This window comes from Papaver somniferum, chromosome 8, assembly GCF_003573695.1.
Source record: "Papaver somniferum cultivar HN1 chromosome 8, ASM357369v1, whole genome shotgun sequence".
In the NCBI taxonomy this organism is placed as follows: domain Eukaryota; kingdom Viridiplantae; phylum Streptophyta; class Magnoliopsida; order Ranunculales; family Papaveraceae; genus Papaver; species Papaver somniferum.
Genome location: NC_039365.1, coordinates 118,198,197 through 118,270,285, shown reverse-complemented (window position 1 = coordinate 118,270,285; position 72,089 = coordinate 118,198,197). Strand labels below are relative to the sequence as shown.

At 36.4% G+C, this 72,089-nt stretch overlaps 4 protein-coding genes and 1 long non-coding RNA gene across 10 annotated transcripts in view; 3 read left to right on the top strand and 2 right to left on the bottom strand.

Annotated features, from left to right (window-relative positions):
- The window catches only part of LOC113302759, a 3,996-nt gene extending 3,380 nt beyond the window's left edge, over positions 1-616 (top strand). Inside the window, exon 6 of the long non-coding RNA XR_003337086.1 lies at positions 10-616. This is a non-coding gene — a long non-coding RNA (uncharacterized LOC113302759). The remainder of the gene's footprint in view (positions 1-9) is intronic.
- A 360-nt stretch (positions 617-976) lies between these two features.
- Positions 977-3,574, bottom strand: LOC113302758 (F-box protein At4g09920-like). Its single transcript, XM_026551698.1, has 3 exons — positions 1,985-3,574; positions 1,719-1,872; positions 977-1,620 (listed from the first exon to the last, which is right to left on the bottom strand). Exons 1-2 carry the CDS (start codon positions 2,879-2,881, stop codon positions 1,777-1,779), a joined length of 993 nt encoding a protein of 330 aa, XP_026407483.1. The 5' UTR covers positions 2,882-3,574; the 3' UTR covers positions 977-1,620; positions 1,719-1,776.
- A 19,208-nt stretch (positions 3,575-22,782) lies between these two features.
- LOC113302757 lies at positions 22,783-27,354 on the bottom strand. 2 transcript variants are annotated; one of them, XR_003337085.1, is made up of 2 exons: positions 23,081-27,354; positions 22,783-22,977 (listed from the first exon to the last, which is right to left on the bottom strand). XR_003337085.1 is itself a non-coding variant. In XM_026551697.1 (2 exons), the coding sequence occupies exons 1-2, from the start codon at positions 26,685-26,687 to the stop codon at positions 22,914-22,916; spliced, it is 462 nt and encodes a 153-aa protein (XP_026407482.1). In that variant the 5' UTR covers positions 26,688-27,342; the 3' UTR covers positions 22,783-22,913. The 2 variants fall into 2 exon arrangements, 1 of the variants encoding a protein (XP_026407482.1); XM_026551697.1 differs by having other exon boundaries at positions 26,290-27,342.
- A 19,736-nt stretch (positions 27,355-47,090) lies between these two features.
- On the top strand, positions 47,091-56,555 carry LOC113302756. Of its 5 annotated transcripts, XR_003337084.1 has the most exons (8): positions 47,091-47,288; positions 47,378-47,421; positions 47,752-47,852; positions 47,954-48,009; positions 49,162-49,246; positions 50,683-50,780; positions 50,890-52,162; positions 56,174-56,555. XR_003337084.1 is itself a non-coding variant. In XM_026551695.1 (5 exons), exons 3-5 carry the CDS (start codon positions 49,163-49,165, stop codon positions 51,854-51,856), a joined length of 1,149 nt encoding a protein of 382 aa, XP_026407480.1. In that variant the 5' UTR covers positions 47,091-47,852; positions 47,954-48,009; position 49,162; the 3' UTR covers positions 51,857-54,099. The 5 variants fall into 5 exon arrangements, 1 of the variants encoding a protein (XP_026407480.1); XR_003337082.1 differs by having other exon boundaries at positions 47,378-47,852; XR_003337083.1 differs by having other exon boundaries at positions 47,091-47,421.
- A 2,369-nt stretch (positions 56,556-58,924) lies between these two features.
- On the top strand, positions 58,925-62,632 carry LOC113302755 (3-oxoacyl-[acyl-carrier-protein] reductase 4-like). The gene is made up of 11 exons (XM_026551694.1): positions 58,925-59,318; positions 59,476-59,621; positions 60,296-60,349; positions 60,808-60,888; positions 60,990-61,035; positions 61,117-61,211; positions 61,300-61,332; positions 61,433-61,567; positions 61,668-61,761; positions 62,012-62,094; positions 62,234-62,632. The coding sequence occupies exons 1-11, from the start codon at positions 59,153-59,155 to the stop codon at positions 62,264-62,266; spliced, it is 966 nt and encodes a 321-aa protein (XP_026407479.1). The 5' UTR covers positions 58,925-59,152; the 3' UTR covers positions 62,267-62,632.
- The last annotated feature ends 9,457 nt before the right edge of the window (positions 62,633-72,089 follow it).

The window sequence follows — 72,089 nt, the reverse complement described above, 5'->3', positions numbered from 1 at the left end:
CGTCTACAGTTATGGGAACTTGGTGCTAGAGTTGTTTCCCCAACGAGACCTACAGGTTGCATGATCACGGATGGTTTAAGACTCGCTCATTTGTTAAGACAGCTTCACTTAGAGATCGTGAATGCAGATCGTTGACCTACAGTACTACTTGTTCCTGTCCATCCCGAAGACAATGATGATACCAACAATGAAATTCTAGTCGACAGCGTGCTGGATGCCAAGTTATACAAAACTTTATCAGGGTTTGCCAACCTTGGCGTTGCGTCTTCTATTGAATCACCCAGAGAAAGGATGGAAATGGTACAGGTAGTGAAAGCGATAAGATCACATATCCCTCCAGATTGGGATCCAATTAAGGTACAGTGCTGGCAACCAATACTCATTCCTATGCAGGAAAAGCTATTCCCTGAGGTATCATGAGAGAAACTTACATTCAAGTCCTTTAATGAGCAACATGGTAAAATTGTTGTAATAAATGTCTGTAGCTGGGAGTTGTTTCAAGGGATTCTAGTCAATTAAAAGGCAAAAATGATACATTTACGTTTTATATGTATATTTGCATCATACATGGCCTTTTTCTTAAAAAGCTGGGAAAAGCGAAAATTTCTGCTAATGCAGCCAGATTTCAAATCTGGAGAAAAATTGCTTAATAAAGAGAAATATGCATTCTACAGATTTCATATAAGCATCCAGATTACTAAGCCGCAGAGTAATAACTCTACATTCACACAATGGACAATGATAATTTCTGTATGAGAGCTTGTAAAACTGCAAAAGTACTTGTAATCTTCGTGAGACGACTGTAAACAAAGAACACAAGAGAGGGGTTCCATTTTATAAGACTGCTAGAGATGAAGGTTCAGGATAACAAAGACAAACATATGCATGAATGACAATTGTAAGATGAACCCTGGGGAGATCAATAAGTTTCTGAGAGCAGATGAAGAAGAAAACATCCCCCAAAATTGGGATCCGATTAAAGTACAAAATGACATATTTCCATTGTACTAGTAAGCTGGGAAAGGGAAAAGGTCTACTAATAGCCTAATACGGCAGTGCACAAAAGTCTTGACATAATTTTTTGAATGAACATAAAAATTAGGTAAAATCTAGAGAAAAGTTCTTTTTTTGTTTTGATCAGAAATCTAGAGAAAAGTTGTTGAAAACAGAGAAATAAGTATTCTACAGATTCCAGATGAGCAAGTAAGCATCTGGATATCTAAAATTTGACCAAGTCAGATCACACTAAACCGCAGTGAAATAACTTTGAAAACCATTTAAAGCCTAATCTCTCTCCCTGATTACATCCACACACAATGGACAGTCGCGCATACACTTATACTGGTGAGCTTGATAACTTAATCACACAATCTTATTGAAATCTTCTACATCCTTTGCGGAATGTTTCTTCTTATCCGAGCTTACGAAATGATCTGATGAAATTTCAATAATCACCATCTGAAGAACCCTTGCATTCTGCAAAAATAGTTGAACTAAATCCAACTCCTTCAGTTGCCCTTCAAAGTATTGAAATTTGATAGACTTGAGGTTCATCAACAAACAATGAGGCACTACGTCCAATGTAAAAGCGTCCTCATTAGCTTCATCACCATAACAAACCTACATAATAATACATATCAAAGAAATTTCATCTACATGTCACATATCAACGGCATGATAAAAACAAAAAAGATGTTAAGAAGTTAGTGTATTCTTACCCGACCAAAGACAAGTGACTCCAATATTGGTGAGAACTGTAGAAAACTGAATAATGATTTAACTTGCTGAGTCTTGATAAAAAGACACTTCCAAAGTGATCAAATTAATGAAGGTAGGAAAACTTGTAGATAAAACATCAGCCAGCTCCAGACTCTGATATATAGCACACAAAGTAAGTATCATGAAACAAAGAAACAACTCAACCTAACTTGCTGGGATAAAATAGTCAGGCAATAAAGGTAACTTTCATAGTTAGCAATCATACCTCAGAGATGTTGCCCGATAACTTCAAGTGCTTTACATTAGAGAGCTTCTTTACAAAATTCGGTATAACATCAACCGGGACACTCGGATCAGTATACATGCGGTGTATATCTGCATCCACTAGTGATGGAAAGCTCTCCACCACTAGATGTTGTGGTATACCATCATCGACTGTGATGGAAATTAGATTTGGTGTATCAATCTTGATTTTGACATCTGACATACAAATTCTCAAGGAACTAACAAAGGTTAATGATTTCAGTGTAGACGATATGATATTCAAATGATTCAGCAAACAATATTTCAAACACAATTCTTCAAGAATGGGACAGTTAGAAAAGAGTTGTTGAATGTTTCGCTGCCTGAAAACCGAAATCTCCGATAGCTGAAGTATTTTAAGTCTTGGAAAAGATATCAATTGAGGAAGATTAAGATGCTGTCCACCAAAAAGATCAATGTCTAACGAAGTCAGTGATTCACAAGTGTAAAGGTCGACAGGGATAATATCCACTCTTTCACTGGCATCCCTACTGACAATAAGCTCTTCAACTCTACACTGAATTGCCGTAAGAATCCAAGCCTTTATCCGCTGGTCATCAAAGTACTCACTGTTACAAGTGAGACAAAATTTCTTAATATCTGACATGTTACGAAGAAGTAATACCCTATCCACGAAATCCATGAAACTATTGGTAGAAGATAGTGTTTCTTGGGTATTAGGAGATTTCCATTCGCGAAAATCAAGAACAGGAAGAGATATCCAGAGATTATTCCATCCTCTAGACAAAATTGTTGTTGCAACAACACATTTGGTGGGAAGCAAAGAGAGAATGTGACGAATTAAGGATTCAGGTAAACTGCGGATCCTATCCTCTCCACCCACACCCTCCTCCTCCATGTTGTTTATACAAAGTAACCAAGATCGGTTCGTTTAAAGTCAGAATACAGGTAATTAATCATGTTCAGACACATATACACATGCTCCGTAAACAATAGAGAATCAATAGAATTATAATGACATAAGGGTTTGTATATATTTCCTGTCATCAATTCTGCTTCACTATTTCCACAACAATCACGAGGGTGGTGTTGTCGTCCTATGAAGCAATGAAGACAACTTTACAGTAAAAAGGATATGCCCAACAAGTGCTTCTGGTGAACTGGTGAAACACTAAGTAAATAGACTAAAATGGCATGTCCAGTTCAAAGCAGATAGACTGGGTATTTCCAGTTAGCTCCAACTGCTAAATCTAGACAGACTCAACAAATGAAAATCTAAACAGTAAATGAACCCTGAATCCAATATAATTTTACCCATAGGAACCAAGTTATGAGGTCTTTAGTATAGTTTGACTGAAGTGCAAAGTAATTTAACTAAGATTCAGACACACACATTTATTAACATAAAATCAAGAAAACCCTAAGAGAAACCAAATAGTGAAATCAAATTAGGGGAAGAAATTAAAGATTGAATGCGTAGTTCACATCTATAAACATAAAATCAAGGCAAACCCTAATATACCAAAAATTAAAATCTAAAATTAACCCTAAAAGAAACCAAATAGTGAAATCAAATTAGGGGAAGAAATTAAAGATTCAAATGAAATCTACCTCTTCAAAAAGTGGAATCAAATTAGGGGAGGGGAGAAAACTGAAGCTTCGATTCACAAACCCTTCTCCTGTAGATATCTTGTAATCGGCTCTTCTGAGGGTTTTAACTTAAAGTCTGGATGAACCTGAGTGTGTACTTGGGTTTTGAAAAGAGCCTATTTGTATAATGACACATTTACCCCCAAATGCGATGAATTTGTTCTCGGGTATTATGTTCCAGCGGAGTGTGTACTTGGGTTTTGAATAATGTACGTGTTCATATTTTTTAAATTAATTATTCCCAAATCCCTATTAGCTAAAGTTAATGGTGTACCGTACAATTTTTACTTCACTACATATGTAAACAAACAAATCAATCAATCAAATAAATCTTTTAATTATTGATAGCTTTTAGTAATGAAGATTTATCTCACAACCCAACCCAGTTCTAAACTAATCTAGTTCACTAACTGGCACTGGCTAATTCTACCTATTCCCATATAAGATCTAATAGTGAGCTCTGATATCAACACTGTAGCGCCCCCTAAGCTAGCAGCTGACTAATCCAAGAGATTAAATAAATAAAGAGGCACTACGAATCTAATTCAAATACTTAAACATTCAATTAAGAAATTTGCTACAAAATTTATCCCAAAACTAACCCCGCTCAGAATATATATACATGAACTTCTCTCAAATGATACATATACAATAGTCAATTGGTTTACAGATACAATAAACAACATAATAAACATAGCAGAAGTTAACTAATTAACGGAGTCAACACTTGTGGCTTTCGTTGCGCAACTCTGATATGTCTCTGAAAACTGAAAGTGGGAATAATTAACATTTAACTTCTAAGTAATCATAAACAAGATTAAGAAAAACAATAATGTTTTTCCCGGACATTAAATAGTGACCAAGTCATTGAGATACACAAACAAACACGAATATGGACAAGCTCTTTCTCCAAACAATTTATATTATGGTTGTGCAATTCTGAACTCGCAAATCCATACCTAATCGTAAATATGGATGCCGACAGTTCCGAACTCGCAAACTGTCGACCGATATAAGCATAAAAGCTGAATTCATGTAGATATAAATGTGAACGAGAATATTCTCACATAAGTAAACAAACATGTATATGGACAAACTCCTTCTCCAAACAATGTATACTATGGTTGTGCAATTCCGAACTCGCAAATCCACACCTAATCGTAAATATGGATGTCGACAATTCCGAATAGGCCTGTCAATGGATATCCGTTATCCGTTAGACGAATCCGATTACCCGGTTTCCGTTAGGTTTAGTTCCTTTATGTCCGTTATCTATTAGCCGTAACCGATAATGTAGCGATTAATTTTATCCTACCGTAACGGTACTGGTTGGGCTATTTCCGTTAGCTTATTTCCGTTATCCGCTAACGTGTGACTAGCACGTGTAAATTCCTATACCTAGGTTAATATCCTTCGAGTTCGAGAGAGAATCACTTCTTCTGTTCTTCAGTTTCAGTCGACACAAACGAGAGAAAACTCAACCCTCGTCTCCTTCAGAGTCCTTCCTTCCAATTTGATCAAAATCATCATCTTCTCTATACAAATCATCATCTTCTCTATATAAAAACTAGGGTTATCTTCTTCAATCCTAAAAACTAAATTTTCAATTTAGGGTTTCTGAAATTAGGGTTTTCACTTTTCAGAACAGATTGAGAAATTAATCATGTCCCAAAGCGAAAGAGGGGCATCCAATTATGTTGGTTCATCAAGCAAAAGCAATCCCTCACTTTTAGTTGCATCTCAATTACCTTCTGCATCAAACCAAGTTCAAGGTTCAGGAATTCATTCAACACCTGTTGTTGTTGCACCTTAAACAGAAGAAGCAGTAGCAGAAATAGAAGTACATGAAGATTTGTATGTTTTTTTTTGTGTGGCATGGATTTAGAACTTGTTTTCTTGGATTTAGAAGTTGTTCTGTGTTTTAACCTGTTTTGTGTTTGTCCTGTGATATACCGGATGGTAACGGAAAATTATCCGTTATCCCATAAGTCCAACGTAACGGTAATGGTTTTGAATTTCATAATTCCGTCGGCACTTAACGAATAATGGTTAACCGCTAATTTTAATGACAACGGTAGCGGCAGAGCCATTATTTGTTACATTAAGTGCCGTTGACGGCCCTAATTCCGAACTCGCAAACTGTCGACCCATATAAGCATAAAAGCTGAATTCATGTAGATATAAATGTGAAGGAGTGTATCCAATATATCACAAGTGGAAATTCGTATTTCCCATAACAATTCATATGACAAACAAACATTACAAGTCCTTTCCAAACCATGGAAAGATTAACAAAATCAACAGAAGTATAATAATACAATTTAAACAAAACATGGAATGCACACTAGACAATGCATGAGTTTGTTAAGCATAAACTTTTGTAAAAGAAACAACAATGGTTACAAAAGAGTCAAATGTATTCCCACTTCTTTTGATGACAAACCTCGCCTACCTCGAGATCCACGATCCACTGGTTCGTCCTTTGAATCGATCGTTGTTAATAGACTAATTGTTAATCATACAAAACTCTAAGAGTTTAGCCAGAAAGGCTCACACAAGAATCATACAAATCTATCTAATGATTTTAGGCCCATTAAGGTTCTACACCTTTTATTTATAAATTTTTAGCAAATCTAAGATTTACTAATTCAATTAGATTAGTTTTATCCATTACCTATGTCTTAAGAATATCTACCACTTTGTAGAAGAAACGAAATGCTAATTCGGACCATAAGAGATCCAATTCATCAAGATAGGAAAACTAACTCTAAACCCAAGTCCACCAAACAAGCCCACTAATCCAAAGCCTGCTCCGCCTGAGTTTATGGACTGTCACTAACAGTCAACATCTGGTCAACAAAGGCATCTAACGGTCAACGTCAGTCCAAGGTCAAAACCCAGGGTTAATGGTCAACGAGTCAAAATCCACCGAGTCAAGTCAGGTCAACTGAGTTAAACTGATTCAACTCAGTCAGAAAACCGAGTCAGCTAAACTAACTCAAGGCCAAAGCCTTTGCAGAGGCCAAAAGCTGAACAGCACCTCATGGTGCAAGCAACACCAAAAAAAACTCTGAACTCTATAACTCTAAGTTCAACTTCAATCTAATAATGAACCAAATCAAGCATTCAAATACACTTCAAATTACAATTACAATTACAATTAAAGACTAGGCCTACCTGCATTGCAGCTTTAAGCAGCATCTAAAACAACTCAAGAAACACGGCCATAACCCATCATTCAGACCATCATCTTATGAGAACTGAAATAACACTAACTTAAGTCTCATCAGTTCCATTATACTCACTTAAAATTCAATACCACACAGTTCATACGTTCTCCATCTGTTAGTCACAGTTATTCAATCATCTTAGAACCCCGACTTCATCAAACCAACATCACCTGCAACTTCACATTCTTGCATATGATCTAAATACTTCTCATTTCAACCCTTCCGGCTTCCACTGACACAACAATTTCAGCTCAGATTATTCACCATTAGAACACCACCAGCACGAATTCCTGGCAGTTCAACAGATCCATCTGCAACTCAATGCAATCACCAATCATGTACATACATCTAACTGTCATCACCACCAGACTATACTTGCGCCGTCCTAACACAATGAATTCCCAATATCAGTTCAAATCAATATCACCACCACCATTACAGTTTCAACACTAACAAGCCACTGTGATTCTCACCACTACCACATCTTTTCTACTTCCCCAACTCAACATCAGTTCATTCCAATTCTAAACCATATATGCCACTCATACTAGCCAAACATCACTATAACTCATAAAAACACCACCAGATTATCTCCAACTCCAACTGCAGCTTACCAAACTGCAATGGCAACACCAAACCACCAATTCCATCACAACACCTACACCATCTGGTTCAACTTCAGATCCTTCATCATTTCTAATTCAGTAATCTCCTCACAGCAACAACATCCACCAATGCACAATCACCCTGAATCTCTACCAATTCAATTCTCTTATCATTTAAACATAAACCCATGCCCTGTAACTCAAACAAAAACTAAACTTCAACCACAGTTCTCATAGGAAATCATAATTACTCAGTAATAGAAACAAAACTATGCAATTTCAACTTAAAAGGTCGATTACATCTGAATGGATTCTTCAATTCTCCTTGAAACTACAGCAACCCACCAACTAGGTTTATTCAACATCATTTCAAGATTAACAACAAGCACCCCTCAATCCTCATCAACAGCTCTCAATCTCAAATCATCTTTTCTCTAATTCGAACCCAAATCAACAATCAAAACCTTTGATTAAACAAACCCATCTTGTAAATCATCTAACTCATCTTATTCCTTACTCGAATCGAACTCCAAATTAATTTATAGAAACCCTATTCTCAATTTGGGGAAGAACAGAAACCCCAGCTTCCTTTGAAATAGAATAAAACTCCATAATCTTTACGATCAATAACCCTTCGTGGATCTTTACCAACTGACTAACAACTCAAAATCATGAATTGATTCTTAAATTTCATCGACTGATGAAGAACATGAGAAGAAGAACGAAAAGAAGAAAGAATAAGAGAGAAGACGAAAAAAGAGAAGATGATTTCCTTCTCGATTAGGTTTTGGTAGATAAGACCAAGGGGAAACACTAAACACATGCTGTCCGCGATAAGAGAAGGCCGGGTCGGTCTAATGGTAAAAAGACTAATTTTCCCTTTATGCTAATCTGATGATTTCTTTTTCGTCCGGTATCCGAACGACACGTTCGCGTAGTCCATTCCGCGCAACTTTTCGAGACCTATCCAACGGTACTAGTTTCGTATCTAGATCGTTGTTATATTAGTTTTTATTAGTTAACGTTCGAGTTACACTAATCGAGTAATTAGCGACTAAGACGTCCCTTGACTAGTCTAATAGCGTTGACGTCTTTGAGGGTCGTTACATTCTCCCCACCTTGTATCATTTTCATCCTCGAAAATCGAACCATCTTCTGGTCTTCAAAACTCCCCACTTTAAAGAATAATCCACTCTTTTCTAAGCGCAGACAACATAAAACAAAACACAAACCTATACGGATTTATACTACTACGATTTGCGGCTCTAGGTTCAACTATACTAATTTCTATTTCATAAGATAATTGTCTCTAATTACAAGGGAGATTCCCTACGAATCTTTCTAATTGAGTTTGTAATTATCGGTTTTTCTAAAAGAACTAAATTATACTTCTAAGATCAGTCATCTCTGAATGCAGTTGCCCTGTCAAGGTTGGCCAAGCCCAACAATGCCTTCCTACGAACAGAGAAAACACAACCTTTCTCTAGTCCCCAGTGCTGGATTAACTAATTATTAATTTATTAAAATTAATTAGTTTCTAAACTTTTACCGTAATTCTTATTAATTTACTTCGTAAATATATAAATGGTTCACGGCATTTTAAACAACTTAGTTATCAAAATTTATTTTATTTTATTTTAATATTTGTCATTATTTTTATTTATTTATTTTATCAAGATAAATAATCCAATTTCGATTCACGTCAATTTATAATATCTGATATTTTAACTTTAGTCTAATACATATACAAATTTTCTAAATATTATTTACTACAGATTTGTTGTTGGTCTAATTCTTGAATATTATTCTCAATTGCATTATCATTCTCATTATTCTTAAGTTGATAGTCCAATTGGTATACTAAGTATTAATCTTCTAAATACAATTTCACATTCACGTAAGAGTTAATATGATAGATTTTACTTATTCATACTGAGTCCATATACTATATCTCGTTAAATGTTGGCATTGGTAATTTAATATAATTTAAATTTGAGTCTACACACAATTTATAATATATCCTCATTGAAATTTTAGTTAAACTAAGGTTAATATAACACTAATTGATAAATGCTAACATTATCTTATCAAAATTATTATTACTTAGCACTGATAGTTGGTGGGGCCCGGGAAAGCGTGAAAATTAAGCGTAATAAAAACGCGGGCCTACAATAATACCGCAAGTGCACGGTTGTCAGTTATAGCTCGTGCAAGTACGGGTCGATCCATAGAGACTGGGTGTGTTTGGAGTTTCTAGCTATTTTGGGCTCTAAAATTGCTATTGTTAGGCTTTGGGTACCAATGGATTTTGGTAACCAATGGGTTATGATTGTGCTTTGGGCCTTTGAATACTCTTGGAATGAATTGGGGTGTTGTCTTAATGAAATGAACTGAGCTTGGGCTCAGTTGGTTTTGTAGTGCACTAGGCTTTGGTTTTGAATTTGGGCTTGGGCTTAGTGTAGTGAACTGAGCCTTTGGTGGACTGAATTAGACCGGGCTTGTGATGTGATTTGAGCCTTGGGTTGAGCTGAGCTTTCACAGTGAACTGTGGCTGGGCCTTAACCTGAACTGTGGTCTTAGCTGAGCCAAGCTCAGTTGCAGCAGCAGCAGTGGCTTCAGCAGGGAAAGGGAGAGCAGCAGCAACAGCAACAGCAAGTAGTAGCAGCAGGGGGAGAACAAGGCAGCAGAAGCAAAGGCAGACAGGAAACAAAATCACACAGGGCCAAGGATGGCATTTACAATGACAATGAAGATGGTAGTGAAACAAACTAACAATGATCATGGGAAAGAAGCAAAAATCAGTGGCAATGAGGCACAAAGGCAGTTAGCCTAAGGCAAGGGAGCAGCAATGAAACAAATGGTAACAGTGGCAGTTAACAGGAAACAAAACCAAATAAACCAAGGCTGTTAGCCAAGGGCAGTGGGAGAACAAGGCACAAAACAGTTAAAAAAAAACAAAACAAATTGAGAGCCTAGGCATACAACTAGAGTGGTAAGAGAACCAGTTTGCTCACAGTCACTAGTGAGCACTAGTTTCTCCCCACTGCTCAATCAATCCAATGCTTCAAAGGCTTTAGCCTAACATTCACACAAAACAGTAAACATCACAACTAGGTTATGAATCCACCTTGTGACCTAGCCAGATGGTGTAATTCTATGTTAAATCCCTGTCCCTAATGGAGCTAGGTGAAGGTTCAAGCCTGCCTATGTTCCAGGGCATACATAAATGGAATGGAAGGAGAAGAAGCTTGCTAATGAGCACTAAATTCCTCCATTTCTCAATTAGCTCAATTTACAAGAATTATAACCTAACATTCCACCTCTAACAGTGACTTAAGGCATCATCTCAGCCTAGCTATACAAATACACATGAGAGCTCACATAACAGCAACAACAACAAAACAATTACTAAACAGAGCATTGAACTGAACATAAACAAACACAGAAGACATAAAACAAAAACATGAACTGAATTGAAACACAAAAACAGCAACTGAATTGAAACTGAATAAGAGTAATGGAATAAACATAAAGATAGTTGCAAATTAAACACTAACCCTTGAGACACTGGCTATTCCAGTTCTCTTGGGTGACACACTGGCTAATCCAGGCATACCTTCACATCACACCCACAGTCCCCTTTTTATACCCAGACACCCAAATTAGGGTTTACAGAAAAATTCCCCCAAATCCCCAAATTGAACAGTGACAAAATTAGGGTTTCTCACCTAATTCGACTAATTTAATCATACCCATGTTGCCAATGTTCTTCCTCATGCTCTCCCTAGCAGTAATTAGGGTTTTATCAAACAAACCCTAAATGGACAGAAAAATTAGGGTTAGGGATTTTTCTTACCAAACCTGCGATTTGACGCTTCCCTCTTCAACCCATTCCTCTCCTCGTTCACCAGCTCCATTCCCATGCCTTCAATTGCTTTTCTAGCTTCACTAATTCGTCAACCATTCACCTAGGGTTTCGGCAGGGGAGAAATTGACGAATTAGGGGGCTATAAAGATGGGTAATAGCTGTAGGAAGGTAGGGGTGATGATGGTGGAGGTGTGGTGGTGGTAGAGGAGTTGGTGGCGGCGGTGGCAGTGGAGTGGGTAGTGGTGATGATGGAGAAGGTGGTGGTACGGGTTCTGCTGCAGAGAGGGGGGGGGGGAGAGGGGGGGGCGGGGGGGGGGAAGAGAAGAAGTCGATGGAGGAAGGAGGGGGCGTTTGGTTAGGGTATAGGTATAGGATACTAGTGTGTTGAGCAGGTGTAGAGGATTTTGATGTTTCGCGAAGCTGGACCGTAGGATTATAGGATGATGGAATGATCCAACGGCGCGATGGAAATGGATGAGGGGAGACCGTTGGATGACGAGATACATCAAAACTGACGGCGAAGATCGAGGTTAGGTGTTGTAGTGTTAAGCGGAAGTATCGAGATTTGATGCGCAGGCAAAAGCGACCGTAGGATCTAAATGTGATCTAATCTGAAGGCTTGGAATTTAGGTACTATGGTGTTTTGCAGGGACTTCAGATTTTGATGAACGATGAAGAAGCGACCATTGGATGATGAGATGGATCCGATCTAACGGCTGAGAATGGAGGCGGGTATGGATATAGAAAATGGGTTTGGGTAAGGGTTTTGGGCCTTGGGTATGCCAAGCCCATATCTTCTTTAAGAACAATTCTTCCTTCTTGAGCCCATTCCTAGCTTTTTGGACGTGCGCTCCATTCTTTGCGGCTTCCTTGCGTAATTTCTTCCGGCTTTTCACCACTCTTGCTCTTTTCGCTCCGCAAGTCATCCAGACTTTATTTATTACCTAAAAATGCAAAATTAAGTAAGAAAAATATTTATTCTTGAAAACAATGAAAATACAGAATATGGGATAAAATGTAGAATTAATGCACAAAAGATGAGTTAAATGCCAACAAAAAGGGATAAATATATACATTTTGGCACTCATCAAATACCCCCAAACCTGAATTTTACTTGTCCTCAAGTAAAACAAAACTAAGGAAATCCTACCTATACCACTGTCGCTGGTCTCTCGAATGCATTTAGCGTATGCACTAAGCCTTTTAAACCACTAAGTGTCCCTAGTGGACGAGTTGAAGTCTCGTGAAGGTTTGCTTAGAACGTACCTACAAAGTTCTAGGTCAAAATATAAGCTCAGATTCCATCAAATGTGACATGTGCAAGTCAGTTTAAGCTCACAGCAAAATGGAGATGTCAATCTAGCTATCAAAGGCACAATCCTAGCACTGATAAAAAAAAGACATGTGATAAGAGTGTAAAGTGTATCTACACATGTGTAAAGAAAGATGAAGTTATGACTACTAATCACCAAGAGATAGTTTCTCAGGCTAAGAACCAAGGTCGAAATCTAGCTAGCTGTCCGGACTTTACGAGAATTGTGAATGAGTTGGAGGTATTTCACAATTACTCGCGTTGTACATCAATGGCATACACCCTCCTTGCTTATTACAATGAAAACAAAATGACTATTTACATGACTCTTATTTACATTGACTACTCTCTTTTATTTTTGGAACAAGAGATGAGGGAATGATAATACTTGATTTTTGATTTTCTGATATTTTTTTTTTTTTTTGAATATATACATCGTTTTTTTTTTTTTTTTTGGATAAAGAAACACTTTTGATACAAATACAAAAGGAAACAAAAGATTACATGACACTTTGAAAGAGGTAGCCCTTTTTGATGCACCCAGTTAAATTCGATGGTTGTCTTTCTTAATGTAACCTCCACCTTCTATCCCAACCAACCAAAGAACAAGCTAGTCAAGTTTCGTTCAGTATTCTAAAGTGATTGGAAATCGTGACTTCCTATCAAACACCTTGAAGATCGAGGCTATACATGTATTGGTAGATCGTGCGCGTGCAAATTTCTTATCACTATGTGAATTGTGCTAGAATCAGGGTGCCTAAATATCTAGACTAAGACTCCTAATAATTACATATTTGCACAAGAGTCAACATTTCAAGGTAAATGAGCTCCATTTTTATGTTTTTATCATTTTTCTAATTTTTTAATTTTTTTGGAATTTTTAATTTTTTCAAAAAGGAAGAGTTCTATTTTTCGATTATAGCATGTTATCAAAGTATCTACTTTTCACCCCCAAACCTAAACTAAACATTGTCCTCAATGTTTCAAAATATGAACAAAATTATAATACAACATGAAGAGGATCATGTTGAGTAGAGAAAAAGGAAAGAGAATACCCGATTTCGGCGAAAGCAATATTAGAACTCCGTTATTCAAGGCAAGAATCCAACATATGTCAGCCGAGATCATATTGGATTAGCAAAATATATACAAAAGGAACAAAAGGATTTTTAAAATTTTTATCTACTGGATTATATACAAAAAATTCACCATACACTAACAATCTAAAGAGTTGAGGATCAACCCAAAAGACAAAGTGTAGAGGTTTCAACAGCTTCACACAATAATAATATGGTAGGCATGCAAGTGAAGCTGTGAAACAAAGTGAGCTACCCCCAAACCTGGATTTTACAGAAGATATAATTTTGAAAACAAAATCGCGCAGTTTCGGGGGTTCATCATGCACAAGGTCTAGCTCGAAATGAACTGTGCTAGGGACGGGCAAACATGCTAATTCCAACTGTGGTTCCTCAAATGTATTATACTTAGAAGCAAAATAATCCAAGAGGACGTGGGAAGCACACAGTTCCAAACCTAGGTTGGGCATTCTCAGAAAAATTGGTTTGACAATATCGGTACAAACCAAATCTAGGTTGGGTGGAAGGCCATCAGATTGTGACTTATGTAGGACGATAGGCACATCATTACTAATCACATCAACATCTCCTAAGTCTTCTACACGTGTCACAACATGCTCACAATCATCAAACAAATTGGCAAGATCACAATCAGAGTCATCAACATCATCAACAAATTTATTCTCATGCATCGGAAAATCAGGAGAAATATCACAATGTGACCTAGGTAGAGAATCAGACACATCAAATATATTTTCATGCATATTAGTGTCTACAGAAGATTCAACTATTCCTATGTCATGCTCATCTTCACAGAATAATTGTACGAATCCCATGTCAATATCAAAATCATATGAATTACAATGAGTATTAGAAAGAACAACATGCATGAAGGTCGAGGGCGAGAAGCCATATGTTTTTGAACCAACAGGTTCCACAATATTTTCATGTTCTTCTAACATATCATCATAATCATCATAATCATCATGGTAGCATGCATATTGGTCCTCATTAACAGTGGTGGTGTCATTAGTCGATTCATGTTCCTCTAAATTAGGTTCATATTCAACATTATTTACATGAATGGGACTAGACACTTCATTAGGGACAACATACATTTCCTCATGAATTTCCTCCTTTTGTAGGTGAAGCAAAATCTGATCTAAATATGCATGAATTCGTGATGTAGATCTATCATAGTCTTGCTTACTGAGTCTTAAAGCTTCTGTGGTGGAGTCTAAATTCATGGGAGTACCAAATTCTTCATGTTCAAATTGTGGTGAATGGTACATGTGTGCATGGTCATTAGGGTTTACAAAATATTGATCGCAACCCTCAAAGGATTGATTATGGTCCCAATGACTACCATTCTCACAATTTATGGGCATTTCATACCTTGGACTTTCTCTAGATTGCCTGAAATTATGCAAAATATGACAATTCTCAACAGGGTGGTCTAAACTACCACATGCGGGACATGCATAGATTTCAGGTTGCCTAAGAAAATTAGATGTGACAGATTCCTCATGTGATTGCATTTCTAAAGCTGCGATTCGAGCTTCTAATTGATCCATAAGTGATGATTGTGTGAGTGAGGCTCTAGCAGAATGTTCATTTTCACGTTGCGATGAATGATGCATGTATGAATAGTCATTAGGGTTCATGTATTGCGGCTCGGGACTTTGAAAATGTCCATAATAATTCCTATGACTATTGACATCATGGTCCGTGGAAGGTTCATAACGTGAAGTTTGTCCATATGCAAGTTCTCTAAGGGATTTGTTGTACTCCCCAACTGTAGAAAAAGATCTATTCATGATGGGGCTCAAAGGCTAAGTAAAGAGTTTACAAAGCTCAAAATTTGGTTTTTTAAAGGGTTTGGATTTTTGGGAAAAATTTGGTTTTGGTGAGAGATTTTTTTGGTTTTTTTTTTTTTTTTTGGTTTTTTTTTTTTTAAAGAAAATAAAATTTGGTTTTTGAATGGGAGCAAGCCCACTGTTGGTTTTGTGTTTGCTTTGGCTCAGCTGGTTTGAAAACGTTTGGTGAAACTGAGTCCAAAATCTCGGCCTAGAATTTGGGTACTCGGCCCACTAACGAGTTAACCTAGCGTGATCGGTTACAAGCTCAGCTGGGTTTAAAAACCCAGAATACAAAATACCAGTCCAAATTAAACAATCTCACAAAAATTAAATACAAGCCCACAAATTAAACAAACAAGCCCACAAAAATTAATTACAAACCCAACAGAAAATAAAAAGCCCAAAAATTGGCTTTAATATTACAAGCCCACAATTAAAAATTGGAAGCCCACAATTCGGGTTCTCTTAAATGGGTTACCTTTTAAGCACAGCCCAGCTGCTCTGATATTGTTGCAAAAACCCAGTTGGGCTTTGGTTCTTTTCCTTGGTGGCGTCCCAGCAGAGGAAAAACTGGTTCAGAACAGCAGGTCCAACAGCAAATGAAGTGAAGCAGATGCAGATGCAAATGCTATGCAGTGAAATGCAAAAATAGCTAGTAAAACTACAAGAAAAACACAGCACCAATCCCCGGCAACGGCGCCAAAAACTTGGTGGGGCCCGGGAAAGCGTGAAAATTAAGCGTAATAAAAACGCGGGCCTACAATAATACCGCAAGTGCACGGTTGTCAGTTATAGCTCGTGCAAGTACGGGTCGATCCACAGAGACTGGGTGTGTTTGGAGTTTCTAGCTATTTTGGGCTCTAAAATTGCTATTGTTGGGCTTTGGGTACCAATGGATTTTGGTAACCAATGGGTTATGATTGTGCTTTGGGCCTTTGAATACTCTTGGAATGAATTGGGGTGTTGTCTTAATGAAATGAACTGAGCTTGGGCTCAGTTGGTTTTGTAGTGCACTAGGCTTTGGTTTTGAATTTGGGCTTGGGCTTAGTGTAGTGAACTGAGCCTTTGGTGGACTGAATTAGACCGGGCTTGTGATGTGATTTGAGCCTTGGGTTGAGCTGAGCTTTCACAGTGAACTGTGGCTGGGCCTTAACCTGAACTGTGGTCTTAGCTGAGCCAAGCTCAGTTGCAGCAGCAGCAGTGGCTTCAGCAGGGAAAGGGAGAGCAGCAGCAACAGCAACAGCAAGTAGTAGCAGCAGGGGGAGAACAAGGCAGCAGAAGCAAAGGCAGACAGGAAACAAAATCACACAGGGCCAAGGATGGCATTTACAATGACAATGAAGATGGTAGTGAAACAAACTAACAATGATCATGGGAAAGAAGCAAAAATCAGTGGCAATGAGGCACAAAGGCAGTTAGCCTAAGGCAAGGGAGCAGCAATGAAACAAATGGTAACAGTGGCAGTTAACAGGAAACAAAACCAAATAAACCAAGGCTGTTAGCCAAGGGCAGGGGGAGAACAAGGCACAAAACAGTTAAAAAAAAACAAAACAAATTGAGAGCCTAGGCATACAACTAGAGTGGGAAGAGAACCAGTTTGCTCACAGTCACTAGTGAGCACTAGTTTTCCCCACTGCTCAATCAATCCAATGCTTCAAAGGCTTTAGCCTAACATTCACACAAAACAGTAAACATCACAACTAGGTTTATGAATCCACCTTGTGACCTAGCCAGATGGTGTAATTCTATGTTAAATCCCTGTCCCTAATGGAGCTAGGTGAAGGTTCAAGCTGCCTATGTCCAGGGCATACATAAATGGAATGGAAGGAGAAGAAGCTTGCTAATGAGCACTAAATCCTCCATTTCCCAATTAGCTCAATTTACAAGAATTATAACCTAACATTCCACCTCTAACAGTGACTTAAGGCATCATCTCAGCTAGCTATACAAATACACAGGAGAGCTCACATAACAGCAACAACAAACAAAACAATTACTAAACAGAGCATTGAACTGAACATAAACAAACACATAAGACATAAAACAAAACATGAAACTGAATTGAAACACAAAAACAGCAACTGAATTGAAACTGAATAAGAGTAATGGAATAAACATAAAGATAGTTGCAAATTAAACACTAACCCTTGAGACACTGGCTATTCAAGTTCTCTTGGGTGACACACTGGCTAATCCAGGCATACCTTCACATCACACCCACAGTCCCCTTTTTATACCCAGACACCCAAAATTAGGGTTTACAGAAAAATTCCCCCAAATCCCCAAAGTGAACAGTGACAAAATTAGGGTTTCTCACTAATTCGACTAATTTAATCATACCCATGTTGCCAATGTTCTTCCTCATGCTCTCCCTAGCAGTAATTAGGGTTTTATCAAACAAACCCTAAATGGACAGAAAAATTAGGGTTAGGGATTTTTCTTACCAAACCTGCGATTTGACGCTTCCCTCTTCAACCCATTCCTCTCCTCGTTACCAGCTCCATTCCCATGCCTTCAATTGCTTTTCTAGCTTCACTAATTCGTCAACCATTCACCTAGGGTTTCGGCAGGGGAGAAATTGACGAATTAGGGGGCTATAAAGATGGGTAATAGCTGTAGGAAGGTAGGGGTGATGATGGTGGAGGTGTGGTGGTGGTAGAGGAGTTGGTGGCGGTGGCAGTGGAGTGGGTAGTGGTGATGATGGAGAAGGTGGTGGTACGGGTTCTGCTGCAGAGAGGGGGGGGGGAAGAGAAGAAGTCGATGGAGGAAGGAGGGGGCGTTTGGTTAGGGTATAGGTATAGGATACTAGTGTGTTGAGCAGGTGTAGAGGATTTTGATGTTTCGCGAAGCTGGACCGTAGGATTATAGGATGATGGAATGATCCAACGGCGAGATGGAAATGGATGAGGGGAGACCGTAGGATGACGAGATACATCAAAACTGACGGCGAAGATCGAGGTTAGGTGTTGTAGTGTTAAGCGGAAGTATCGAGATTTGATGCGCAGGCAAATAAGCGACCGTAGGATCTAAATGTGATCTAATCTGAAGGCTTAGAATTTAGGTACTATGGTGTTTTTCAGGGACTTCAAATTTTGATGAACGATGAAGAAGCGACCATTGGATGATGAGATGGATCCGATCTAACGGCTGAGAATGGAGGCGGGTATGGGTATAGAAAATGGGTTTGGGTAAGGGTTTTGGGCCTTGGGTATGCCAAGCCCATATCTTCTTTAAGAACAATTCTTCCTTCTTGAGCCCATTCCTAGCTTTTTGGACGTGCGCTCCATTCTTTGCGGCTTCCTTGCGTAATTTCTTCCGGCTTTTCACCACTCTTTAGCTCTTTTCCGCTTCGCAAGTCATCCAGACTTTATTTATTACCTAAAAATGCAAAATTAAGTAAGAAAAATATTTATTCTTGAAAACAATGAAAATACAGAATATGGGATAAAATGTAGAATTACTGCACAAAAGATGAGTTAAATGCCAACAAAAAGGGATATATATATACATTATTTGGCACTCATCAATAGTCGAACTAGGATTCTAACTACTCTTAGAAATATTATTGAGTCTCAAAAATAATATTAACATTTATGTGATTATAAATTATTGACCCTATGTATAAGTCAAGGTGTTCAATAAATTTCTATGTGACATTCTATCAATAATACCAAACTCACTAATTTTAGTATTGAATAATGTACGTGTTCATACTTTTTAAATTAATTATTCCCAAATCCCTATTAGCTAAAGTTAATGGTGCACCATACAATTTTTACTTCACTACATATGAAAACAAATAAATCAATCAATCAATCAAATAAATCTTTTAATTATTGATAGCTTTTAGTAATTAAGATTTATCTCACAACCCAACCCAGTTCTAAACTAATCTAGTTCACTAACTGGCACTGGCTAATTCTACCTATTCCCATATAAGATCTAATAGTGAGCTCTGATACCAACACTGTAGCGCCCCCTAAGCTAGTAGCTGACTAATCCAAGAGATTAAATAAATAAAGAGGCACTACGAATCTAATTCAAATACTTAAACATTAAATTAAGAAATTTGCTACAAAATTTATCCCAAAACTAACCCCGCTCAGAATATATATACATGAACTTCTCTCAAATGATACATATACAATAGTCAATTGGTTTACAGATACAATAAACAACATAATAAACATAGCAGAACTTAACTAATTAACGGAGTCAACACTTGTGGCTTTCGCTGCGCAACTCTGATCTGTCTCTGAAAACTGAAAGTGGGAATAATTAACATTTAACTTCTAAGTAATCATAAACAAGATTAAGAAAAACAACAATGTTTTTCCCAGACATTAAATAGTGACCAAGTCACTGAGATAAACAAACAAACACGAATATGGACAAGCACTTTCTTCAAACAATGTGTACGATGGTTGTGCAATTCTGAACTCGCAAATCCACACCTAATCGTAAATATGGATGTCGACAATTCCGAACTCGCAAACTGTCGACCGATATAAGCATAAAAGCTGAATTCATGTAGATATAAATGTGAACGAGCATATCCTCACAGAAGTAAACAAACATGTATATGGACAAACACCTTCTTCAAACAATGTATACTATGGTTGTGCAATTCCGAACTCGCAAATCCACACCTAATCGTAAATATGGATGTCGACAATTCCGAACTCGTAAACTACCGACCGATATAAGCATAAAAGCTGAATTCATGTAGATATAAATGTGAAGGAGCGTATCATATATACCACAAGTGGAAATTCGCATTTCCCATAACAATTCATATGACAAAAAAACTTTACAAGTCCTTTCCAAACCATGGAATGATTAACAAAATCAAGAGGAGTATTGTAATGCAATTTAAGCAAAACATGGAATGCCCACTAGACAATGCATGAGTTTGTTAAGCATAAAATTTGTAAAAGAAATAACAATGGTTACAAAAGAGTCAAATGTATTCCCACCTCTTTTGATGACAAGCCTCGCCTACCTCAAGATCCACGATCCACTGGTTCGTCCTTTGAATCGATCGTTGTTAGTAGACTGACTGTTAATCATACAAAACTCTAAGAGTTTAGCCAGAAAAGCTCACACAAGAATCATACAAATCTATCTAACGATTTTAGGCCCATTAAGGTTCTACACCTTTTATTTATAAATCTTTAGCAAATCTAAGGTTTTCTAATTCAATTAGATTAGTTTTATAGTCCATTACCTACGTCTTAAGAATATCTACCACTTTGTAAAAGAAACTAAATGCTAATTCAGACCATAAGAGATCCAATTCATCAAGATAGGAAAACTAACTCTAAACCCAAGTCCATCAAACAAGCCCACTAATCCAAAGCCTGCTCCACCTGAGTTTATAGACTGTCACTAACAATCAATATCTGGTCAACAAAGTCATATAACGGTCAACGTCAGTCCAAGGTCAAAGTCCAGGGTTAATGGTCAACGGGTCAAAATCCACCGAGTCAAGTCAGGTCAACTGAGTTAAACTGATTCAACTCAGTCAGAAAACCGAGTCAGCTAAACTAACTCAAGGCCAAAGCCTTTGCAGAGGCCAAAAGCTGAACAACACCTCATGGTGCAACACCAAAAAAAAACTCTAAACTCTATAACTCTAAGTTCAACATCAATATTATAATGAACCAAATCAAGCATTCAAACAAACTTCAAATTACAATTAAAATTAAAGACTAGGCCTACCTGCATTGCAGCTTTAAGCAGCATCTAAAACAACTCAAGAAACACGGCCACAACCCATCATTCAGACCATCATCTTATAAGAACTGAAATATCACTAACTTAAGTCTCATCAGTTCCATTATCCTCACTTGCAAATTCAATACCACACAGTTCATACATTCTCCATCTGGTAGTCACAGTTATTCAATCATCTTAGAACCCCGACTTCATCAAACCAATGATAATATTTTTGAATGATGTTGTAGTAATGAGGTTCAAACTCTCGGACTTGTGAAGATTAAATTTAAAGATTTAATAAAATTATATACAAAAATATTAACAAAGTGGGCGAGAGGTAACCAAGACACAAGATTCCACTATGACGCAAAATTGAATGATACATATTTCAAAACTCTAATTATCTCTTAAGACTCTTATTTCTTAATTCACAAATAATCTGGAAAATTCTCAAAAATTAATTGTATCCCCTAAGCATAGATTATCTAAACAAATGATAACCTATCTAATTGAATCACAACTAATGAAGAATTTTTTTGCAAACAATTAAAAACTCTGCAAAAGCAGTGATTGAGTGAATTATAAATTATAAATTAGAGAGAATAAATAATTACCAATTATTCATGCGTAAATAGCTTCCTCATTGCCTTGGTTGTGACAGAATTAGCCGCTCATCATGTTGGAAAACCTCTCAAAGAATTTCATTGATGCTCAAAAATGGTTTACAAATGATGAGAATATGAGAAATACAATAAAACCGGGTTTGTAACAGTTATAAGTGTTACAAACCAGCTGTTACAGAAAACGACAGACAGAAAGTGTTGTAAACACTGTGCTGCGACCCTCGCCTCTGTGTCGCTGACACTGTTAAAAAACGACTGTCTTTGCAGGTCCGTTCTTCGTGTTTTTCATGTTCAGCAGCAGCAGCAGAAACCGAGTTTGGGAAAACTCGAATTTCTTCTTCTCTGGCTCTCCTCAGCCCCCCAGACTCTCGACACCCCTTCTATGATACCTCAAGACCCTTTATATACACCTACAGCACAAGAAATCTCCTCCATAACTCGAGATAATCCTCTCTTTACTCGGGTGATAAAAAATATTTTCGGCAAGATTTTCTTCCCTGTTTTATGATTTTCACGCGTTCTCAGCTGTGTTTCTTTCCTTTTATACCTTCTCCACGCTCCACAATATTGATTAAGTCTTCCAATCACGAGCAGTACACGTTTAAACTCGTGTAAGTTTGTGTTTATCCTCCAACTCACTGTTTGGATTAAACCAAGTTATCCAGCCAAATTTGATCGAAAAAAACACCCATACCAGCTTTTCTATGACATATCACATCTACCCATGAAGTTTCAGCGATTGAATCGCACAAAAACTCCTCCAAAATCCGATCGAAAAATCTGCCTGTGAAAAGAAATATTTTCACGCCAAAATACTTTTTTTGAATTTGTGAAGAAGGTCACCCCTTATACAGTGGTCGCCCCTTATCCGTTGTTGGAGTCCGAATAACACATGTCCTTTGGGGTGCCTTAAGTAATTTTTTTGGGGTGTTTCCAGCATTTTTTCTGAGTTCCTCCGGGGCATTTCTGGGATGTTTTTAGTCACTATCCTAGGGTGTAAAACACCACTTTTCGAGCCAATTTCGCCGCAAGAGCTTATTTTTCCAAAAACATCTACAAAAACATTAAATAACACAATAAGTATTTAATCGAGTCTAACAATACAGAACATTGAGGACAAATTAGACACAAAAACGTGTCTATCAAACAACATCACCTGCAACTTCACATTCTTGCATATGATCTAAATACTTCTCATTTCAACCCTTCCACTAACACAACAATTTCAGCTCGGATTATTCACCATTAGAACACCACCAGCACGAGTTCCTGGCAGTTCAATAGATCCATCTGCAACTCAATGCAATCACCAATCATGTACATACATCTAACTGTCATCACCACCAGACTATACTTGCGCCGGCCTAACACAATGAATTCCCAATTTCTGTTCAAATCAATATCACCACCACCATTACAGTTTCAACACTAACAACCCACTGTGATTCTCACCACTACCACGTCTTTTCTACTTCCCCAACTCAACACCAGTTCATTCCAATTCTAAACCATATCTGCAACTCATACTAGCCAAACATCACTATAACCCATAACAACACCACCAGATTATCTCCAACTGCAGCTTACCAAACTGCAATGGCAACACCAAACCACCAATTCCATCACAGCACCTACACCATCTGGTTCAACTTCAGATCCTTCATCATTTCTAATACAGTAATCTCCTCACGGCAACAACATCCACCAATGCACAATCACCCTGAATCTCTACCAATTCAATTCTCTTATCATTTAAACATAAACCCATGCCCTGTAACTCAAACAAAAACTAAACTTCAACCACATTTCTCATAGGAAATCATAATCACTCAGTAATAGAAACAAAACTATGCAATTTCAACTTAAAAGGTCGATTATCTCTGAATCGATTCTTCAATTCTCCTTGAAACTACAGCAACCCACCAACTAGGTTTATTCAACATCATTTCAAGATTAACAACAAGCACCCCTCAATCCTCATCAACAGCTCTCAATCTCAAATCATCTTTTCTCTAATTCGAACCCAAATCAACAATCAAAACCTTTGATTAAACAAACCCATCCTGTAAATCATCTAACTCATCTTATTCCTTACTCGAATCGAACTCCAAACTAATTTATAGAAACCCTATTCTCAATTTGGGGAAGAACAGAAACCCTAGCTTCCTTTGAAATAGAATTAAACTCCATAATCTTCACTATCAATAACCCTTCGTGGATCTTTACCAACTGACTAACAACTCAAAATCATGAATTGATTCTTCAATTTCATCGACTGATGAAGAACAGGAGAAGAAGAACGAAAAGAAGAAAGAATAAGAGAGAAGACGAAAAAAGAGAAAATGATTTCCTTCTCGATTAGGTTTTGGTAGATAAGACCAAGGGGAAACCCTAAACACATATTGTCCGCGATAAGGAAAGGCCGGGTCGGTCTAATGGTAAAAAGACTAATTTTCCCTTTATGCTAACCTGATGATTTCTTCTTCGCCCAGTATCCGAACGACACGTTCGTGTAGTCCATTCCGCGCAACTTTTCGAGACTTATCCAACGGTACTAGTTTCGTATCTAGATCGTTGTTAGATTAGTTTCTATTAGTTAAAGTTCGAGTTACACTAATCGAGTAATTAGCGACTAAGACGTCCCTTGACTAGTCTAATAGCGTTGACATCCTTGAGGGTCCTTACATGTTGCGTCCAGGAAGTAAAGTAGACATCCTCAATCGGTCCAGTTCTAATGAAGAAATCTTCAAATTCGCTAATACTTTATCAGCGCCACTTCGACCATTATTACAATCAACCACTACTGGAGCCTCTTTCAGAACATGAGTATGTTGACGTTTAATTCTCATAAATGAGCCACGCGTGACATACAAAGGTGCATCATTCCTCCAAAGAGAAAGATGACTAACAAAGATAAACCAAGACATGTTTCCTCCAAACATAAGAATTGTATGATACTGATTGGAAAAAAAAAACATGAAGAAAAACTCCTCAGAAAACTGCCTGGAAGAAGATCCAAACCACTGAAACAACCAAATATACCACTCATCATTATTAACCAGATTCTCCTTAAACTTGTACCAATCATATGAACTGACATCCCAAGCCCCCGAAGGTGATAACTGGCTTAAATGTATGACAACGAAATATGTCCAGCATAAGAGTAAATTGAAGACCAGCAGATCATCCCAAGCACTCATGGAACTAGACTGATTCAAAAAAGAATCCTTAAGAACAACCAGCCAAATAAAAATCGCATGACCAGATTCATCTTAAACTTGTACCAACCATATGAATAGACATCCCAAGCCCCCGAAGGTGATAACTGTCTTAAAGGTATGACAACGAAATATGTCCAACATAAGAGTAAATTGAAGACTAGCAAACCATCCCAAGAATTCAAGGAATTAGACTGATTCTGCATAAACCACTGAAGTTCCATCGGAGACCACATACAAGGTTCATATCTAATTTCCTCATCAGCATGCCAATAGAAAACATCAGCTTTTCCTTCAATTTTTATATCACGAAGTAAAGAACCACAAAGACATACAACTAAACAGAAAGAATTTCCATCAATATCAGAACAAACTCCTAAACATCCATTGTTATAATAAGACATCCAAACAATTTCATCCTCCAAATTAAACAATCGCCTTCTATCATTTTCCATCAGGGTCAGAGAGATTAAGCCATTCCACTCACGAGAGAACCAATAGAGATCTAATTATATCTGTCGATAGGTTAGAGCTCTGACGACTAAGAGCTTATAGAAGACTCTACTGGTACAATAAGGGACAAGATCATCTTTCTGATTCTGACCCATGCCTCCATAGTCCCCAACATACAGCTCCTCTATCTTATCAACCCCACAAGAATGCAGTAAAAGGCCAACACTCAAAAGAATTACTAGCCAGCGAGGAATACCATCCATATTAATCACCGTGAATACTCATGACCCCAAATGATTGACAATCCCTCTTCATATAATCAAGCAATTGCAACTGAACTTGTTTTAGAATTGTAATAATAGAAAGCACGGGATCATTAATGTGATGAGAACTATCATTTTCATATAACGAGAACATCCAGGATATCACGAATAAAGTAACAAGAGCAATTAAGTAATCTTTATCATCAGCAAACCAGAAAAAAACAAGCGCAATTAAAGAACATTGCCAGAGGTAAAAGAGATAATAATCCAAAAGTATTTGTCTTTGGGCAGAGGATAAGGCCAAATAAAGTTCACGTGAATAAACCAACAACCAAAATTGTCTTCTTCGTCAGATAAAACTTGATAAATCCTGAGAGAATTAAGATGGGACCATAAAGGATAGTACTTCAAAGGGCTAATAAGATATATACCTTGTTTGGAGAGTTCCGTCAATTTCATCGGACAACTTGAAATTCAGATCATCGGAGACTCCATCGCCGTCCACATAAACACCCCAAATCAGAATAGCACTGTGAAACTTTCCAAAAACAGTAAATCTTGCTTGACAATTGATCTCCTGAGATCTGTTGAAACCCCTACTCATGAGAGAGGGAACTTTACTGGTAATGGAAGCTTGATAGTGAGCAAAGTCATCTAAAAATTCATTTTCACTAGCTTGCATTCTGTTATAGTCACCATCACCCAAGTTGAGACCATTGAAAGTATTACAAAGAAAATCAATCTCAATCAAAGAGATTAGGGACTGTTCTTGAGAAATAGTTTCAAAATCCAGATTATCAAATAGACAACATAATAAATCAATTTCCATGATAGAAATCAAACAGAAAGAGATTAGAAGAAGACTTGTCCAGAAGAGTAGAATAAAGGCTAGAGAGGAAAGCAAACTACACAACTCAATTGATTAAACCTTGCAACAGACTCAAAACAATTCCAACAAACAAAGAAGAAACTTTCAAAAAACAAAAGGAGATTACGAAGATCTACCAAATACGAAGAGGAGACATAAGAAAAACAAGCACCAGAACTAAGAAATTGAAGAAAAACAGAACTACCAGGAGATTATAAAACAATCAGAGAAAAAGAAAAGAGAGATTTAGATATCGAAGAAGAGAAGTATAGAAAATATATAAGAATTGAGAGAACTTATGAGAAAAAAAAGGGGAAGAAACAAGCGGTTTTCGTTAAGATCTATAAGATTGTAGGTGGTTTTATCAAACGAAAGGGAGAATTTTTTCTAAGGATTTGGGAAACTATACGACTGCTTCTCTCTCATTTTTCTAAGAATTTAATAGACCTTCTTCAAAACAAGATACAAGAGAGCTGGAAGGGAGCCGAGCAAAAAGTTGCGCTCCAATCCCTCCTTCTGAATAATTATGACCGGTTATACCTTGGTCCATAGGTTAGGTTGTAACTGATTCTAGCATGAATTCATACACAAAGCTGTTCTAGGCATAATTTTTACATACGATGTCCGAATTTAGTGATTTTTGGATCGTTTTAACCGTATAAACAAGAAATACACATATATGACCTGTAGATATCAACACCATAAACTCAAAATTACCTTTTCTATCAAATTATCAATTATGGATTGATAAGGTATGAGTAAAGAAGAGAAAAATCTCTCTGAAGATGTTAATTAGTCATATAATAACCGGGAGGTCATGTGCTCAGTTTTCATGTGCTTTCTCACTTTTCAAAAGATTAATCATAAAGGTGAGCATGCACATCCCAAAATAAATAGGTTGTGTTGAGTTGAGCCTTGTCTTGTTTGTCACAGGTGATTAAGACAGAATGATCATTCTTGACATCTTGCTTGGTTTGCTTTCTCTTGTTCCATCTCTTATATCTTTTCTTTAATTTGTGATGGAGAGTAGTCATTATCACAACATTCATCGTACAAGAGACTTTAGACAACAAGATGTCTTTCCTTAGTTGATAGAAACATTTTTGTGTCTAAATTGTCCTCAATGTCTATATTGTTGGAACTCGATTTTTGTACTAATATTGTTTTTTTATGTATTTTTAGGTATTTTCGGAAAATAAATATTGTTGGAAAATTCGGCTCGAAAAGTTGCTCGGAGCACCCCGGAGGACATTTGCTATACGGACCCCCATTTTTGCTAACTGTCACCCACGGCTATATGTAGCCCATTTTTGTCCACATCACCAATTTTTGTCCACAACACCCATCTTCTTCAAATTCAAATATAAATTTTGGCGGAAAAATATTCACATATTTTCAGTTCGTGATTTGGAGGGGTTATAATGTGATTCAATGGCTGAAACTTCATGGGAAGACTTTATTTAGCTTAACAGGCGTGGTAGGGTCGTTGGAATTGATCCAGTTTGGCTGGATAATCGTTGGGAAGAAAACAGAGGTGTGTGTGCAAAGAGAGGAGATATTCACGGGATTTGCATGAGTTGGAGAGAGTTTGCGCATGTTGGGAAGACTCTAACAACTGTTGGAAGCGTGTACGAGGTAAAAAAGGAGAAGTTGACATCCACAGACGCGTGAAGGAATCAAGAATCGGAAGAAAATATTCCAGAAAATATTTTCTTCACTGCCGGATATATGAAGATAATTTTGAGTTATTACGGAGGATTTTCTTCACCTGTTGGATATAAATATGTTGTTGAGGTTTCGAGGAAGGGAAAGGGGGAGTTTGGGAGAGTTAGAGAGCATCACAGAGCCGAAAAATCGAGTTGCAGAGAACACCATTTCTGCTGCTGCAGAACTGAAGAACACGAAGAACAGACTGATGAAGATATTCGTTTATCAACAGTGACAACGACAGACACGTGAGGGTCGCAGAGAGACAACAACAACAGTTCTCTTTTATTGTTCTTTGTAACAGTGTTTTGCAACAATTATAAACGTTGCAAATACCCGATTTTTCATTATTTTCTCTCCATTTCATCTTTGTAAACAAATTTTGAGCATAAATCAATACTTTGAGCAAGTTTATACAATGATGAGCTAAACCCATCCTCTGGGCGAAGGAGGAAGCTATTTCACCAATAAAATGTGGTAATCTCTATTTTATTTAATTTATGCAATTATTATATGATTATTTGCCTTGATAAATAAATAGAAAAAAAATGGTTTTTGTTAAACAATTGTTATCTCAATTGATAGAGCATGCTAGCCTAGGGTTTTGATGTCCCATACTTTCGATTTACAATTGTTATTTCTAAAAAAAATCAACTTTTGCAATATTTAGAATCAATTTGAATGAAGGATTTGCATAATTATAATTAGAGAATATAAAATCACTTTGATATTGGTAATTAGTGGAATCCATAGCCCCAGTTTTCTCCATATTTTTCATATCACTTTTATTTAAGTTTCCTATATTTTTATTTAAAATTAAGTCTAAAATAATCTTCCTTCACAAGTCTCAACGAACCTTTTTACTAAAACAACTTTGAAAATACATCAAATTTTTGGCGCCGCCGACGCGGACTTGTCTTTAGGCTAGAGTTTTTAGATTTTTTTTTTAGGTTTTTTTTATTTGTTCTTCTTTACGTTTTTGGGTTTTTGTCTTTTTCTTTCAGATTTTGGAATTTGGAGCGAAAGAAAATTTTGCCAAAGCTTTTGGTGAATACTTAAAGACTGGAGTAAAAGGCAAAGCGAAAGGAGCGAAAGAAGAAGATTTTTTTTTTATATAAAAAAAGAGAGAGACATTTTTATTTTTGTAGATTTTTTTTTTAGACTTTCTTTTTCTTTTGCACTTTATATTTTTGGACTTTGGACTTTGAATTTTGGGACATTATTTTTTAAACCCTACGGAAGGGTGGTTTATATATAAACTGTTTGCAGAGAAGGACGGTGATTACGATATCACCTCGGCCCCTCGGGTTCGTACATGACATAGGAGTCGTGGCCCGAGTCGACTACAAAGGTTCATCCCCCGTCTGGTACGGGAGGTAAGTTTGTCGAAACACTCGTGAATCCCCTGTCAGCGAGTTACTGTCTTCCTTCGTATGCATATATGTTGAGGACTTGAAAACGGCTGCTTTAATTTCCTAGTAAAGGGCAAGGACTGGCCATACAAGATAAGGGTTCGGATTTCATCACCGTTCTCTTCTTGCCCGCCTTCGGAAAACGATACCAAACACGAACCTAAGCCTAAAATTTTGACTAGAACGAGACCGATAGGGTAACGAGCTTAACAGGAAAGTCATTCGAAAGATATTGGTTACTCTTTTAAGCATACTTCGAAGTTCTTGACGGTTTCTGTAAGTTGAATGCGTGACTGCGCCGCCTTGTAATACCGGTGAGGCCTTGGGTATCAAAGCTCCACCGAGCTTCCCTCGCCTCTATTCAACTTACTTTAACTCGGATTGATTCCAGGGGTTTGCTTAAATTGTAACGAATTCCCGTTCGAAGGATTAGAAGCTGGTCTAGAAACAATCTAAGTGGAGCCATCATGCTTTTTGTTTGCTAGAAATCAGTAGGTTTGCTGTGGTGGAGTCAGCCTTGTTTGTGTTTGCATAGAACATCCCTTCCTTTTTAGGACTTTTCTTTTTGATTTTGTTTTTCTAGTGTATGCCCGAAGTTTTTAAACGGGCTTGGAAAAGAAACACTCTAGGTCGTTTGATTAGTGACAAACCTAGTAGTTCTTCTTGTGAAGGGGGGGAGCTCGAAGACTCTTCTTTTGAGAGCCCCGTTTTTGGAAACTTCAGTTTTGAGAATCTGTCTCTTCGTGAGGAAAGTACCCCTAGTACTCCTAGTCCTTTGGTAGTGCCAGAAATGGCAACTTTGAAAGCTTTGCTAAACCCAACTAGGACCTCTCGTCCGTCTTGTATCAAGTTAGCTGAAACCGAGGCAAATTATGAACTGAAACCTGGGACTTTACAGATGCTCCCAATGTTTTTAGGGAAGGAGAATGAGAACCCCTATTTTCATGTTAGGGAATTTGAGGAAGTTTGTAGTACTCTGAAAATTAAAAACCTAAGTGATGATGCGTTGAAACTTAGGTTATTCCCCTTTTCCTTAAAAGATAAAGCCAAATCTTGGCTGTATAGTTTGGACTCTGAGTCAATTGAAACCTATGACCAACTTACTTCTGCCTTTATACATAAGTTTTTCCCAAGGCATAAAACATCGTCTATTAGGACACAAATATGTACTTTTGCCCAACAAGAGGGAGAATCTTTATATAGGTACTTAGAAAGGTTCAATGACTTGATATCTCAATGTCCTCATCATGGTTTGGAGAAGGTTAGGTTAGTTCAGATCCTCTACGAGGGTTTAGATTATTCAACAACAACCATGGTTGAGTCCTTATGCACAGGTGGGTTTGAGAATAAAACTGTTGATGAAGCGATGACATTTTTGAATGAAATCGCCGATAAGACCCAACAATGGGAAAATAGTAGGGAACCCCAGAAAACAATTCTTCTAAGTAGAGGAAATGTTAATAGGGTAGAAGGATCTCATGAGTCAGATGCCAAAATAAGCTATAGCCAAAAGGTTAGAAGCCTTAGAATTAGGTCATTCTAGTGGTAGTAGTGGAAGAAATGAGCCTTTTTGGGAAGGCCATGCTATTGAAGAGCAAGCCAATGCTCTTTATAACAACACTAGGTTTGATAACCGACAGAAGTTTGACCCATATTCAGAAACCTATAACCCTGGCTGGAGAAACCATCCAAACCTTTCTTGGTCCAAGGGCCAGAATCAAGGTCAGTCTAGTAATGCTCAGGTTCCCCCAGGTTTTGGCTATACTAAGAATCCTTCAGCTCCGGCACAGTTTCAGAACCCTTCGGATAAGAAGATTATGAGTTTAGAAGAGTCTCTTGCTTTGTTAACTCGTAACACTGTGCAGTTTCAGCAATCTGTTGCTCAAGGTTTAGAAGAAAATAAGAGAATAGGTCAGGCTAACTCTCAGGCTATTTCCGAGTTGAAAACCCAGGTTAGTCAGATAAATGAGTCTTTAAGAGAAAGAGGTAAGTTTCCTAGTCAGACTCAACCCAACCCTAGAGGAATTAATGAAATAGGTGAAAGACCATCTGATCATGTGAATGCTATTAAAACCCTTAGGAGTGGTAGAGATAGACAACAAGGTTTCCATGCCTGATAGTGAACATGTGTAGTTCACCCTTCTGAACCAGAAACTGAGGAGACTGATAGAGTCTCTAAAGAGACCAATGAGGGTCATATTGAGCCCGGCTTTGTCCCTAGAGCCCCATTCCCACAGCTGCTAGTTCCAACTAAGAGGGAGTCCAATTTTAATGATATATTGGAGGTTTTTAAGCAGGTAACTATCAACCTTCCACTACTAGATGCAATTAAGCAGATTCCCTCTTATGCCAAGTTTCTCAAGGATATGTGTACGCGAAAGCGAAAGCTTAATGTCCAGAAGAAAGCCTTTCTAGCTAGTCACGTGAGTTCTATTATTCAGAATACCACTACTCCTAAGTATAAAGACCCAGGGTCCCCTACCATTTCTTGCACAATAGGTAAATACCGTGTTGAGAAAGCGTTGCTTGACTTAGGAGCTAGTGTGAACTTACTACCATATCATGTGTACCTTAAGCTAGGACTTGGTGAGATGAAACCTACCCAGATGACACTTCAGTTAGCTGATAGGTCCGTTAAAATTCCTCGTGGTGTGATCGAGGATGTTCTCATAGAGGTTGACAAGTTTATTTATCCAGTGGATTTTGTTATCCTAGATACCCAACCTGTCCCTGACCCAGAGAACCAGATACCGGTAATTTTAGGTCGCCCGTTTTTAGCTACATCCAATGCGATCATTAACTGTCGAAATGGTATTATGAAATTGTCTTTGGTAATATGACTATTGAGCTGAACATTTTTAATATTAGTAAGCTACCCTCTGAACTAGATGACTCGAACATAGAAGAGGTGAACATGATAGGAACATTAGTCGAGGAGTCATTACCAAACACTTTGTTAGAAGATCCATTAGAGAAATGCCTAGCTCACTTTGGGATTGATTTTGATGATGATAATGTGATTAATGAGGTGAATGCTTTGTTAGATTCAACCCCTTTGTTAGATACTAGTAATGGATGGAAACCTAAAGTCGAACCACTACCAGTTTCTAGTCTACCCTAGTTCCTTCGTTAGAAGAGCCTCCTAAGTTGGACCTAAAACCATTGCCAGATTCCCTGAAATATAGGTTTTTAGGCCCGTCTGAGACTTTACCTGTGATTATTTCTTCCGTCTTGGATAGTGACCAGGAAAGTAGGCTAGTAACCGTCCTTCAAAACAACAAGGAAGCTTTAGGGTGGACCATAGCTGACATTAAGGGTATAAGTCCCACTGTTTGTATGCATCAGATCTATTTAGAGAGTGATACCAAACCTTCTAGGGAGATGCAACGTCGACTAAACCCTAATATGAAAGAGGTAGTTCGAAACGAGGTCCTTAAGTTGTTAGATGCAGGCATTATCTACCCCATTTCAGACAGTAAGTGGGTCAGCCCCGTTCAGGTTGTTCCCAAGAAATCCGGTATTACTGTAGTCCAGAATGATAACAATGAGTTAATCCCGACCCGAGTGACCACGGGTTGGCGTGTTTGTATTGACTATAGGAAATTGAACAAGGTCACTAGGAAGGACCACTTTCCCCTTCCCTTCATCGACCAGATGCTAGAGAGATTAGCTGGACATAGTCACTACTGCTTTTTAGATGGCTATTCTGGATATAATCAGATCGTTATTGCCCCAGAAGACCAGGAGAAAACCACTTTTACCTGTCCCTTTGGTACCTTTGCGTATAGACGCATGCCTTTTGGGCTTTGTAATGCCCCTGCGACTTTTCAGCGTTGCATGATGAGCATATTTTCTGACATGGTAGAACGGTTCTTAGAGGTCTTTATGGATGATTTTTCAGTGTTTGGTTCGTCTTTCGATGAGTGCTTGCATCATTTGTCACTAGTGTTGACTAGGTGTAAGGAAAAATTTAGTGCTTAATTGGGAGAAATGTCACTTCATGGTTCGTTCAGGAATTGTTTTAGGGCATATCGTATCTTCTAAGGGTATAGAGGTAGATAAAGCCAAAGTTGACCTTATTAAACTTTACAGGTCCCAAAAACCGTAAGAGATATTAGGTCATTCTTAGGGCATGCAGGTTTTTATCGTCGATTCATTAAGGATTTTAGCTTAATTTCTAGACCTCTTTGCAATTTGCTTGCAAAAGATGTTAAGTTTGTCTTTGATGATGCTTGTTTAGAGGCTTTTGAGAAGCTTAAGAATTTACTCACTACCGCCCCCATAGTCCAGGCACCCAACTGGAACCTACCCTTTGAGATCATGTGTGATGCTTCAGATTATGCTATTGGTGTTGTGCTAGGTCAGCGAGAAAACAAATTACTTCATGTGATTTACTATGCTAGCAAAACTCTGAATGATGCCCAGTTGAACTATACCACTACTGAGAAGGAACTGTTAGCCATTGTGTTTGCCTTAGACAAGTTTAGACCCTATCTCTTAGGTTCTAAGATCATCATATATACTGATCATGCTGCTTTGAAATATCTTTTGTCTAAGAAGGATACAAAACCTAGATTGATTAGGTGGATCCTTTTGTTGCAAGAGTTTTCTCCAGACATTAGAGACAAAAAGGGTGCCGAAAATGTTGTAGCAGACCACTTGTCTAGGCTAGTTGTTAGTTCCCCTGATGATTCCCTTCCTATAAGGGATAGCTTTCCTGATGAACAATTGTTCTTTGTTACCCAATTACCTTGGTATGCGAATATAGTGAACTATCTTGTTACTGGTCGAATGCCCCAACATTGGGGTAAACAAGATCGTTCTAGGTTTTTAGCTGAGGTTAAGCACTTCTTCTGGGATGATCCTTATTTGTTTAAGTATTGTCCAGACCAGATTATTAGGAGATGTATACCTGAGAGTGACCAGTCCAGTATTATTTCTTTTGTCATGATCATGCTTGTGGGGGTCACTTTAGTGCTAGGAAAACTGCTGCTAAGATATTGCAGTGTGGATTCTATTGGCCTTCGTTGTTTAAAGACTCCCACAGTTACTGTGTGACTTGTGAACGTTGCCAGAAATTAGGAACCATTTCCCGTAGGAACATGATGCCCTTGAACCCTATTTTAGTTGTGGAAGTCTTTGATGTGTGGGGTATTGACTTTATGGGTCCGTTTCCTAATTCTTTTGGTAACTTATACATCCTTGTCGCTGTAGACTATGTCTCTAAGTGGATTGAGGCGGCTGCGTGTAAAACCAATGACCATAGGGTTGTGATTGAGTTCTTGAAAAATAATATACTTACACGTTTTGGTACACCGCGAGCTATAATTAGTGATGGAGGGTCGCACTTTTGTAATGGACCTTTTAGGCTTTTGATGAAGAAATATGGTATTACACATAAGGTAGCTACCCCGTATCATCCACAGACTAGTGGTCAGGTAGAAGTTTCCAATAGGGAGATAAAACGTATATTAGAGAAAACAGTTAATCCTAATCGGAAAGACTGGTCGTCTAGGCTTACTGATGCCTTATGGGCTTACCGAACTGCGTTTAAGACCCCCATTGGAATGTCACCTTATCGACTTGTGTATGGCAAGGCATGTCACTTACCTGTTGAGTTAGAACATAGAGCTTATTGGGCTGTTAAGCAGCTAAATTTTTCACTTGACAAGGCAGGAGCCCATAGGAAACTCCAGCTCAATGAGTTGGAAGAGATTCGTAGAGATGCATACGATAGTGCTAAGGAGTATAAGAACAAAATGAAACTTGTGCATGATAGAAATATCTTAAGAAAGTCATTTTCTCCAGGTCAAAAAGTTCTTCTGTATGATACCCGCTTGCATCTTTTCCCTGGGAAGTTACGTTCTCGGTGGACGGGTCCTTTTATTGTTCGCACTGTCTTTCCTCATGGAGCTGTTGAGATCGAGACACCGGATGGTAGTAGTTCTTCAAAGGTTAACGGTCAGAGATTGAAACCCTTTTTAGAGCCCTTTCCTACAGATGATATTGAGGAGGTCCCTCTGGAGGACCCTGTTTACCCTTGATTGACCATCGAGGCGATTGTATGTTGTTGTATATTAGTTTTTGATTTCTCTCTTCACCCAGGTACTATCTTTCCGACTTCTCTCTTTACTAATTCCTCATGTTACTTTACTGTTTGGTATTGCTCTTTCATTAGAAACATTGAGGACAATGTTAGATTTAAGTTTGGGGGTAGGGAAGAAACTTTTTGTTAGCTTTTATTTGCAATAAATAAACTCCAGAGCCTAGAAATTTATGCCTATTAAGGATGGCACTAACCAATCTAAGTGGATGGAAGCATTTTGGTTATAGGAGTTGAGGAACCAATCTGACTAGATGGCAACATCTAAAGAGTCTATTCATAAAAGCACAGACTCAGGTGTTAGAAATAACATGATATTTCACCATATCTCGTTGAGTCCTTTTCACTTCTGTTTTTATTTTGTTTTGTTTTTAAACTATGTTTCTCTAAGTGATTAGGTGGGGCTCACGATTCAAGTTGTTACCAATGCTAGGGTGAATTAGAGTGATTGAGATACAAAAAAAAAAAAAAAAGACCAGACCATTGACCAACTGGAATAAATTCAATAAAGTCGACCACTGGAACCCTTGTATATGCCAGTTGTGTTGACCTAGAGTTAGGATTATCGACCACTGGTACCCTTGTATATGCCAGTGTGCTGATATTAGTCAGACCGGTATCTCAGTCCATTAGGATAGGTTCATTTTGGCGGAGGCCTTCAGACAGAAATGAGAAACACCGTTCACCTAGTAAACATCAAAACCATCTATGTGTTTCTATATCCATCTTCTTGATCTATCCATGTGATTAGTTTTGACTCCGGATATTGATGTCCATAATGCCACTAGCTGAGTAGAGCTCTGTCACTTCATATGAATTTTAGTATGCTTGAGTGCAAACTCGTGTACAACAATTGGAATTTCGCATCAGGGTACTTCCTACTGTAGTCAATAAGTATGCCAACCAAGGAGATTCTTTAGCGCCTTCCAAGGTTCCGTGTAGATAGCTAGGATCTGGAGTATAAAGGTTTTGTGGGTATACCTCTGGTAAGCCCTCCGGAGACAACACTCCGCCACTAGGGCCACCTAGCGGTTTAACGGCTTGCTGCACGTGCTAAGAGTAGTCATTTTTATTTTCTAGATTTGCTCGAGGACTAGCAAATAATAAGTTTGGGGGTATTTGATAGACACATTTTTGTGTCTAAATTGTCCTCAATGTCTATATTGTTGGAACTCGATTTTTGTACTAATATTGTTTTTTTATGTATTTTTAGGTATTTTTGGAAAATAAATATTGTTGGAAAATTCGGCTCGAAAAGTTGCTCGGAGCACCCCAGAGGACATTTGCTATACGGACCCCCATTTTTGCTAACTGTCACCCACGACTATATGTAGCCAATTTTTGTCCACATCACCCATTTTTGTCCACAGCACCCATCTTCTTCAAATTCAAATATAAATTTTGGCGGGAAAATATTCACAGATTTTCAGTTCGTGATTTGGAGGGGTTATAATGTGATTCAATGGCTGAAACTTCTTGGGAAGACTTTATTTAGCTTAACAGGCGTGGTAGGGTCGTTGGAATTGATCCAGTTTGGCTTGATAATCGTTGGGAAGAAAAAAGAGGTGTGAATGCAAAGAGAGGAGATATTCACGGGATTTTCATGAGTTGGAGAGAGTTTGCGCATGTTGGGAAGACTCTAACAACTGTTGGAAGCATGTACGAGGTAAAAAAGGAGAAGTTGACATCCACAGACGCGTGAAGGAATCAAGAATCGAAAGAAAATATTCCAGAAAATATTTTCTTCACTGCCGGATATATGAAGATAATTTTGAGTTATTACGGAGGATTTTCTTCACCTGTTGGATATAAATATGTTGCTGAGGTTTAGAGGAAGGGAGAGGGGGAGTTTGGGAGAGTTAGAGAGCATTACAGAGCCGAAAAATCAAGTTGCAGAGAACACCATTTCTGCTGCTGCAGAACTGAAGAACACGAAGAACAGACTGACGAAGACAGTCGTTTATCAACAGTGACAACGACAGACACGTGAGGGTCGCAAAGAGACAACAACAGCAGTTCTCTTTTATCGTTCTTTGTAACAGTGTTTTGCAACAATTATAAACGTTGCAAATACCCGATTTTTCATTATTTTCTCTCCATTTCATCTTTGTAAACAAATTTTGAGCATGAATCAATACCTTTGAGCAAGTTTATACAATGATGAGCTGAACCCATCCTCTGGGGCGACGGAGGAAGCTATTTCGCCAATAAAATGTGGTAATCTCTATTTTATTTAATTTATGCAATTATTATGTGATTATTTGCCTTGATAAATAAATAGAAAAAAAAATGATTTTTGTTAAACAATTGTTATTTCAATTGATGGAGCATGCTATCCTAGGGTTTTGATGTCCCATACTTTCGATTTACAATTGTTATTTCTAAAAAAAATCAACTTTTGCAATATTTAGAATCAATTTGAATGAAGGATTTGCATAATTATAATTAGAGAATATAAAATCACTTTGATATTGGTAATTAGTGGAATCCATAGCCCCAGTCTTCTCCATATTTTTCATATCACTTTTATTTAAGTTTCCTATATTTTTATTTAAAATTAAGTCTAAAATATTCTTCCTTCACAAGTCTCAACGAACCTTTTTACAACAACAACTTTGAAAATACATCATTAGTCATTCAAGAAGACTCTCAAAATATTGTTACCAACATTTATCAATTGAGCGTCATTCTTATGACTAACATTTGTTCCCTCTTTGGATATGGAGGACTTCGGGACCCATTTATAGATGGGTTTCGCATGAGCGGTTTTCTCCGGCATACCATTAGGACCATTTCCCTATTAGATAATTTACGAACCTTTATCCATTTTGGAACATCAGATCTTGTATTCGTATTTACAAAGTCATATCTCTTTCTAATTGGGTATTTTATGAGATGGCCTTGTCGAGCGATAGACAAAACTCGAACTATCATTATAATAATTCTTTTGCCTAAACCCAGGACAATAACAATTTGAGTTCTTTCGGGAAGGAAACTTGGCCAATTCGTTTGATAAAAAATAAAGTGCATCCTGCATCTTACGAACTTTGAGTTTGAGTTCTTTCCGCGATCGACGAAGGTATAATATGTACGGAGGAGTAGCGGATTCCGATGGGTCAAAAGTTAACGTAGAAGAAGCCCAGGTGGCAGAGTCTAACTAGGGAAGGTCCGCGGTCGACAAAGGTGCAAATATATATATAGAGGATCATCAATTCTCGATGCGTCTGAAGATATTGAAGATGTCCCACATGTGGAAGGCGCTATAAATATTGAGCTTCAGTTCCAAAGGAGAGCCACGTAATTACTGAAAGAGATCTAGGGAGGGAGCTTATACTTATTGAATGCTAAGAGGAATAGTGAGATTTCTTAACTTCTAGTTTTATTTAATACCTTTGAGAGCATTGAATACCTTGTAACCACACTCAAATCTTAATAAACTCAACTACTCATTACCCCGTGGACGTAGACGAATGTTGAACCATGTAAATATCATGTGTTTATGATAACTGAGTTGCACTTAACTTATTATCGTATTTATGCTACTTGCATATTGAATAATTTCTTTTACCTGAGTATCAGTTCACCTGAGGTATCTTTACTACTTAGTATATGATCCTATGAGATGTTCATATTACGTAGACTGCCGAAAAAATAGTAGTCACAGTGTATGTATAATCGCGTTATTCGATAAGACTCAAAAGAGATCAGAGTTAACTCAATTTCTCTTATCATGTTCTAATTATTCATATAATAACATGCCTTCTTTTAGATGAGACAAAAACTAGGTTAGTTAACTAGTTTTTCTTATCAAGGAATCGAATAGACTTGAATAATCAAATCCTATATTTCGACAAGCCTGAACTAAGATCAGAATTAACTTAGTTACTCTTGTCAGGAGCCAAAGAGACTAAAACAAATGATCCCTATTTTTTTAAGAAAAAATAATCGATACCAATTCAATAAGTCAAAAATAAAAGTGACATAGTTTTTCTTAACCGGAAACAATTGAAACGCAATAATCAATCCAAACAACATAATGGAAATATAACAATTGCACCGTATTTCGTTAAGAAAAAGCAAAGTATATGCAATAAAATCAAACTTTTCTTAACAGTATAAATGCTTAACTAACACAAAAATCATACCTTATGATTTGACATGACAAACTAAGATCATAAAATTAAAGTCATAATTATTTCCTTGATTTCCACAACCACTCTCCCCACAAAGATATATCATTAAGAACCAGTTCAGTAAGAACTCCCCCCTGTAAGTTGTTATTCCCCTGCAAAACAAAAGAACAACTACAAATACAACCTTTGCATTGAAAGGTTGAAACCGGTTTTTAGCTAATACGTGCCAATAGTAAAGATAATTATTAAGGGGAAAGCCATTATTAGAGGGAAATCCGATTTTGTGGTGGATTTAAAAAAGCTTTCCCTTCATCAATAATCTGATAGCCAAATATCATGAGCATATATATAGTGAGTATATATACATTTAAAGCTCCATAAAAGGTTAATGTATTAGTTGTGAGGTTGTGGGTTCGATTTCGACGACTTTAGCTTAAAGCCTAAAACTAGTACATAATATCTTAACATGTAGGGGCATACACCTTCCAGTAATGAACACCAACATTTCAAACGATTGTGGCATTTTCATTGGCTAACTTGGAAGCCATCGAGCAAAGATACATAAGATGACGGTCGTCTCCTAAGATGGGGTTGTAGTTTTTATCATTCTCAATCATCATGACCCCATTATCATTAGCATTATGAGTAGAGGATGACTTTAGGTTGTATAAATCAATTCGACCATATCTAAATGTCCAATGGAACTTATGAATGTCAAGTTCAGTTTGAGCTTTAAATTTTGTACCATCCAGAGAGAAGATTGTCAAGTTCATCTTGAGCTTATTAAAATGATATTGTTAAGTATTTGTTCAATAAGGGAGGACCTAAAATTTGCGCAATGTTCCTCTTCACAATAATTTGTAGGGTTAAGGTTAGGGTGATATCGAAAAATCATTAGAGCGGGCATATGAATGGATGTCTAAAAATCATTTTCAGCAATTTAAGTAGAGTTAGGGTGATATCGAAACTAATAGAGGGAAAGTTTTATAAATCCACCCGAAAATCAGCTTTCCCTCTAGTAAAAACGGCTTTCCCCTTATTAATTATTATTATAGTAAAAGCTTAAACCGAAACTCATATGTTATGCTAAATACAAAAATCATGTAAACATAAATTGATAAAAGCATTATTGTGATTTTCACACAAGACACCTGTATGATCCTCACTTGTGTATTGGCATTTCTCTTTTACATGTATAGACAACGAAACTTATTAATGATGATATATATATTATTGTGTTTACAATGAAAAGAGAAAAAGAAGAGAGAAATGATTAACCAAATGGACATTAAAAATTGAACTAGTGAGTAATAAACCCAGAAAAAATGCCAAGACCAATCAACCGACTATTTATGGAATTTAAAAAAAAATTGTTAATTATATATTTTGGATAAAGGTTAATTTAGTCCATGTAAAACGTGAAAATATGAATTTAGTTCCAAACTACAAATCTTAACCATAGATCTAATCTTTTTGGCTGCATATTACACATACATATACGAAAACTCAAACTTGGGTTCCTCATATATTTTCACGATGTTGGCGTGTGTCACATGCCCATTTAATCGCCTAAAATTTTCATGGGACATGACCGACAATACTATGTGGTTCAGTGAATCAAATTCACCCACAAGTACTCATCCTTGCACACCTGTATGAAAGTATGCATCTGCCTTCACTCTTAAGGCAATACGCAATGGAAGTCTTTTCTTCTTTCTCTCTAACTCTTAATGCCCCCATAAGCATAAGAGGTTTGCTATGCATAAATGTACTCAAACAACTTCACAAGATCAACAACATGATGAACACAAAGATATAACACAATAAACCCATTTTATTGCATTAAGGAAGATTACAAACAACAGTCCATCTCGTGGACCAAAAACATACCATTCACCCTCTTGGTAAATGCCTAAAACACTACATTTGTGGTTCTTCTCTCAATTGAACAACACCAAACTTATTAATCTCTAGGCTATTTATAATTCTAAAGATCAGGCCAAAACTTCTGTGCAACCGCTTCCACAAGCCTTGGATAACCAAGTGTCCAAGTAGTTTCCATAACCGCCAACTTCAACTGCCACCTTTTGTGTTGTCACGCCAACTAGCGCCACACCTGTTCTTGGTGGTTATAAACACTCTAAAATGGCTATAAACATATTATAACCGTTCACCTTTGTCTCACACTTTTGGCATGCTTGCAAATCCAATAACCAACTCTTAACCGTCACCTGAACCGTATTGCACAACTGTTGCGCTTTACTGAACTCGGCCTTGATCCAATGCTCATCCATCTTTGCCCTGCAAACTTCTTGCTCTAAGCCAATGCATGGTCAATCATTGTTCTTCAATCATCAAGGACAATACCTCAAGCTCATTCTGATTATTCATGCATCATATGCTTCACTTAGTTAATTTGCTTGACAATAGCAATGCCACTCTTGCATTGCTAGCTTGTTTGCACTTTTTAAGCTTTGGACCTGCGTTGAACTAATGCATAAACTAATTCTTAGTCTACTCTACCTGCTTGCATCATCCTTGAGTTTGGGCCAACTCAATTCCATGGATATGTATCAATGCCAACATCGCATGTTGCATTTGTCAACTTGGCATGTATTGTCTTCCCTTCAATGAAGCTTCATTGTGTCGGCCAATAAGCTTCATTACTTAGCCAAATGTCTTTACAATGTAGCACTACCTTTGCGCTTCACTGTCCCTGTAGGGTCTTGCCATTCTTAGCACTTGACAGTCTATGCAGTGTCTCGCAATCATTGTCGAACACTGACTTGGCCTGCAACACTGTAACGCGCAATCATTTTGCGTCACTTTCCTGGCCGGTCATAAAGCTCCCCCACCTAATCTGTTCAACATCCTCGTTGAACGCAAAAGTATAATCGCTATACTTGTCCTCTGGCCTTGTACACTTCTGAGCCTATCTTAGAAATCAACAAACTTGTTTTGCCTTTTTCCTTGCCAAAACTTTTCTACCTAGTACCATATGCCATCAATTAGCTTACTTCCTTGTGATTGATCCTACTGACTTGTATTGTTGTTGTCACGTTGGCCTATGATCCAACTTCAACTACAATCGCATATCAACACCCAAATACAACTTGGAAATTCCTCTTACCAATTCCCTGAATTAAGATTGAGTTTCACTTGAATCATTTGCGCCTAAGTGCACGCAAGCAATGATTCTTCCCAACTGATCATAATGATCATTTCCGTAGTCTTATGCCTTCACTTTTCGACCTTAGTTGCACCATGCAACATAACATGACTTATACAAAACTTGGCCTCATTTTTCAATCATATGCGCCTACGCCAAATCATGCCACGCCTTAAGGTATGCATCCTATGATTCCATACCACTCTTGGTATACGCCAGAACTTATAGCCTTTGTTGCACTTTGCCAACATCAGCACTTTCATTAGATTTGTCCTCCAAATCATATTGCAAACTTCACCTTCTTGGACTTGCATCATTTGTATACCTAAGAACCAGCACCTCGCTGTTCTTGGTTGCATTTTGGCAACACCTTGATTGAAATGCATGACTTTGATACAGTCATGACTTAGGACTAGGCATCCTCTTCACGCGCCTTTGAAACTAACAATTTAAGCATCACTTGCTTTTTTCAAACTGCTACGCTTTAATGTGGAGGAAAAAAAAATCATGTTCTTCCTAACTATGAGTTACTCTTAACTCATATACTTGATGGACTTACATCTTCATTCTTGATGCGTTACTCCATGTTATCGCTGCCAAATGACATCCCACTTCTACATAACTCTCAACAACAACTTGACTATGCCACCAACTCCTATATTTGCTTCTTTCACTTTCCGCGTCCTTTATTGCATATTTTGGCTTAATTTGCTATGTAGCATCTTCCACGTGAACTAGATTTACTTTGAACAAAAGAGACAAAAACTCTCGTCTCAAATACCCTCATTCACTACTACCTTACATATAGAGACAATTCCCAACACCAAGGTCCACTCGATCCAAACTGAAAGTATACTCAAACTTGAGAAAATACTTGCACCAACTGATTGAAACTTGTAAGACCTAACAAGTCTTGCAATAATAACTTCGTCTTCGCTTCTATGAAACAAACAAGAAAGCGAGAGAGCACCTACTGTCCCCAATGTAGCTATTCACTTTTCCACATGCACTCTTCCAACTATCAACGTTCTTATGCCACTCCCATAACGAAGCACAATATACACAATATAGTTGACACTTAGTTGAATACTCCTTCAAACTGATGCTATCATGTTACTTTAGCTTTCATGAAGATTTTTCAAAAATGACCTCATGCCATTCTTATGCATCACCGCTACTTTGTCCTTCCTTCTCCACGCATCATTAATTCGGCCTAACTTGCATCTCTAAACGCATTATGTATCTTGGCCATGCCCAAATCCTATTTGGCGCATGCTAATGTTGCATATCTGTTATGCCAATTAGCACCCAGATCTTAAAACAATATTATGCACCTTTGCACAACTGGAACAGACTTAACTTGGTGATTTTGAGCATCACCATAGAGCTCAGCAAAGTCATGTTACACAATGACTTTCGCGGATAAATCCCTTGGAAAATCTCAACAAGGCCATAATCCTTACAAATGAGGCACCATTGCCTGTGTTCCATGAAGCAAGAATGTCGCATTCTTCTTCAAACTTGGAACTCATTTTTACTGCCCATGCACATCTGGTTACTCTTGTCTTTCCCCTCCTCCAAAATCAATTTCAGTAGCAACAATTTGTTGATTTGCAGTCGACAAGAACATCCGCTTGTGGATATGATCAAATGCAGGTCTTTGGACATCCTTGTCCAAGCATATTTATCCCACTCATAAACCAGGTGCAAACACACTTCTTGTGTACATCTAGCATCAATGAAGAACTCTTTGCAAACACAAGACCGTGGTGTATCATTTTTTCCCTAACTTGCGCTTCTTTCGTCAGCCTTTCCATAAGCTTTATGCTAGATAAGAATTGTCCTTCCAATTATCCTTTCATGATTTCACATTGCCACAAAAATGCCGGTTCGTAACCAGGCTTTGCATTACCACCAAGGTACATGCATTCGATAGAGATAATTTTAATCTTCCATCAAACTGGCTACGATGAAAACACCTTCAATTCTATCCCATAGAAAGATTCTCCATCTTCTTTGCCACTGCAAAGGCCAACAACAACTTTGCCCAAGAATTTTCGCCAAATTCCCATTACAACATGTAATGTACTCGCTATTGATAACACCACAAAGATATGCATTCCAAATGCGTAATCTTTGCATAATTGTGAGAAACATGGACTTAAAAACACCTGACTTGCACCATAGAAATAAGCATACTCTTGAGTTTTGTCATACAATCACTTGAAAACCCGGTTTCTAATGATTCTCGCATGTTCGTCTAACACTTTTGGAAGGAATTTTGACACCTTCGTCATAAACTTTCATAGTTTGTTGCTACTTTAAGATTCAAAGTTCATTCCAATTGATCTTTCCACACAAGACCAACTGCTTCTAGTCTCCATACTAGTGAAACTCCAAGCAATTATCCACTGAATTCGACAAACAAATGATACCAACTTGAGTAAAAGAGAGAAAAATCAAGAACAATGTCCACAAACACCGCTCTGGTACCTGCTGTCACATGCCCATTTAATCGCCTGAAATTTTCATGGGACATGACAAACAATATTATGTGGTTCAGTGAATCAACTTTACCCACAAGTACTCAGCCTTGAATTGCACACTTTCACCAAAGTATGCATCTGCCTTCACTCTTAAGGCAATACGCAATGAAAGTCTTATCTTCTTTCTCTCTAACTCTTAATGCCCCCATAAGCATAAGAGGTTTGCCATGCATAAATGTACTCAAACAACTTCACAAGATCAGCAACATGATGAACACAAAGATATAACACAATAAAACCATTTTATTGCATTAAGGAAGATTACAAACAACAATCCATCTCATGGACCAAAAACAGACCATTCACCCTCTTGGTGAATGCCTAAAACACTATCTACATTAGTGGTTCTTCTCTCAATTGAACAACACCAAACTTATTAATCTCTAGGTTATTTATAATTCTAAAGATCAGGCCAAAACTTCTGTGCAACCGCTTCCACAAGCCTTGGATAACCAAGTGTCCAAGTAGTTTCCATAACCGCCAACTTCAACTGCCACCTTTTGTGTTGTCACGCCAACTAGCGCCACACCTGTTCTTGGTGGTTATGAACACTCTAAAATGGCTATAAACACATTATAACCGTTCACCTTTGTCTCACACTTTTGGCATGCTTGCAAAGCCAATAACCAACTCCTAACCGTCACCTGAACCGTATTGCACAACTGTTACGCTTTACTGAACTCGGCCTTGATCCAATGCTCAGCCATTGTTGCCCTGCAAAATTCTTGCTCTAAGCCAATGCATGGTCAATCATTGTTCTTCAATCATCAAGGACAATACCTCAAGCTCATTCTGATTATTCATGCATCATATGCTTCACTTAGTTAATTTGCTTGACAATAGCAATGCCACTCTTGCATTGCTAGCTTGTTTGCACTTTTTAAGCTTTGGACCTGCGTTGAACTAATGCATAAACTAATTCTTAATCTACTCTACATGCTTGCATCATCCTTGAGTTTGGGCCAACTCAATTCCATGGATATGCATCAATGCCAACATCGCATGTTGCATTTGTCAACTTGGCATGTATTGTCTTCCCTTCAATGAAGCTTCATTGTGTCGGCCAATAAACTTCATTACTTAGCCAAATGTCTTTACAATGTAGCACTACCTTTGCGCTTCACCGGTCCTGTAGGGTCTTGTCATTCTTAGCACTTGACAGTCTATGCACTGTAACGCGCAATCATTGTGCGTCACTTGACTGGCCGGTCATAGCGTGGATGTTTATTGACTGAATCCGAACTATGCTCACCCCCTAAGATTTAAAACCCTTCTTCTTTATTGAACGTTTCTCTCTAGACTCTAGTCCTTCCCTCTCTTCTCGTCCGAGTTCTAACTCCTCATTAAATCTTGATGTGTTTCATTAAGATTTGGATGATCTCGTTTTCTATTTTTTCTTCAGAATTAGGGTTTTAATCGGATATCACGAAATGAGTTTTTTTTTTTCTTTTTTTTCTACTATTCGTTATTTTTGAGAATTACGAAATGAGGGGTTAGTTTTGATGCCAATCACTATTTCTAAATCTTAACATTGATGAGAGATTTTAGTTCTTAATAATCGTCTCTTGCTTGTTTTTTCAGGTGAAAAGAGATCATAATGTATGCATTGAGTAGAGTAGACCCTGGTAATGTAGTTGGTGACTTGGTTCTTCATTTCTACAGCACCTAATTACAGTGAAACCTTATTTGTGTGGTATTAGGTTTTCATCTTAGTTAAAGAGTTCCATCAATTTTTTTATTTTTTTTCTTTCTGTGATCCCACATGTTGTAAAGAAGAGCTCATCAGTTCCTGCTATAATTAAATTCCTGATTGGTTTATGTTATTCTAAAAATGGCTGTCAAGAAATTTTATGAAATTCTTGCTACACGGGAAAGACGTTCGTTTTTAACATTGATTTAATTTAACTTACTGTGAATGGTGAAAAAGTGAAAGGAGTTATTGAAAGTGAATGTAGGAATGGTATAAATGTCATAGAGAAGGAGGGATGGTCAGTTTTTCTCACTAATGAGATGTTACTCAAAGCGCCATTCATCAGAAAGACTGGACAGAAAGATGGTGCGTATTTTGGGTTTTCTTCATTAAAGTAACTTTTTGTTGTATTCGATTCAAGGGACCTTGGATTTAATGATTGGGGTTTCCCTTCTTTATCTTTTCAGATATTTCTATCCTTGTAGATCAAGGCTTATGAACTGGAAATTTCTTTATGATCAGGGTATTCTTTTCTTTTGTTTTCTAAATATAATTCAGTAGCGTATATTAATCTGCCTGGTCCTTCACACTGTTATTTTCCGATGTCAATTGGTTTTAAGGTTAGTGTTTTCCATTTTATGGAATCTGTGCTGGTACATGTTGCGCAAATAACGGTTACTAAGAGATTTCCCAGTAACTTCCACAAACTTTGCTTTGAGTAGTTGGTCACTGCCACTGGTCGCATTCTTTGTTAGCGTAGAATTTGGGGACTTCATGTCATTTTTGAATTTGGGCATAAAAAATCTCTGACAAGTACCATAAGGATTAGAACTTCATCAGTTTCCGAATTTGGAATTGCCTGTAAACAACCTCAGTTGCCAGAAAGAAAAAGGACTTTCAAGACTTCATATCCTTAAAACCCAATGATAACACGTTAAATAAATCAGTGCCTTGCCAAATTGAGAATCTAGTCGCAGTGCAGACTGTACTTGATCCAAGTTGAAAGGAACTCTGTGGAGAGCCGAGAGCATCAGTTGAAGTAAACGGGAAAGGGAGATATCACCACAGCTTGGGAAGTTAGGACATTGAGATTTAAAATACTTTTATATTTTTTACCGCATTGTTAAAAGTTCAACCTATTTGACACTCACCGAATGGCTGCACCGTAATCAAATAAAAAATTTAGTAGGTGACCCACACAAGCCACAGACTCAGCGTTGTGTGCATAAATTTTTTTATCCAGTGAATTCTGTGTTGACGCTCATAATGGTAAGATTTCTAACTGTTCATAGCAGACTTTTGTTTGAGTAGTTGGTCAATGGTTGATAGTCGTAGAATTTGTGAACATCTGGAATAGCATTACGCTATATATATGTAAACCTAGTTTGATCTTAGACCATCTTGCTCATAATGTGACATTGTCAGTAGGCATGGTTAGTAGGGATTGTCTACTGTATAATTTTTGTACTCAAATTCCTAGGTACATGGAACATGTGTAACTACCTATTTATGACATGTATTTAAACATGTCAGTGGTCATAGTTTCTGTTCTTTTATGACATGTAAAGGACTCCAGCAATAATATTTGGTGTTGTGATATATTGTCGCAATAAGCAATTACTGTGTACTATCTCTTATTTTTCATACATTAATCTCTCGGTGTTGCTGATTTCAGGATGCCACGCGTTCAAAGCTTCTCGAGGCTATTCGTGCTGCTGACATACATTCTTCGTGAAGGCTTAATCGTAATTTCAAGATTGGTAATGTTACATACTGTACAGAAAGTTCATCATTTTCTTGTTTTGTTGAAATCTTGAGAATGGAGTCGGTAAAGATATATATTCATAGCAATAGAATGTTTACTTAGCAGCAAAAGATTTGACTACTGAAGAATAACGAACTTTGTACAGTGTTTTGTTAGTTTTGAATTACTAAACCAATCCTGCCAGGTAAAATGGTTCTTGTTCCAATTCTAATTTTCATTGATTTCTTGAACTTTTGTAATGGAATTACTGCATCACGAACGTTTAACTGGGAACTAACGAGTCAGTTGTCAGGTGCTAGATGTGGCTATCTGTCTTGTGTCAATTCGAAGCCCTATACGGAACATCCAAGAATCTTGCTATTGGTTTTCACTTAGGAGAAGACTTTTTTCACCAAATTCTATCTCACATCACCTGAAGTCACATTCTTAGTTAGCTACCTTTTACCTACTAAATGCTCAGCTCCTCGCACGTTCTTCACCCATTAATTCTTCTGTCTTGGTTAGTGACCAATCTAAAGAAAAAATAACCATTAAAGTTTAATTCCTCACCAAAAATTCTTTATTGACCAATTTTTTCTAATAGATATATTTTTTTAATCAATTTAAAAATTAAAATATTAGGGTGCATTTTGCTATTCTTGATTTTAATTTTATAAGCTTATTATTTTTTATTACAATACATGCGGCTTCTAGTATATGCCTATATATTGACATTATAAGTATTTTCTTTTTGTAAGATTAGCTGGTAATGTGTTAAAAAAATTGAAGCCTGAACCCGGTAATTGCCAAATATTCCCAAATGGAGAATTTAGGAAGTAGTCTAGGAGCTATTGATCTATGCTACAATTTTTTTTTTTGAGATGATAGTAATGTGTTTACCACGGAACGTACGAACTTAGGGCGCTCTAAGGTGGTGAAGCATGAGAAGATATGCGACGATAGTCAACGAGTCTTCATTTCATTATCCTTTAGTACGTTTGGTTCTAGCCCTAGGTGTTATTGTAATCTTCCAAAGGGTTTAGAGTTTCATAATCGGGTGATGATGCTAATGACCTGAATCCACAACTCGTTAACACCAAAAAATTTATTAATCGGAAAGAGAAAAAAATCATGCTTGGCAACATTGTGACGTCAAACAAGTGAACATTAAATCGGTGACTCAGTCTTTATTTTTTCTCGTGTCTTCATGATTCTTGCATTTTAATCACTATCATCTATTAAAGTTTATGTCTTTTATCATTTTAATCCTTGTTTAATGCTTATAGTCTATCTAAAATTAAGGTTTTTTCGATAGTTTATATCACTTTTCAAACTCTCTGAATTTTTCTTAATGAGTTCCTAATTTCTCAGGTTTCTCCAGGATGCGTTTGCAGTTTGATTTATCATCAATGGCTTTTGCCTTAACGTATGTTGTGATTGTTGCGTTTGCAGAGTACGTCTTTAAGCTTTTGCTTTCCTTTGTGGATTATGTTGATGTTCAAGGTTTCTCTGTTATTCTGTGGACTGAGTTATCATTCCGATTTAGATCAGTAAGTCATAAGTCAATCTTTCCCCGGTTTTCCGCCAATTCAAAAAAATTCATTTCAGTTATAAGCAGAAAGTTACCTTACTTTTCATTCTGTTGTGGTCAATTACCAGCTGTACAGGTTTCTCGCCCAAAAATCTTGCCATATCTAAATGTTCCCTTAGTTATAGTCAAAGATTATCCTCAAAGTTAACCATAGTATATTCCCAATATCTCATTGACTATACATACATAAACCTTTTTCTACCAAAACCCAATTCCAGTCTTTTTCATACCTTATTAATCAAAATGGAAGAAGAAAGCTCTAGTCAAGTGGTGGATCTAGTTAATAAGTTCAAAAAAGCAACCTTAGATCTTGGAGACTCTACAAAAATTGTAATATGTCAGCAGGATAATGATATCAATGATGAAGAGGATAACAAATGGGAGGCTACTGCGATTGGAAAAGTAATCATAGAAGGAAGAATGAATTATCAAACTATGGAAAAATGGATTGGTTTTACTTGGCCATTCATCACTCAAGAAGATATGAAGATTATTGAGCTTGAACCAAATATTATGCTTTTCAAGTTTAACAAATGGGATCTGATAAACACAGTCATTAATGAAAGACCATGGAGTGTCAACAACCATCTTCTAGTGGTTCATGAATATATCCCAGGTATGGTCTACACTGAAAAACACTGGGGATTTCAGCAATTTTGGATACAACTCAAATACCTTCTTCCAGAGCACATGAATGTTTTTTCAGTTACTAAGATTGGGGAAGTAATGGGTGAAGTTATAGGGATTGAATCTAAAGATGTTATCCCAAATGGAAATATTCCAGTAAAAGTTTGTGTCAATGTTGATCTCTCCATGCCTCTTAGAAGAGGAGTGAAATATGTTACGAATTCAGGAGTTAGTCGATGGCAGAAATTCTTTTTTGAGAGGCAACCAAGAGCCATTTGCACTGAATGCTATGTCATTAACCATAACAAGGGAGCTTGTAAGGATGCGGCTGAATATTTTTTGAAAGCCCATGAGAAGCCGTATTTTTTTTGGGAAAGTTACCAATGTCAGGAAAACTATTACTTCTAGGTCTGCTCAGGATGCGCCAATAGCCAGTAAGACTATAAAAAGTATGTCAAAACAACCACATTTGTTCCGCCAAAAGATGAAGAAGTTATTAATCTGGATTTTCTTCTCACTGCTAATATGGATACTTCGACTGAAGATCAAAGACTTGGAAAATGAATTCGAGTAGAGGAAGTTGCCTTAGTCATACCTTCTGATGCTAATTCCAGTCCACAGAACATTAACTCAAGCATCAATACAGTTGCAGAGACTAGTCTCAGGGTCACTTCAAAAGAAGATCAAACTGGAAGCAATGTCCTGGAGACTCAGGTAATTTTAAATACTCATATCTTCTTAGTTTTTGTTTATACCCAAGTCATTTTAACTGTTTTCACGTATTCACTCGATCTCATGCTATTGTTTTTGTTGGTCAACACATATTTATTATTAGGGTTTTTTCTTTAATCATAGAGTTAAAACCTTTTAGTATTTATTGTGCTAGCATAGTTATTTTGAATCATTACGGTTTCCTTGCATAAGAAGTTACATTCATATTAGTTTTCAGGGTTCGAGTAATTTTTTTCTTTACATTGGTTTTATAAAGAATTTTATTCACAAAGAATCTACACTCATACAGTGAAGGTTATCTCTTGGAATGTTCAAGGTCTTAAAATTGTTAATACTAGAAACTAAATTAGAGATTTGATTAGGACACAAAACCCGGATATTATCTTCTTATGTGAAACCAAACTTCATGAGGATAAGATGAGATCTCTTGTTACTCCTTATCAATTCCCTAATGTTCGCTACATATCTTCGGTTGGCTTGTCTGGTGGTCTTACAATAATGTGGAAAAATGGATTCTCTTGTGAAGTTTTAGGTTCCAATAACAATATGTTCCATTTGCTTATTCAAGATGACCCCAGCCAACCTGAGTGGCTATTATCTTGTATGTATGGGTATGGTAAAGGTCAGAGGAAAAAAGAACAATGGGACTTCATCAATGAAACTGGTAAAAATGTTACTAGTCCGTGGTTAGGAGATCTCAATATTCACCTCTCTAAGGATAATTCTTCTACTTCTTCTTATTCTGATGGCTGGATTAAGTCAATACTTCGGGATATTGGATTAGATGATTTGGGTTTCATAGGCCATGAGCATACATGGACAAATAACAATCTGGGGACAAGGCAAAAAAGATCGAGAATAGACTTAGCACTAGGTAATGCATGTTGGATTCTTATTTTCCTTCTTCAAAAGTTCTTCATCAGAATCAGCTGGGAAGTGATCATTGTCCCATTATGCTCATTACTGATTATAATCAACCAAAGCTTTGGAAACCTTTTAAGTTTTTTCAAACTTGGCTGAATGATAAAAGATGTGCTGTTGAGATAGCAAAAGCATGGAGTAAGCATGTTCAAGGATCAGCTGCTTTCAAGTTAACTAAAAGAATACAATTTACAAGAATTACTTTATCTAAATGTAACAGAGAACACTTTGGTGACATCAATCTTAAGGTGGATACTTTGTAACAACAACTCTCTGATATTCAAGCTCAAACTTATTCTCAAGAAAATACTTCCATGGCTTTTGAAATTAATGAAGAGCTACAAAAATGGCATCATATCCAACATGAATTCAATAAGCAGAAGTCAAGAGATAACTTTCTTAATCATATGGATAATAACTCCAAATATTTCCATAACATTACCAAAAGGAACAGAACTAGAAACAATATTGATTCTCTTAAAGATCAAAATGGTAATTGGGTTCATTTTAGAGATCAAATTGCTAAACTGTTAACTGATAATTTTCAAGACATAAGTATTTCTTCTCATCCTTTGATTGAAGAAAGATTTTATTCTAATCTTCCTTCTATTATTACTGAAGAAGATAATGCTTCTCTTGTGGCTATCCCTACTAATGAAGAAATTTTAATTGCTCTCAAAAGTATGGAAAATTGGTCAGCTCCTGGCCCTGAAGGATTCCAGGCAGGATTCTATAAATCTCAATGGAATATTGTGGGAGAAGATATTTGTGATATGGCTAAAAGTTTTTTCACCTCTAAGCACATTCTTAAGTCTCTCAATAAGACATACATCTCTCTCATACCTAAGACAAGAAAACCAACAACTCCAACTGAATTCAGGCCTATCAGTTTATGTAATAGTTCGTATAAGATTATTTCTAAAATCTTGGTGTCCAAAATAAAGACCTTGATGGATAAAATTGTTTCTCCTTATCAAGCTGTTTATGTATCTGGAAGGTTAATTAATGATAATACAATTATTGCACATGAACTTATTCATTCTATGAAGAAGAAAGAAGGTGAAAGTGGTTGGTTAACTCTCAAGGTTGATATGTCTAAAGCCTTTGATAGACTAGAGTGGTGTTTTATTATAAAGGTGATGAAGAGTTTTGGTTATTGTGAGGAATTGACTAATCTTATTCATCAATGCATCAACAGTACAACTTTATCGGTTCTTCTCAATGGCTCGCCTTGTTCAGATTTTAATCCCTCAAGAGGTATTCGCCAAGGAGATCCACTAAGCCCATATCTGTTTATATTGGCCATGGAATGGTTTTCAAGAACACTTACTACAGCTCATCACTCTAAAAAGATACCAGGTATCAAAGCAGCTAGAGGTGCTCCTCCTATTAATCATTTGCTCTTTGCAGATGATTGCCTAATCTTTACTCATGCTAATTTAACTAGTGTGGTTAATCTTCTTCATGTTATTGAAGACTTTAGCCCACAATTTGGTCAGATCATTAACTTTGACAAATCATCCATCTTATTTAGCAATAATTTGGAACCCTCTTTTGTGACACTCTTAGTCACATTCTAAGAGTAAAGAATATAGATAATAAGGAGAAATATCTTGGATATCCTCTTCCAATTTTTTTTTTTGAAGCATCCTCTTCTAATTGGTAAGTCTAAAGTTCAATCTTTTGAAGATATCAAGTGTGCTTTTGAAAAAAGACTTGCAAATTGGCAGGGTGAGAACATGTGTCAAGCAGGTAGAGGCACAATGTTGAAGGCTATCCTAAATGTTATTCCTATGTATCATATGAGTACATTCAAGATTCCTAAACGTTTAATACAACAACTATATACTTTGCAAAGGAAGTTCTTTTGGGGTTACAAGTCAAATAGAGGGAGTAATCCAGTTTTTTGGTCAACTTTATGCATACCTAAAGAGATAAGTGGACTGGCTTTTAGAAATTTAGAGATGTTGAATCATGCTCTACTCACGAAAATGGCTTGGAGAATCTGTAAGCAATCTGATCTCTTGTGTGTTAAAGCACTCAAAGCTAAATACTTCAAAAATGAAGAGTTTCTTCACATAGAAAAAAGATAAGAGTAATTATTCATGGATATGAAGAGGAGTTGAAGTAGGTCTAAAGTATCTTCAGCAAAATATTTGTTTGGAAGTTAATAATGGCAAGAAGACTCGTATTTGTAAAGATTTCTGGATTACAAGTTGGTTCCCATATGTCCCAGTCATTCAAATTATATGTATGTCTCAGAACTTATTAATCAACTTACTTCTGAATGAAACATCAACCTCCTAAAATCTCTTTTGGCAGCTGAAGTGGTAGAGAAGATTACCAGAATGCAACTCAATATTAGTGAAGAAGATCAAGTCAGATGGAAACCAACAAGATATGGTTTGTTCATAGTCAAGAGTGCCTATAACAAACTTACTAAAAGCAGTTTACGACATCAAGAATCCCTTAATACAGTTCCCAAATTGGTTTGGAAATCTCTATGGAAAACGAAGCATTCACATAGAGTTAAACTCTTCATATGGAAATGTCTTAAAGAGATAGTTCAAACTAGAGACAAGATATCTCGGTATAATGGTGAAATTGATACTAGCTGCAGCTGTTGTAATCATGCTGAAGAAACACTCTTTCATATGCTCTTACAGTGCAGACATGCCAGAATGGTTTGGAGGTGCCTTAACATCAATATAGATCAGGTTGCTATAACTGTGGCAGTATCAAAGAATGGATTATTTCTTGGTTCAGTTCTCAGTTTTCAAATGGAACCGAAGTGCTAAGAGACTGGAGATTAACTCTAATGGTGGGCTATTGGATAATCTGGAAGGAGCGTTATGAATGTGTTTTCCAGAAAGAAACGATTAATCCTTTGTCGACTGTCTCCAGAATAAGATTTCATCTGCAAAACTTTTTTCTTGCTTCGGTCAAATATAGCAGTTCAATCCTCAACTGCTATTGAGACACAACAATATCTAAATATTGATAAAATGTTTGTAGATGTTTCCTTTGATAAATTTACTAATACTACTGGCACTGGTATGGTTTTGATTTCAGGTACAAGGATTTATGGCGGAGTTAAGGGATCGTATGCAGATGGAGTAATCGACTCATAGGCTGGAGAATGCATGGCAATTCTAGAAGGGCTGAGATGGGATAAAGCTCAAAAAATTAACAACATCCACCTTATTGCTGATGCGAAAGTTGTAGTTCAATCTATTTTATCTGACAGTATGCAAGTCAGATGGGAGAACTTTTACCTTATTAGAAGTATCAAATCTTTAGTTATTTATTTTCAGTTTTCCAAGATCTCTCATGTTAGAAGAGATCTAAATAATTTAGCAGACAATATTTCAAAACGGGTTAGGAGAGACAAACTATTATTGGAAGAGTATAAGGAATACTCGCCACGGGTTCAGTCTGTACTGCATATGCATCCACTGCCTATTCCTTCTCAATGAATAAAATCTCTATTGTTATAAAAAAAAAACAGGTGAAAATTGTTTTTAAAATAGTATAGCTTATAATTGAAAAAAAACACTACTGTCACAATTGTGTTACCGACTAATTCACTAAGACAAAACAATTTTGGATTCTCTTACTTATAGCCCATATTTTATTAATGATAACCTATACTAGTTATAACACACACAAAATATTCTTATATTAACTATAACCTAATCCATAACCGAATTTCTTAATTGAGTTTATAAGGACTTAATAGCTAGTTAATTGAGCCGACTCGAAATAATACCCATTCAAACCTATTTTAGGCTACTCATTTGAAAACAAAAACCTGAAAAAAAGATATATCTTCCTCAAACCCAAGATAAGTAGGTAACTCAAGAAGTTATTAAATATCTAGTGTTACGTTTAAAATGAAAGAATTTATAATTTAAATTATCAATTTAAACCAACAATATTCTGCTTGGTTTGAAGGTTCACCAGAACCAAACAAAGATTTAACGACTTATGCAATATTAAAATCCTTTTGTACCATTTGAAAACTAGTTAGGTTTAATAATCAGTTAGGTTTAGTATGCTTTGGAGCATCCCTAGAACGATCCACCTAATAAGAAAGAGTTGGACCATAAAATTACTATTCACTCTCGTTTTCTAAGATCCTAGCATCTGCTTTTCCTTTTTGCAGAACTTTCTTTGTGATAGTGGCTAGATATTAATGATGATGGTGCTTGAGGCTAGAATGGTGGATTAACGTTTTTTGCTACTTCTGTAGAACAGTTGTTCTTTCCCGTCTCTGTGTAAGTGGTGCAGTTGTTGATTGCTTATATATAGATGTGAGACAACTCTCGGGAACACGTTGTATCGGGATATGGTTATGGTAGTGCCGCGCTAGTGCTGATCTTCATGGTGATGATGCACCAACACCAGCTAGGGGTTTGTTGGCTAGTTTTTACGGTTAGGTCGTGTCATTCCGAGTATGTTTCTAGGTTTATAGTTGGACTCAGGCTTTGTATTTGACACTTAGATCTTGGATATGATACATTTGTTCGTTTTAGAAAATTCAGTTGTTAATCACTCGAAGTTTGTCGTTTGTTGGTCACTAGGAGGATGTTATTTACCGTGTATATAGTTACGTATTTTTGGTCTATGATTGTTCTTGAGAGCTTTAATCAATGATTATCCCCTTTTTGGTTCATAATAAAAAAAATTAGCATAACAATTTCTTTTTCTGAATAATTATGATTTTTTTTTCTTGGACCATTTTTACGAATATTTTTTTTTTGTTTTTGTTTTTTGGTACAAAAATATATATTAATAAAAATAATTCAACATAATTTGGATTAGGTTGCAGACACAAGCAGTTTACGTCATATCCCAATTGAGGGGAGTTCCGTAAAGATCACAGGTTGCTCATTATCAGTTTACTTGCTTCCCATCTTGCCAAGAAATGCTCTAATTCTTACTTATCACCCCCGGAAGATTGTTGCAGCTGGTTTCAATTTGGATATTAGCGGCCTCTATTTGCACTCCTCAACTCCAAGCTTCTAGTGTTGTAAGAACCTCCCCTACCTCACTGGTCTGAGTTGAGCTGTTTATCCTAGTTAGTTCACTATTCTAAACAATATCTACATTGTTAATCGCAGACGTAGACAAAAAAAGTTTAAAAAAAACATAAAGGTTAGATTTACATCTTAAAGTATATCACGATATCTTTGTTTTCCGCCGACTTGTCAGCCACAGAATTTGCCAGCTGACAGTGGAGGCAAAGAAATCTTCAATTTTTAACAGCTGGAATGAAGATTAACCTGCTTTCTTAAATAGGTCTATTATATTAGATAAGATTAGTAATCAAAACCAAGGTAGTAGCAATACCAGGGTCCAGGGCAGATTCTAGAAATATAAGTCTATTTTCTAAAGCTCATAACCTCAACATTTTGTATTTTTTTTCTTTTCTTTCTTGTTGTGTTTTTTTCTTTTTCTTTTTATGATATCCTAAATTAGTGATCCCTATACTGTTTCGAGACTCCTTAAATTAGAGTTGGTTCCGACAATTACGGAACTTAAAACCGTCTGAAGGGAGCATGGGAACCGTAAGACCATTTTCTGGTTCTCAATTTCTTCTTGTACTCTTATGTTTGGTAATACTCAATATTTATCTTTACTCGCAAAAAAAAAAGTAAAAAAAAAAAGTAAAAGGAAAAGAATGGGAAATCCTTGCTTTCCTACCTTGTATTCGTTTCCTTTGGTACAATGGTACGCATACAGAAGTGTACACTTAAAAAGTAGAGGAGCAAAAGTAGTAGATTGTATACTTGTCAGTCAGCGAGGAAAAATAACTCTTTCAAAAAAACAAAAAAACAAAAAAAAAAGAAGGAAAAATAGGATCTAATCGTTTCGTGTTTTTTTTTTTAGGTTTCATCGCCATACAGATTTTACCCACGGAGGTTCCAAGAGCGCCATTTTCTTTTGTCCTTTTACCTATCTTTTTATATAAACCCGATACTGGCGATCTCGTTTACCTCTTCTTCTTCCAAATTCTTGATTCAAAGATTATCATCTAGAGTTCCTTTCATGGCTACTGCTACTGGATCCGCTATCACTTGTGTCGGAAGAACAATTTCGACTCAATCTGAATCTCGAAAGATCCTTAACTTTCCTCACTTCACTCCCATTTCTTCGATTCGATCTTTTCCTGCTTTACAATGTAGATCAATTAATTATTCTTCTTCATCAAGTGGTAATAATCTTTTGATTCTTCTTTTCATTTTCGTTATTTCCTATGAGATTTTGTACGAATATTCAGTATTTGCTTGGTTCTCATGAAACTCTTTGAATCTGGTGATTCAATTTTTTAGGTTATGTGTTCTGTTGATGGATTTTGAAATTTCTAACAGGAGTAAGAACTCAAGCTACTGCAGCGGTTGAAGCAGCGACTGTGGAAGTGGCTAAAGATGTAGAATCTCCAGTGGTTATTGTTACTGGAGCTTCTAGAGGCATTGGGAAGGCTATTGCTTTGTCCTTGGGTAAAGCTGGTTGTAAGGTTTGTTTGTCTTTTACAATTTGATGTTTGTTAAATGCAGGAGGAGAGATTCGTTAACAAGTCGAGAACAGGATGTATTCATGGAAATTGGGGTTGAAAATAGTGAAGTCTTTTCAGTGATTAATTTACTGTTATAGTTTAACTGGGCTAGTGTGTTTTAGTTATATTTCAATGTTTATAGATGTTTATGGAATGTCTAGTTGTCTATACAAAAGTATTTGTCTACTCAGAGTAATTTTATTTTCTGCAATGATTTTGTGCTTTTGAAAATGAATCAAAGGATGCTGCCAATGAAGTATTGCACCTTTTTTTATTAAAATTACTACACTTTGTTGAGTCCAATGTGTCTATGTACACTTTCTTGTGCCAGTAGTGCAAAATTGTAGAATTGTGAGTGTCTCCATGTCCACTTGCTGTATGGTGTCCTGCGAGGCTATTAAAGATTTTTATTGGATATGGTAATTTTTATTAACATTCATAGTCATATGTTTATGAATGTGGTTCCTTTGGCTTCTCCATTTTTCGGGTTATCTGAGATACTCACTGTAGGTTCTCTCGAATTTTAGCATGCTCCGTGAGGTTTAGTTTTTGTCCCGCTTTGCTAAATTAGTATAAATTGATACTTGCTTTCCTTTCTGTTCATGGTCTTGATTGTTTTCACATTTTTGTGGTAGGTCCTTGTCAATTACGCAAGGTCTTCAAAAGAAGCTGAAGAAGTTTCAAAAGAGGTTAGTCTGAACTGAGGATTTTTTTTTTTTACTTAATATTAGTATTTGCTCCTGTTTCCTTACTTTTAAATCGTCCGTGTCTATGATCAAAGATGCTATATATTTGACAGCTTAATCGACTGGGGTAATTGACTAAGCTGGAAATTGTTTCATTATTCTTAAAAAGAAAAGTTAATAATTGTTTAAACCCCGGTGCACAATGTTGGCACATTCTTCGGTTTTGCTTCAGCTGTATGAATTCTTTGGTTTTTGTAGTTAATGTACCATAACGAAGGCCAAAAGCCCAACTCTGTAGATTACACTACAAGCTATTGAATGTATCTTGAATGGTTTCTGCTAGTATACTGCTCTATCTGATGATTTCTTTTTTCATCTATATTTCTAATTGAACTTTTATTCTGGTGAGTTTCCATAGTTCAATGCACGTGAGAATAACCAACGTATATGCTTTCATGCAGATTGAAGCTTGTGGGGGTCAAGCTCTTACTTTTGGGGGAGACGTTTCAAAAGAAGAAGATGTCAATGCTATGATTAAAACTGTAAGGGACTTGCTTGTTGGTTGGCTTATTGGAATACTTTCTTTTTTGTTGTTGGTACTTACAAGTTCTGGTTTGTTTTCATTGAATTGTCACATCTGCAGGCAGTTGATGCATGGGGAACAGTGGATGTCTTGGTTAATAATGCAGGTTATCAATTGTTCACATTCTTCTCTGTCATGTGTTAACATTGATGTTCAGTTTCATCCTGACATGTATAAATGGTTTCAGGAATTACTCGAGATGGTTTGTTGATGAGAATGAAGAAGTCTCAGTGGCAGGATGTTATTGACTTGAATCTTACAGGTGTATTTCTGTGTACACAAGTAAGTATCTTCAAACAACGATCTGGCTAGTTTTAGGTGCAGAGGCTTGAGATCTCCAGATTCTAATTCTATCAACTGCTCTTTGCAGGCAGCAGCTAAAATTATGATGAAGAAGAAAAAGGTATTCACTGAAGTTTATCTAAATTGGCATTTGATTATTTGGACAAGGTAGATCTTAAACTTTGTTCTGAACTCCTAGCTTTTGATTACCAATTCTACAGGGAAGAATTATCAACGTAGCATCCGTTGTTGGCTTGATTGGCAATGCTGGACAAGCCAATTACAGTGCTGCAAAAGCAGGAGTCATTGGCTTCACCAAGAGTGTTGCTAAGGAATATGCTAGCAGGAGTATCAATGTAAGAGTTTCATATCTTAGGCCCTCAAACCTAGTGTTGTACGCACTCATACTTCAGTATTGTCAATGGTAATTAATTACATACGTCGCATCTCTTACAGGTAAATGCTATCGCCCCAGGGTTCATTGCGTCTGATATGACTGCCAAACTTTCAGAAGATATTGAGAAGAAAATCTTAGAGACAATTCCCTTGGGTAAGACTACTTTCATCGTCGATTGGCCAGTTTTCATATCATTTCCTCCCCTCTTCGTCATTTAGAAAACATAATCATTAATTATTTCCACCCATGGTCCACTTAAACAGATGAACTTGATAGACCTGATATCCACCCTTTACTACATTGTTTTGCTACCCCCCCAAGTCTGTTTTAGAAGTAAATAAATAGAAACACATGAATAAGGGCGAGGCACAGATCTCATATCTAATGATCATAATTCTTACAGGACGTTATGGACAACCAGAAGAAGTTGCTGGTCTAGTGGAATTTTTGGCTCTTAATCCTGCTGCTAGTTATATTACAGGACAGGTATAGTAGTAGTATACCAGCCCTGTCATTGTGTATTTTCTTGTTACATTGAGCGAGGGATCGCATTTGTCACAATATTGGCATTTCTATCTTGCTTATCAACTTAGTCTCATACTGTCTGAATTTGTTTGTCTTGTAGGTGTTCACAATAGATGGAGGTATGGTGATGTAAGAAGCTCCAATACCCCTCTTCCCTCGATAGCGACTCAAACCTGAAACCTTTTTAGGGACAGATATAAACGAACCGTCAAGTTCCACCAAATGTTACATGGGACTGGTTATTTCAAGCCATGTTTGCGATTAAGGAAAATACCAAGTAGATAACACTGATGACCAAATATCCAATCTGACTGTCCATTTGGGGGACCACATTTGCTTAAAATTCAGCTGTTTGTCTTCTTTTTTTGCCTTCTCTCTTTTTAGTTACTTAGCCAAACTAATGAGTTTAATTGCTGTCAGGTTTTTGTTAATTGTAAAAACTTGCTGAGTGATTGGTGCTTGTCTAGTTATTGTGTCCAATATTATGTCTACTTCATCACGGATTGCAAGTTTGTTTCTGGGAAAAAAAGTAACTTTTAAAACGGCAACATCCAAGAACTTGGACACCATAAAAGATATAAATTGTTTCGAATTAAGTGGACGGAGACATAGTTTTGTTGTTCACATACTGGGGATCTTTAGAGTTAAAAAACCTTGTGGAGCAGTAGCACTTTCAATTAAACTGTATATCATTTAAACTGTAATTCATTTGCCCCAAGTGTTGGGTCCTGGTTGTGGACACTGGCAGATTTCTCAATCTCTTTGGGGCTATTTGAATAGGAAATTATAGAGAACTGATGGTTATTTACGTAAATAAACTAGTTCAGCTTGCTAATTGTATTAACACAAGGGTTAGGAATTTGGGAATCTGGATTAGAAAGAATAAGGAGCAATAGATGCATCACTATATTGTTTTAGAGAGATTATTAAAGTAATTGAGTATTAATCAATAGAGTTTCAACTGTACAAGATTTGAAAGAATAAGGAGCAACAACAACAGATCCATCACTTAATAGCTACGACAATGAATACCACCAGTGTTTTCAGGAGGAGCAAAAAAGTAAGTTCTGAGATTAAATTTCTAGAACACTCCTTGTTGTGACGCCGCTCACAAGTCTGCAAAAAACAAAACTCTATGGACCCATTGCATCAGTAGTACGTTTTTTGAGTGTAGATGGTGGCTTAAGTACGTTTTTTGAGTATAGATGGTGGCTTAATTTCTGTAACTCGGTACAAATTTCGTAACACTAGTTCACAGATATAAATATATTGTTCATATCCGCAACATCACATGGTTCACACCATGTTGCGGATTCTGAATGGAAGAAAATTCAATAATTCTGCAACTGAGAAAATCCATAACTGCAACAGCTTGTACATAATACAAACCCTAATAAACTAGGGATTCTAGGCAACGGAATAGCGATTTAAACCAGACCAAGACAAATGAACTAAGTAGATGTCTGAAATACCACATTTACTACCCGTTTTACTAAGAAAAGAAAACAACATTGTAAATGATTAAGTTAAGTGTAACTCCATTGAAATATAACCAGAGATACATTAATAGCACTAAAGCAGCAGTGATCCATTTATAGGTTGAACAAACCGCGTTCAGTGAGTGCCTGCCAGTCTGCTCCATTTAGCACTTTGTCACTGTTGTACCAATTTTACTATTTACTAAAAACATACAAGTAATCAGCACACTTATACAATGTACTCAACAGATCACTTGCTTTCCGTTTCTACTATATTCTGCCATCTAATTTCAATAAAACTGATCATTCTCAATGAACTCAACAAAGTCTCAACTAGGAAGCAAAGAATAGTAGATGGCATCCCGATGCGAACTACTAAAAAATGAGACTAGAAAGAAAGAACTCCTACAGATTGGATGACTACGAGAATTAATAGCATAAAACAGAAAACCAAATTGCAACTAAATTAACTACAGTTCTATCAGAAAAAGTTACTTCGAAAGTCTGAACAGATATAACGAACAAAACTTTGAATCCAGTTACATGATAATAAAAAAGAGGTTCTTAATTGAACAGAGTTTAGGATAAAACACACTATAACACAAGCAAAACTCTATAATGTTACTTTTGAGGAGAGTATAAAATAAATGCAGTCATAGGGAGAGTGATATTGCATTGATAAACACAACTCTTAATACTGTTATTACTTCAAAAGATTGGGCACTGACAATAATCAAAAACACAAAGAACAACACAAAAGCTAAACCAAAATTTCAAATAGAAAATTGCATCAATATGTAATGGATGGAGACTACAAGTTTCAGTTTCTTACAAGGTACATACCAAAAGGTTCACAAGATGGACGAAAACATTGAAGCCAAATATTAACTCCTCACCTCGTTTATACTTTCTCTCTTCGAAGTGTTCCCTAAAACAGTTGCAGATCAACATCAGCCATGATAAAAAAATATAATAAGGACTAATGACATATATCAGTGTTGTTCTTCTCAGGCCTCTTCATGTTCTCCCATTTCATCTCTCCCCAAATAAGTACCAGAGTTGAGTGAAACTAGGCTTTCTACATAATTATCTGCATCGTAGAATGTTAAACTACGAAAGTTGTTTGGTTCTCTAACACTTGAATGCTTCATGTCATATATAACTAAATTACCACAATCATTAAGTAGAATCTGACCATTTTTGAAATATCGCATAAGCCTCAAATAATTGGTATTCACAATCCTCTCATGGTTAAAGATGAAAACGTTTAGTCCAAGATTCACGGACTCCATAATCCTGCATCACCCAAACTTCAACACCAACCTTATCAACCTTAGCGAGTAGACAAGGCACCCTTCCAACACTCCCACAGTCATCAGCATATACTTATCCTTCAAAAGTTCTTTCGATAGTGGCAATTCTTTAAATTTTTCGTCACTAACATCCAAAGAGATGACTAACGTAGAGCATCGATCAGGCGTTTTGCATAACCAGTGCAAAGCTCCGTTAACAATCTCCCCAATTTCTCGCCTAAAAGGAAACATATACGGCGGTGGGGGCTTATTAACTCTCCATAAATTTGATGCTAACGACTAAACATCGACTAAACATCTGTCTTTATATCCCTCAAAGATCACCAGTATTATTAACTTGTAATCATCAGTCTTCCAGTCATAAACAAAAGCAAAAACCTCACTATGTACATCCTCATACTCAGTGGGTGATTTGGGTATTATCTTGATCTCTCTAGTTGCTGGGTTCCAAAGGCAAAAGAATTCCTCAGAATCATTACCATACCCTAAGCAAAGTAGACCATTGCACGAACCTTTCAAATTAACATAATCAACTAAGGGTTTGAATGGATTTCAAAAACATCATCTGCACTATCAGTCACCGGCGATAATAATGTATCATAACCAATGGAGTAAACTGCGTTAGTAAATTCATCTTCACTGTTGTCGTTACAACCTTTAAGCATGAGAGTAGGATTGTTTCTTTGGATAGTAAGATTAAGGTGCATCTTGAAAAAACTAGGGTTAGATATTATGGAAAACCAAGTTTTGCAAACACACTTACATGTAAATGTTGATCTCACTGGTACCCTTAGAAGGATTTCAAGGTAGATCTCTTCCGGAACGCTTGACATTGAATGCTTCTTTAGCCTTCTTCTTCTTTTTTTTTTCCTTCTTATTTAGGTTTTTGCTGCAAATGAATTGTGAAAAATGTCAGCCGAAAGAACAGAAAGTACTGAAACCATAGGATTTGACTTGGGCATTAATATGGGCTAAAGCAGGTCCACCTAGTTCTTCCTTCGGCTCTATGAGCCCAGCCCATATTGATTTATGACGGCAGATAGGCGAATGTCTGTTTGTTAGACCAAGCACTATGAAGAGGGCATCCCTTCCCTATCCCTCAAATAAAGGGAAAGGATAGCACAAGGAAAGAAATCTTACTATGATGCCCGCTTTTCCATTCCCTACACGATACGGCTACTTAGTAGCCGTATGAATAGTGTCATACGGTAACTGAGTAGTCGTATCAGTCAACTCGTTGACTTGACCAATACGGCTACTCAGTAGCCGTGTTATAGGTATAAGTCATCAGAAACAGGCTTGGATTTCACACTTCTTCTTCTTCTCTAGTTTTTCATCCCTCAAAACCCTTTCAAACCCCTTTTATTCCCTTTCGATTTTCATATTGATTCATTGCGATTCGTTGACTTAAATTAAAAAGGTTTGATCGTTACTCCAAGGTGTAACAAATCCATTCTTCAATTTCGAATTTCATCCAAAAAATCATCTAAGGTGAGTGATTCTAATTTTATGGTTTCAAATTAATTTGATTTTGATTTTGATGAAATTGTTGTTTTTAGGTTGGTTAGGTTTGCAGTATGCAATTTAATAATATAATTAGAACATATATTTAGTGAAAAATCCATGATTAATTGTTGTGTGACTTGATTTATGTTGAATGAAATGTTAGTAAACTACTGTATCGATGTATAACATTGATTGACTTGTATTTATGTATAATATACACAAATTGATACTGTGTTTGTTGTTTGCAAAGGTACATAATGAGTCTAATGCGTGCTTATGTGAGAGTTAAATATGGAATCTACTTGGATACCTCTAGTGATGAAGAAGAGAAAGCTTTGCTAATGTTTATACAACTATGTTTGAATGAACGATTGCGTATTATTAGACAACCGTCACCTAGGGAGGTACATACACGTAGTGTAATAACGCGTGATCGACTGTGACATGATGCCAAAATGATGAATGATTATTTTACTCCTGGAACTGGTTATACCTCAAGAGAATTCGAACAACGTCTAGGCATGAGGGAAGACTTATTCGAGAAATTGTTAGGAAAAATAAGAAATCAATTGATTTGGGGTGATTTGAGTAGAGAAATAGAGTGGTATTTATAGAGGATTTTGAAAAAATGACCATTGAGATCCGACGATGGAGAAGATAGAGCCGTTATTAATGATGGATGGTTAGGATCAGGTGTGAAAAAAGGTCAAACAAATATATTTACGGAAACGGATACTCAGTAGCCGTGTAAAATGTTATGGAAACTCAGTAGCCGTAATGCGTAAATTCATACGGCAACTGAGTAGCCGTGTGATTTTCCTTCCCTACTACCCGGATCAGATGTGATCCTCCTTGTAGGGAAAGGGAGGTATATCCCTACACATGTAGGGATATGGAAGACCATAGTGCTTGCTACTTTGGTTTTTCCCTACATATGAGGGATAAGGTAGGGAAAAGGGGAACCATAGTGCTTGGCCTTATGGTAAATTTCCATTTCTTGTGTGTGTTTTTTTTTCTTGAGAAACAAGGTTAAATTTTGAGTCATGTTATTAGGAGGGAAATAATGTATTTGAAGAGGGAAAGAAATAGGCTAAATTCAGGTCAAGGTTTGGTCAATGAAAAATTCAATGAAAATAAACAAACATTTAGAATATATCAGCATTACCCTTCGCAAGTTCACCATCGTCAATCACTCGTCTCTTCCTAAGACTCCATGGTTGTTTATCATCTTCGTTTAAAAACCCTAGTTTTTTCATAAAAGCGATTGATTAGTGATTGAGTAACCACATTTTCTTTATCGGAGTAATCCAGAAGTGTGATTATTATTTCGAGAAATCATGGATATATCTATCCACTTGAAGTATGCTATTGGTCTCCTAGTTAGTCCGGTTGTGAACAACTACGAGAATCACTACAGCCTGTAGGTACATCATGAATCTCCATAAAAGGATATGTATTGTTATGTATTATGTAACACCATCTTCCACTGCTTTGATCAAGTTCATTTCCATGGCTTTATTATTAGACGAATGTTGTTACATAGGGTCTAATGAGGCCCATCTGCAACCACCATCAAAATCTTGTATTAAATTTTCAAGTTGTAAGGCTAGATTAACGTTTTAATGGTCTGATAAAAAATTAAAAAAAAAAACTTTTTAATGGGAACATCTTTTAAGTTCGGCGTTGAACAAATTTGATTGAAAACTCATTATTTTGACATTGTTTTCAGTCATTAAACACAATGTTCATATGTCCATATGCGTACGGAAAATTAATTTTGTATAGTGTACGAGAAACTGAAATGTGAAGAGGAACGACGAGATCACGAGAAGATTAGCTTTCTCACTTGATTTCTTAAAAAAAAAGGGTTAAGTTTAAGGATGTTATGGACATTTTAACACTTTTTCAAACGGTCAATCCCTCTAAATTTATTGTTCCCTCCTCAAATCCATTCTTTCCTTCCTAACAGGACTCCAAATTTTTACTGAAGAACATTTCTTCGATTTATTCATTTTGTATTTTAAAAGTATTTTTTTCTTGTGATAAGAATAATAATAACTCAGTAGTCTTCCTTTTTACACTCTACTAAACAAAATCCCACATTCCTCGATATAATTGAAAATGGAAACCTTATTGGTATTTATGTAAGTTTTCTCTCTCCTTGGTCCAGATGTTTGAGATCTGAATCCGCTAATGAGTAATAAACTTCAAACTGACTTCTAAAATGTGAGTCCCAATTAATGAAGTCTGCTTCATGCGAGTCGTGCATTTTTCACCTGGTCCGAGACTCCCTTCCTTGAATGTTAAACAACAATACTAGTTGCTCTTTTTTGTTATTTTTTTAATTATATATATGTATATATATTAGTATCAACCAAAAATATCGACCGATAATCTTCGAGTCACAAAGATTCAATTCATGCTCTAGTTTAAATATAAGTTACAACACACAATTCTAAATATCGATATTCTAATATATTTATGACAAGTATGCAGAGTACAATTACAGAATTAAAATATATTTATATATATATATATATATATATATATATATATATATATATATATATATATATATTTGGTAATCCTATGAAAACTTTATTTAGTTGGAAAATTTTATCTTTGATTATAAAAACTAATAGCTATATGTATATGATTTTATTACAGGGAGAGAAAAAAATTAAGATCGACTGACTATCTACTAACGATTCAAAAAATTTGTACAAAAAACTAAAATATTATCAACTCACAAACTTTTCACAATTAAAAGGACTTTCAAACTAATTTAGGACATTCTAATTTTGCCGCCACCACTATCTTCCACATCACCGCTACTACTAATAGACAATTTCCTGGTTGAATCCATTGGCGTTGATATGTCAAGTTAGTTCAATTTAGATGGCAAAACGCATTCTTGATTTAGTCTATTAAAGTCAGTTTCAAACTAAAATAGGTTTAAAAAGTATAGTGTGGAATCAAAACTATCCTTAAAGACTGGAGATTAAAGACTACACGAAGACATTTATCGATAACTTCACTAAAGGTTTGTAACCAGTGCTTGATTCTTTAGAACTCTTGTTTATTCTACCTTTCTATTAATCCAGACAAAATGCTCACTCTTTGGAACCACTCCTATGATGAAAAATATATATTTTTTATATACATCCGAGCGTTTATGAGTATAAGACTTATGTGAGAATAACCATTAACCTTGGAAATTCATCTATGTTATAATTAATAAAAAAACGAAACCAAAAATCCAAGAATCACTCTATTCCAATGTAAGGCGAAGAAACTATGAGTAATACACTAAAGCTGAAAAAATGTCGCCAAAGGTTTTGGTCGTGAACATGAAACAATACATGAATTTTTAGCAATAGATCGCGAACTAAAAACGTAAAAACGTTTATTGTTTCCTTTCCTAGATAAGGTGGCTTGAATTTTAAGCAACTTGTCTTAGTCATTCACTATAAGAATAGGTTTCATGTAGCTATACAAATCATCCCTTGGAGAATTGTGTGTGTGTTGCATAAAGTTATTTTTCATATCTTTGTTCTTCATGAACAAGAGTGAGATTTTGAAGACTTTACTTGGAAAGCATAAGTAAGTTATCTTTTTCATTGATAGTTACAAAACTTGTATCCAGGTGATTATAATAATCCATGTCTATTTTAAGGTCATTCTCTTCTACTATAAGGTCATTAAAGATTATTTATTATAAACCCCATATTTGATAGAAATATCTCTAGGATATTTCTAGTTAATCTTTTAAGGTAAAACCAATTAGGTTATAAACGTGTAAACCCTGATTATTGAGGAGCATCTTCTAGAGAGAATTAACGTTCTTTTTGAAAATTTCAAGATCATCTTTAAAGAGAATTAGAGTTCTGGTGGAAGATTTACAAGAGAAACTCATTAAAAAGAATTTGTATCATATTAGGAGTTTTACAGGTACTACAACTGAAACATGGTACCACATATAGTCCAAAATATGGTAGTAGGTTAATGGTGTAACATTTTAAATTAGTGTGTGTTGTATCTGGACTAGATCCTGTTTTTTTTTTTACAAGATTGTAGTTTCCTCATTAATAAAATTTTGGCGGTTTGCTTTACTTTTATTTCCATATAAAAAAATAATTATAACTGAATTGAAGTGAAAGCAAATCACATGTTTAATCAACCTAGTAAAATTTGGTTGTTAAAACTAAGAACAAACAAGATTTGTTCTTGTTGGAATTCACATCTTGAAAAAGATCATTATAGGTTATCCTTGGATATTGATTTTTTGGATCGTCTTAAGAAACTTTTCATATAGATTCACGAACAATTTTTTTTTGGTAGTGTACTAGGTGACCTCTCATTTTCAATTGGTTTTATCTTACAAGCTCGTGATTTCAATTTATCTTTGTTTTCGAATAATTGATTTGATTAATAACTAATGATATAGTTATCCTTGATAAATTAAACTTGTTTATTCGATGGTCTATCTCTTCTGATATAGTCCACTCAAGTTTGTTTGAGAATTTAACTATTGCAGATCTAGTGATTCAAGAATTTTAAATATAACCACTGATCAATCAACATTAACAGACTCCGTATTGTATGTATTAATCCATAATAGAATCAAGTTGCTTGCAACACTCAGTTACTTTGAATATTTAAGACTTGAAGAGTTTTTTTTTTTTGGTTCTGATCATTGTGATTCTTCTTACACACTTGATTTTCGGGATCCAACAAGTTGTTTATCTTTGTAGATATAAAATTTATGTAAAGATCAGACAAACTGTCTGGTTGCTTCTTCTTGTTAAATTGCCTAGATAAAAAAAATTCACTGAGATTGATTATATATTTTGATAACCATTATCATGGACTGATATTTGACCAAAGGAGTTTATATTATCCAAACATAAGATCCTTTACTCTACTTTGTATCTGATCTAAAGACTAATTTGGGAGATTGATAACGGACTTTGTCTTAGGATTCACGTGCGCAGACCAGATTAGTTGTAAGCGCAAGTTTACTGAAGGAACTGAGTAAAGAAAGAATATTTACATGGTATCAACTATACAAAGTTGCGGTAGTCAATTTGCATAGCGGGTTAATTCTGAGAGTATTCAAAACTGGACCAGCTCCCGAGTTTTTTCTATTAGGCAATTCTCCTCGTTAAAAAAAAGTATTGTGTGTTTTTGTCATTTACCTTTACTTCCACATTATATCGTTTATCTTTATAATTTTAATAAATATACTTATACGTTAATCTACTTGGTAATCATCCCATAGTTAGTTCAGTTCGAACGGATTATGTTACACCTTGTTGAAATCATCTTTTGGCAGTTGATGCTTCTGTAAGACTATACAAGATGTGTTTGGGCAGGTTGAAGTCGAAGAACTTGTGATGTACTCGGTACCCTCGTCATTTCAATTTGTACCTAATAACTCAATTAATAATTATGAAGATGGTGATGATAATGAAGATGATCAAATAAAACTTATTACTTAGTTAATGTATGAGTTTTACTTAATTTTAACTTTAAATCAGTATTGTAACTTAAATATAATAGTTAAATGTAATTGTTTGTTTTGAATGGAGTGGTAGCTTTTACATTATTTTAATTTCACATTACATAAATAAAAAAATTTAAAACAAATTAACGATGG

Coding starts and splice junctions, on each gene's coding strand:
- LOC113302758 (XM_026551698.1), bottom strand. CDS start 2,881: ATGGAGGAGGAGGGTGTGGGTGGAGAGGATAGGATCCGCAGTTTACCT. Junction 1,873..1,984: donor TATCGGGCAACATCTCTGAG/GTATGATTGCTA, acceptor GCTATATATCAG/AGTCTGGAGCTGGCTGATGT.
- LOC113302755 (XM_026551694.1), top strand. CDS start 59,153: ATGGCTACTGCTACTGGATCCGCTATCACTTGTGTCGGAAGAACAATT. Junction 60,350..60,807: donor CTGAAGAAGTTTCAAAAGAG/GTTAGTCTGAAC, acceptor GCTTTCATGCAG/ATTGAAGCTTGTGGGGGTCA. Junction 61,036..61,116: donor TGTCTTGGTTAATAATGCAG/GTTATCAATTGT, acceptor AAATGGTTTCAG/GAATTACTCGAGATGGTTTG.
- LOC113302757 (XM_026551697.1), bottom strand. CDS start 26,687: ATGGAAATTGATTTATTATGTTGTCTATTTGATAATCTGGATTTTGAA. Junction 22,978..26,289: donor GACGGAACTCTCCAAACAAG/GTATATATCTTA, acceptor ATGTTTTTGTAG/ATGTTTTTGGAAAAATAAGC.
- LOC113302756 (XM_026551695.1), top strand. CDS start 49,163: ATGCCACGCGTTCAAAGCTTCTCGAGGCTATTCGTGCTGCTGACATAC. Junction 49,247..50,682: donor TAATCGTAATTTCAAGATTG/GTAATGTTACAT, acceptor TTGCGTTTGCAG/AGTACGTCTTTAAGCTTTTG. Junction 50,781..50,889: donor TATCATTCCGATTTAGATCA/GTAAGTCATAAG, acceptor GTCAATTACCAG/CTGTACAGGTTTCTCGCCCA.